Source organism: Podarcis pityusensis, assembly GCF_964106645.2.
Source record: "Podarcis pityusensis genome assembly, chromosome: 8".
NCBI classification, from domain to species: domain Eukaryota; kingdom Metazoa; phylum Chordata; class Lepidosauria; order Squamata; family Lacertidae; genus Podarcis; species Podarcis pityusensis.
This window is the reverse complement of record NC_138033.1, coordinates 44,930,191-45,002,279: the sequence shown is the minus strand read 5'-3', so window position 1 is coordinate 45,002,279 and position 72,089 is coordinate 44,930,191. Positions and strand designations below refer to the sequence as shown.

Here is a 72,089-nt window from a genome sequence, read left to right as displayed (position 1 = left end):
CAGTTATAATATCACTAGACGCCTTCAGTTGCTCGCCTTTGTTTGTAACCTTTGCAAACATATGCTCCCCTCCTATAGAATTAGCTTCCTCCAAAGAAGGTGATCATCATAATCGTATCTTTGCTTTGGCTGATGAGGAGAGCTGCACTTTTCAAAATCCAAAATGTGCAAGCTGTGTGATCTTTAAAAGGTTGCCTAACCTGACTGTGGAGAACCAATTAATTCTCACAGAGTTTAATTAATCTGCACTTAATAGGTAAACATTCTGCATGTGTTTACTTTAGCAATCTTGGCACATCTTCACACATATGAAAATGATGCATGTGGGGTTTTTTTCTTTATAGCATGACATTGCCAGTATCTAGCTGTTTCATATCTAAATCCACGGGGTATGGTTAATGGGAGATTTAAGCATGTGCTTAATCCCCTCTCATGGTGTTCAAGTGATTTAAAAGTGCTTCATGCTAACTAAATGGTGTCCATGGTGTGTAGCATTCCTCTCCAGTCTTTTGTTGCCACCTTGTCCATGTGTGAGGCCTCTTTAAATGATCCTTGAAACTCTCCACATGCCACACATCCTCTCCCTCGATCATACCACTCTCTGGCACTACTTCAGACCCTCCTTGAATGTTTTCTTTTCTTTTCTTTTCTTTTGGTTGGCTGGAATGTGTCATAATAATATGCTCTGATAATGCCTCTTGCTTGTTAGGATGAAGGCTAGAGAGAGGTGTATGAGTGTGTGTAGAAACTAGAAATGTTTCTGAGCACAGTGTTGGTGCTGACCTTTAAATCCCTAAACGGCCTCACCCCAGTATACCTGAAGGAGCGTCTCCACCCCCATCATTCAGCCCGGACATTGAGGTCCAACGCTGAGGGCCTTCTGGCGGTTCCCTCACTGTGAGAAGCAAAGGTACAGGGAACCAGGCAGAGGGCCTTCTCAATAGTGGTGCCCGCCCTGTGGAACACCCTCCCATCAGATGTCAAGGAAATAATCTGACTTTTACAAGACATCTGAAGGCAGCCCTGTTTAGGGAAGCTTATAATGTTTGATGTTTTATCACTTATTATTAATATTTATATTTATATTCTGTTGGGAGCTGCCCAGAGTGGCTTGGAAAACCCAGGCACATGGGCTGGGTATAAATAAATTATTATTATTATTATTATTATTATTATTATTATTATTATTATTTACTGTACAGAGACAATATTTGCATTCATTGCTTCACCTACTTTTGGCTCTGGTCTTGCCCACCACTGATATGAGACCCTTGGAAGGTTGCCCAGAAAGGAATGTGGACTGAAAAAGTTTTCCCCATTCCTGTAGTACAAGGGACTACATAGTATAAAGGACTGATGCTGTACAGCTCAGAGAAAATGGGAGATGCATAGAGGCTCTTGCCCCTTGAACAATTTTCACAGCAGAAACTGTGAAAGATAGTTCTGTATAGTTTAACTGCTGTTTCTTTATGGTTATCTTGGAAAAAAGGGGGTCAGGACTCAGAATGGCAGCAACCTCTCCTATTACATAATTACTCCAGAAGCAATTGAAAAGCAGAGTTTGCAGATCCCAATTATGCAAAGCAATGCTCTAGCCCATTCAGTGAATGAAACTGCTCCTAATTCAAATCTGCAGGATACCTTTGGTACTATTCGATTAATACAAAATCTTTGGGGAGTTTTTAACAGACTTTCGGTACCTTTTGATCAAGACAGTCAGTTCCAAGTCAGGAGATTCAGCTGCAGCCTGTAATTTCTGGCCTCAAGAAGTAGGGGTTGGGGGTTTCCAAGATTTCAGTGTTCATTGACCCCTTATTGAGCTTATAAAGTTGTCATCAGCACCAACCCAAATTCTTAGGAATGTAAGTGAAATAAAGTCAAGAAACACCAATATGTAATCAACGTTTTTCAGTCACCAATCTTCATTACTAAAAATTACCATGTGTAAAGAAGAAGAGAATAGTTTTGTATTGTGAAGGTTCCTTACTGGGAGTGGGAACACTCTGTACCATGCACATAGCCTTTATTTCTGAGGATCACAGTTCCTAATTAAAGTGTAGGTTAAACCACAGAGCCTAGGGCTTCCCGATCAGAAGGTCGGCGATTCGAATCTCCGCGATGGGGTGAGCACCCGTTGCTCGGTCCCTGCTCCTGCCAACTTAGCAGTTCGAAAGCATGTCAAAGTGCAAGTAGATAAATAGGTACCGCTCCGGTGGGAAGGTAAACGGCGTTTCTGTGCGCTGCTCTGGTTCTCCAGAAGCGGCTTAGTCATGCTGGCCACATGACCCGGAAGCTGTACGCCGGCTCCCTCGGCCAATAAAGCGAGATGAGCGCTGCAACCCCAGAGTCGGTCACGACTGGACCCAATGGTCAGGGGTCCCTTTACCTTTACCTTTACCTCTGTCTCTCACAAATGTATTTTCCATCCTGGGCCCTTTTCAAACCCCAGCCCAGCCCTATTCATCCTAAGGGGTCCATGTCAACCAATTTCAGAAACCAGTGGTTAGATCATCATCTTGTTTATTAGTATTCTGAAGACAATAAGCTATTAATTCTATGAAAAACAGTCAAATATCTTACAGTTTGGGTTTCTCTCTTCCTATTTTCTCTTCCAGTCTTAATGGCTGTTCACCCTATATATCTTTGCATAAACATTAAATCATGGACCCCAAAAGTTCCTTTTTCCAACCCTAGATTCTTTTGCTCTGTGAGGTTATTTATTTGTAAATTCTGTCTCTTTTGAATCTTTGCTAATGCTATTTTTAACGCTTTTGTGCTGTATTGTGGTATCTATTCATTTGTTTTTAATGATAAGATTATTGGCTTTTTTTTAACTGCTTTGTTAGCCCTTCTGAGCATCTCCATTGGAAAGCAAAAGTGAGTTAGAAATTTCATTTGAAAAAGGAACCACCAACAAGCCCCAGGGTCAGTGGCAGTTGTGTGTCTGTTCCATTTGATTATTTGTTTATTCTTGTTTATGAATCATTTCCAATGAAACAGCTAGAAGTGATAAACATATATAATTAATGAAAACAATTTCAAATCCAATATAGATGACGAATGGGATAAAAATAACAAGCTCCCTTTAAAAGACTTTGTTGAAAAGGCTATGATTTGGAAGGTTATACAGTGGTACCACGGGTTAAGAACTTAATTCATTCTGGAGGTCTGTTCTTAACCTGAAACTGTTCTTAACCTGAAGCACCACTTTAGCTAATTGGGCCTCCTGCTGCTGCCGCGCCGCTGCTGTGTGATTTCTGTTCTCATCCTGAAGCAAAGTTCTTAACCTGAGGTACTATTTCTGGGTTAGCGGAGTCTGTAACCTGAAGCGTCTGTAATCCAAAGCGTCTGTAACCCGAAGCTTCTGTAACCCGAGGTACCACTGTATATGTCTGATATGCTTGCACACACACATTTTTTTCCTCCATCGCTTCTTGTGTCCCCCCCGCCCCGCCCCATTGGTCTCATTCTAATTCTGAAACAAAATTAAAAATAAATGTTCCAAATGAAAATAAATGAAGAAATGCCTCTGAACAGTCTGTGTGTGTGTGTGTGTGTGTGTGTGTGTGTATGAAAGCAAAGTCTGCCTCCTTTTGCTCTGTACTAGTTTAGATCTAAAGCATGCAAATTCTGTTGCATGCTGAAATTAGGCTGCTATTGGGGCTGGAAATTTTTTATAGACTTTTTTCTGCATAAACCTGCAAACAAAAAGAAAAGGTCTAAGGTTAATTTTAACCTCCTTACACACAAGCCCTCTTGTAAATGAAAAGCACTCAGACCTGGCTTATAATGTGAATGCGACATATAATAATTGGCAGCTTCTTGACTTAGGTTATTTCTCCCTCAGGGCCCCATCTACAACCACTCACTTATATAATAGAAAAAAGGCTATTGGAATGGGAATGGGCAAAGGCTAGGGCGATATTGGATTTTGAGCACACGGTAAATTATGAATTTTCCACTTAGCTCCAAGTCGCACAAGTATACAATTATTATTTAAAGTAAACTCCTCCAAGAGCATAGTCATTATGTCAAATGATACTATCAATCATTGTGTTCCTTAGTAAGACTCCTTTTCTTATGCTGGTTGTTTTCCTATTCCTGCTGAATGTGTGCTTAAAAATAGACAGTCTATGTCACATTTATCTCAAGTGCATCTCCCCAGGGCAGTTGAAGAATGTAAAACTCAGTTTGCAACCATTTTTCATTTCCCAATCCTTTTAGTCTCTCTCTCTCTCTCTCTATCTCCTATTTTGAAATCATTCAGTTTGTTTGTACTTTCAAATTGTGCCTTCACTAGACACTGTGCGTGCTTGAAAATGAAACCAAAACCAGAGAAAAAGAATTTCTATGACACCTCTTTTAAACTGTTAATATGCGTAAATGCAAATCAAATCAAATCAAATCCGTTTATTGTGAGGACCATGCCTGTACACAAACATCAACACAACAATAGTTAAAAAATATTAAAATTCATTACATACTACGCCAACAAAACCTTCATCCCACAAAATAGAAAGAGAGGGAAAACAAGCAACGAGTTAAACAGACGATGAAGGGGTCTTTACATTGTCATCCATAAATCTTTCCCTGGCTTTCATGGCCTTCATCACAAAAACCGCTACCACATGGGTAATATGTGGGTTTGCATCAACTAACAAAAATTTTACTCTATCTTCAGGATTGGTTATAGAGTTGGGTATAATTTGCAGCAATGCGTCTCTAAAGCCCGAGTAGATGGGGCAATAGAGGAGGTAATGTGTAAGATCCTCTTTAATTTTCATAAGGCAAGGGCATAAACGATGTTCTACTGGGGTTTTTGTGAATCTACCGGTCAGATATGCAGTTGGCAGTGTTTGAAACCGTGCCATAGTGAAAGCTCTCCGAAGGGTGGGATCAGTGATCTCCACCAAGTAGTTGGCACCGATTTTGACTGCTTTTACTCGGGGAAACCAGTAGGAAAACCCAGAGTTTTTTATCTTTGTGGAGTCCAAAAAGGCGTCTTTTTCAAAGATCCATTCCCGAACTTTATCAGGGCTCCACAATTTGAGGGTATTAAACTCAGGTAGATTGTATCTGGATAGGATATCTAGTAGGTTTTTATGCCAAGTAGTATTATTTTGTAATGATACAAAGGCTTGTTTAGCCAATAAGGTGTTCGGGGCATCTGTGAGGTTGGTGAAAAAACGCAGGAATCTTAAGTGGGCCCTGGCAGACACAGAAGGTAATCCTACTTCCACTCTTAGGAGAGCTGCCGGAGTACTCTGAGGGAGGCCTAGAATTCTTCTGAGGTAAAAATTTTGGAAGATTTCAAGCCGTTCTAACAGCTTCTGATTCCATCCCCAGAGTTCTACTCCATATAGCATCTGGGGAATCACTTTTCCAACAAAAGCTTTTAGTGCCGGGATCACCAGTTGCCCTCCCCTCGAATAAAAAAAGCTGAGCAGAGCACCGATTGTCCTACGTGTTAGAAGGGCTACAGTCTTGAAGTGGGCAAGCCAGCTAGATGTAGCTTGGAAAGTGATACCAAGATATTTAAAAAAAAGACACTGTTCAATTTTGTGTTCATCTAAAGACCATCTAAATGTGTGGCGAGCTCTAGTAAATACCACAATTTTTGTTTTGTCATAATTTATCTTTAGAGAGTTTTGGGAACAATAAGCTGCGAGCCCCTCCAGCATGCTATGTAGGCCCCTTCGAGTAAGTGCCATGACAGCCATGTCATCAGCATATAGTAATATATTCAGGTGTTTGCCTTCCAGGGCAGGAGCTGATGACTTATACTTTGCCATATGTTGAACAATGTCATTTATATAGAAATTAAAGAGGAACGGCGCTAACAAACAGCCCTGTTTAACCCCTTTCCCCAGTGGCAGTGGGTCAGTATAGTTGCCTGACATCCCAGTTCTGTGGTGTCTGAATGTAACTCTCTAAGTATTTTGAGAAGTCATCTATCAATATCTGTTTCATATAGTTTTTGCCATAATTTGTCCCTACAGATTGAATCAAAAGCGGATGTGAGATCTACAAAAGCCACAAAAAGTTTGCTCTTATGTACCTTTGTATACTTATCTATCATTGTCTGTAGTACCAAACAATGGCCTGTTGTACTATGGCCCTTTCTAAACCCTGCCTGTTCCGGATTAAGCAGGTTAGAGTGGTCAGCCCAGTCAACCAGTTTATTTAGCAGGTATGCGTAAATGCAAATTTAGAAAGTAAAATATTACAATTTAAATTGAAACACAGGACAAAAGATATAGCTTTGTATTAGGGTAGAAATACTGGGCAAATAATATAGACTTTTGTAAATAGGTGGGGCCAGGCAGAGGTGCCTGTCACAAACCACTGTGTATCCTCTGGATTTATGCACACGCACTCAACCCCTACAACCACATAGCCTTCCTTGCTTGCTTGCCACAGATCTGCTACTCTTGCAAGTGAGAAATCACTCTGTTCTCTCCCTCCATGCTTCTTCAGTTCTCTTCATCTCCCTTATGGTACACAGAAAGATACCTTACTGGGATTTGTAGTCTGGTAAGAGCAGGGAAAGAGGGATAGAACTCAAGCACTCAGAATGTACTGCACTGCACTCCAGCCTGGTTCATTGAGTTTGAAACCATCCAGTGACCCTCTGGAATTTTCAAAGACATATGTGAAACTTGAATAGAACCGGGGCAGTTTCTAATCTTTAATTAGTTTGACCAGCATACAAATCAACCGAATGTTTGGTTGATTGGTGGAGGGAAATTTTAAGCTAAGTAGATAGTAAAATTATGAGATAGGGGTTTTCAGGGGTTTTTGAGGTGCTACTGGAATAAGAATTAAAAAGACAATAGTAAAAGTAGTATCACAGCAAATGATAAATTTTGTTTTTCAAATTAAGCTCTCCACACTTTCTCCGGTATTTCTAAAGAGTATATATTGAGGGTTTGTTAATATGCAAATACATTTGCATTTAACTAAGTACTTAATCCATCCATCCATCCATCAATCAATCAATCAATTGTTAAAGACTGGTCAGTAGGCCGGCAATTAAGCAACAAAACATTCTTCATTAGTTGGCAGCCCTAGTTGGTACTCATAGGCATCGTTTGCAAGATGCTTCTCATATTTGGAAGCGTAGTACAGTGATACCTCTGGTTACGAACTTAATTCATTCTGGAGTTCCGTTCTTAAGCTGAAACCATTCATATCCTTAGGCGCGCTTTTGCTAATAGGGTCTCCCGATGTGCATGCACCTCTGGCATGTGATTTCTGTTTGCATCCTGGGGCAAAGTTTGCAACCAGGAGCAGCGACTTCCGGGTTAGCGGAGCTCGTAACCTGAAGCGTTCATAACCAGAAGCATTCATAACCAGAGGTACCACTTTACTTTCTTCAAATCAGCCTTTATTCTATCAGTTCTATATACAAAATATCCAACCGGCCACAGGGAGAAAGCAACTACAGTATGAAAAGCTATTTTTAGGAACAGTTGGAGTTTACCAGATTTAAATGTTTATCCAATACCAAGCCAAGAGAGATAATTCTTAAATGCAAGGGATTAAAATTTTCATTCATAACTTCGCACAGAATGTAATTTTTAAAGCTGCCCCAAGAGATCTCCAAGGTAAAAGGGAGAGTATTAAAAGAATAAGACTCTAATCCCTTCAAAGATTTACATACAGAGGTTTATGCAGAGCGTATTAGACTCACACAATTATATTGTGGTCTGAAGCAGCAAAGAGCACCCTGTTGTCAGGAGAAGCTCTAAGCAGCAGGTAGGGTGTGACTCTTGGGCACTCAAATGCTTGATTTTCCACATTTCAGTTATTTCATGGATGTGTTTGCTTTGATTTCTAGCTACCCATAGTAGCACGGGATAAACTGAAAATTTGGGTCATGCACTCCATCCAGTCAATTCCCTTTTTGCTTCTTTGTGCTAACCCACTTAATTCTCCCCCTGCCTTGAATCCATCTTGCTCAATTGGTCTTTCGTCAAGCCCCAGCTACAGAATTAAGAAATGACTTTTCATGTAACAGTCTCACTCCACAACCCCCCCCCCGACATTTTATGTACAATTCAGAGCCACACCATACGTTTAAAGAGGACTCAATGCACATATAAAGCATATGACTATCCCTCAAGAATCCTGGAACTATAGTTTCCCCCTTGCAGACCTACAGTTCCCTTAACAGACTATAGTTGTCATGATTCTTATCTGATAATCAATGGGATTACATCACTACTAACATCACTATGATTCTCATAGCCATTTCTGTTAATAAATAAGGGAAGGAGGTTGCTTTTTAACATATTTTCCCTTTCTCCTACAGCCCTCCATACTGCTTTCACTTCTGAAGCAGATTGGGATGCAGAGGGGGCAGCAGTGGACAGGGTGGGAGGAATCGGCAAATACACATGCACACACACTACAGACAGATAGGCACACATATTCCCAGCTAAAACAACCTGCATTTAAAGTATCCGTTAGAAACTGGAGATAGGAAACTTCAGGTTATTAGGCCACAGAAGAGAGCTTCTATGCAAAAACAAGGTAACAAAAACCCATTAACACATTAGTGCCATATTATGTTTTCTCATGTGAAACACAATAGAAACAGCCCCCAAAGTGTCCTTAATCTGTTACTAAAGGTTTATTTTTAAAAAGCGGGGGGAACCTATGTCCCTCCAGGTGTTGTTGAACACCTAGCTCCCATCAGCCTCAGCCAGCATGGCCAGTTGCCAGGAATGATGGAAGCTGGAGTGCCACTGATTACTCATACTGGCTTCAGCTAACTACATACTTGAGCAACTTAGTCACAACCAGTTTTTTTTTTTTTTAGATGTCTTCTCAGAATCAAGCCACACTGAGTTCACTGGGTAAGTAGATATAGCCTCCATGCAAGCTGAGGTTGCTTGAAGTGTAAAATAATTCTTAAATTAGCAGGGAAATGTAAATCTGGTAATAGCTAAGCTGATTGAAGCCACAGTTTTTACTTTATCTCATGAAAATTCTCAGCGGGAGGTAAGCGTACTTAAACACCTTTCCATAATATTTCAGTTCGCTGAGACAGATGATAGGAACAAAGACAACGGTTTATGCTGAAGTGCAGTGAGCTTCAGTGGAATAGTGTCGTTTATCTAGGCACTGTTGAATATATGTAAAATATATATCTGGATGAGATCCTCAGTATTCAGCAACATCTGCTTTCAATTAATTCACTTACATTGCAGTTCTGCACACACTTACCTGGGAAGTAAGTAACCCATTGGACTCACTGAAATAAGTGAACATTAAGTTAGTCATATCCATTAATTTCAATGTGTCTATTCTGAGTAGGAATGCCACCCAATGAATAGGATTCATAGGATTACATTGTAAAGCTGCAATTCTCCACCCATTTTCCTAGGAATAAGCTCCATTTAACTCAGCCAGGTTTACTTCAGAATTTAAGATTGTACTGCAGTAAATGTATTGCTTTTGAAATGGCACACTCTGAGAGCTCTAGAAAGAGCTCATTAATGACAGCTACAGGGGACCATGTTGATATGGCCTACAAACCAATCCTGGAAAAATTATCTCTCTGAACTATTATCACCTACCGTTCCCATTCCTCAACCCATCTCCCTCTTTTCAGTTTAAGGGCTACATTCATTTCTGGGCAAGCTTCCAGTGGGGGCCAAGGGAATACCTGAGGTTGATGGGGCAAGAGGCAAAAGTGGGCAGAGCAATGAATATAAATTTCACCTCTCTACAGTAGGCTAATTTCTATCCTCCAGCCAGACAAGCAAGAGGCATTATCATAGTTTAAAGATACATTCCAGAAAGGCCAAAACATCATATGTGTGAAGAAGGACTGGTGAGAGGGAGTGGCTTGGGGAGAGGGGTATGGTCAGAGAAGAGTTCTGAGGACCAGATAGAGAGACCTGAAAGGCTGTATTTGGCCCTTAGACCTGCAGTTTCCAACCCATACTATGCTGTATTGTTGCATGCTTCCCATTTCCCACACTGTTGCGGAGTTCGAAAGGCAGTGCTACCAGGCTGGATATTCTTTGGTGGAGAGCACTGGAAACGTTTTTGTAACAATTATTTTAAAATGCACAAGTGTGGTGAAAAACAGTAGTGGAAAACTGCAGATGTTCTTACAAGCAGAAGGTAAACTACCCAGTGTTAGATCCCTAGGCTCTCTGAATCCTCTAGGTAACTTTTGCCTTCAGCCAATTCACCATTCACTTTCTGCCTCTTCCAAACTGCTTTATGACTTTTTACCACCACCACCCTCTCTCTCACACACCCACACCCATACCCACACCCACCCACCCATGTTTCCATCCCTGAGATCAGGTGCCACTTCCCCAAAGTCCTAGTGTAGAGGTGGTGAACCTCCAGATATTACTGGTCTCAAACTCCCATCAGCAGAGGTGGATTCAGGGAGTATGACAGGTTTGCCTGCACTGGGTGCCTAGTCAAGAGGGCAACAATGATGAACAATGGAAGGCGAGAGGCGGAGGGACACCGAATTTTGGTGTTGTGCAGGGTGCTGCTGAAATTTTAAACCCCAAAGTCTGGCATTGCCATAAGCCCCATCACATATGACAAGTGGTCAGGGATGATCAGGGGTGTCATGGGGGAGCAGGGGCCCAAGCTCTCCCCCCTCCCATTTTCAAGGAAGGAATTGGGTTCCCTCAAAATTCTGTGGCAGCCATGCACGCATGTCATGGGGAGTACTGATGTCAGTCACGCATGCCGCAGGGCACGCCAGCACTACCTTGCAGCATGTGCAAGTGATGTCGGCATTCTCTGCAGTGTCTGCGCACATTGTACACACATCATGCAGCCCCGGTCCCTTCCGTCATGAGGGCAAGCCAGTGTGCTTGGGGATGATGGTAGTCATTGGAGGGCCAATGGTTTCCCGTCAATTCTCTAGTGGATATTTTATTCAAACACAGCAAAATACATTACCAGGGTGTTCTGAGCTTCTCGCCAACATTTTGACTATCAAAGGAACGGCCATCCAGCTGTGTAACAATTTTATGGGCAGCCAAAATATCTAAATGGAGGTCTGGCAACCTTCCATTGCTACAAACCCAATAAGCATGAAGAAGGTCTGCATCTTCTGTGCACTTCCCACTCAGTTATTTATCCAGCTACATACGAGGTTCAGTTATTTGTTCTGTCTGTTTGCCAGAAAATCCCACTTCCCTTATTTCTGCAAACTGTCTCAGAATTACGCTATCCATCATAATGTCATTATATAGCACACTCTAGAAATCTGTCTTGTTAAATACATATCCCCACAGAACAGCTGCTATTTTAATGTATCATGCAGACATGGTGGTTAGACAAATCTAAGGGATTGTTTAGTCTATTGAGCTTCAGCACATGGTGTTTGAAATAAAGGCAGTCACTGGAAACTTTTTTTGTCCTACTGGGATTATATTTGCTATATAGAGAGCATGCTTGAATACCATTGGTCAGACGTGGTTTCCTAGACTCTAGCCTTGTCATCAAATAATAATCCCACTTGCCTCTTTGGGTTTTTGTCTGTGATTCATTTATTATAATTTCCACCCCCTCTACAGAAATTTAAGATGGAACATATGAAACATGGGGGAAAAGATATTTATTGAATAGGAAGGAAACAGGAAAAGATTTTGCAAAGAGTTTTAGGGGATTTAACCTTGACAGTTTATATGTTAATATTTCTTTTACCATTTATTGTGTATGTTCAGTTTTAAAAAGCCACCCTGAGCTCTTAGGAACAAAGGAAAGTTCATTCAAGTTAGTTGCATGCTCTTCAACCACACATTTGATCAGTATTTCAGCTGGATCCTACTTCTATAGTAGCAATCAGCTCTCCACAACTTAGAATAATTTATGCATCGATTGTTTTAAGATACAATCCAATCACTTAACTGATATTTGTTGTTGTTTAAATTTCCATACAACCCTTCATCCAAGGATCACAAGGTAGCTTAGAATATATAAAAAAAACAAAAATACATAACATAGTAACAAACAAAAACAACAACAATAGAAAAATGTTTTCCTAGTACAGGCAAATACTCCCACTGAAACATCGTTGTGTCAATCCTGCAAGAAGGATCCATGCATCAGGTCAGATTTCTACACATGAAGTCTGGATTGCAATGCTCATCCATGGTCCATTGAACTATAGGTCATGTCTTTTGATGAAAACATATATCCACATGCTTCTGTCCCTAGATGTTCATAAGTCTAATTGGACCAGGTTCAGCTCCTACTACATAAACCTGCTGTTGAAAGGGATACAGCTCAGTGATAGAGCCTGTAAAGGTTCCAGAGTCATCTCAAAGTCAGGATGGGAAGGAAACCTGTTTGAAACCCTGGAAAGCCATTCCAGTTAGATAAAGCCCAATCATTTTCTTTTCAGGTCAGTGTCACATGCCATGCTTCTGTTCATAAGCCTGTTCTGTTTCTCCATGGATATGCTTAAACAAACCAGGATGAAAATTCTTACTTAAATACATACAAATTATGCATTTTTCATATATATATATATGAAATATATATATATATATATATATATATATATATATATATATATATATATATATGAATGAGTTTAAAGGTGCACTAGAACATCATAGATGTGTTCAAGCCGGTGGATAACTAATTTCTAATGTGCCCATTATTCCGGAAAGTGTGGATCAGCTCAGCTAGTTTTAGAATTCACAAAAATTAAGTTTCTTTCAGCATCCATACCTCTATTAAGTACAGAATATCCTGGGCTAGCTGGATGAGTGGGCAAACTCTGAGTAAGGCAACTTTCTATGCTTCCATAAGGTGTGTTTTCTTGCCCAGGTATTTGTTAGGAATGTTTGCAAAACCCAGATAGTTGGTGAGGTAAACCGACAGGAATTGCACTTCTCTGTACGTCAGCTGAAAATAACCCCAGTGTGCTTTCTCCAGACTGAAAACTTCTGTGTTGCATGCTAGAAAGAAACCCCAGGGTACTGTTGTCATGTCAACAAGACCAGATACAACAGGACTTGAAAAGATTCTGGCCCATTCCTTACCCAACAGAGAGAGATTTACAAAGAAAGGGATTGCAGGCAATTACCACATTAAGCCCTAATTAGTAAATTAAGGATAATGGCTTAGATATGTGGTTAATGTTTTGTGTTTGGTTCTTCATGCCTGAACAACTGATAGTAAACACTTTCATATATCCACACATCTTTTCTATTATTCTAAAGAGTTTCTTGGTAATTACATAATAATCCCAGTAATAAAGTTATACTACATCTTGGCAGTTATTGGGAATATTTGATGATTTTCTTAAACCCATTTGTTGACGGCATCATTTAAAATTAATGGTCTGTGGAAGAAAATTCACTTGTACGTTTCATTTGTCTTCTTTTAATTTCCTCTTATATCTCTCCCCAATCAAACAAAGATAATGAAGCAGAACACCCAAACCTTCCCTTTGTATGTACTTTCACATGCCCTGAAATACTCCCTTGTGGTGGCTGGAGGAAACTTGGGGGAGTTTTGATGTGGACCTTCCCCAATATAGTCCTATTTAGTTACTTTTCTCATGTGGATCATGTAAGGAGAATGCCTGCTCTTGTGCTCAACCAAATTGACTGTAGTTCACCAGCTATGTATTGTCATCCAGTCACATTCTTTGATATTTGGGTTTTACATGCTGAGTGTGTGACTGAAGTGAAAAGCAACTCAGTAAAGGGTGGGTGCTAATGTTTTATTCTTGTTGGAAAGTTATCTGGTGAAAGTGGAAAGGGCAGTAGTGGGTTGATATTTGGCTTTGCTTGCTTCTATGTGTTATAAATATGCATATATATATGACTTTCTATGCACTCTACTTGGTGAGTTGATATCATGGTTCTGCAACCTTAACTCTGGATGCTTGCATTTTGAAAAGGTACTGAGAAGTGGTGAAAGCAAATGCTGACATTAGGTCATGCACATTTGATACAGACAATAGCATCTGCCTTGTTTGCAAAAGGTCCCAGCATCAATCCTTGGTGTGTCCAGGTGGGGCTGTGAAAGGTTTCTGCCTGAATCCTTGGAGAACCATTGCCAATCAGAGTAAACAATGATGAGATAGATGGACCAATGGTTGGACAGTTTTCTGTGGCAGCTTTCTACACTCTTAGTAGAAAAAACAAACAAAAACAGAAGCAAACTCCATTCTTCAATAATCATGAAACTAACTGTAAATGTTTCTAATAACCCGGTGAGTCTAGTACAGGGAAAGAAATCATTCATTATAATTAGAATGCATACCTGCAAGTATTATAATATATTTAATTATAATATATAATATATAATATTCTTTTCCTATTCTACCCGATTTCATTTATTATCTTGCAATTGAAAAAGAGAGAGGATATATCAAAAAAGAAGGCATAGATGTGCATAAAATCATGCAGCTTAATATGTATGTATATATGCACACTGAGAAATAATTACTGTAATTTAAATAGATATGCAATGCATCTCACCATAGTAAGGAAGAGGATGGCCAGGTTACTTTGTGTGTCTGCTTAGTTTGCTAACAGTTAATGGGCATCTGCAAGAGTCTATCTCTCCTTTCTTAAGGCTCTTTATCTTTAAAACAGCTCTGAACCAGGCAACACTCCAAACAGAGGAATGTCATTGTAATGTATGACACATTGGCCATGCTAACTTGCTTCACATGACATATTCGAAATTATAATTAACTTATAATTGACACAGTGGGGGAAATTAGCCTGCATTTCTCACCCTCTTTCTTTTTCTCTCTTTCCACCCTCTAGGAAATAATTTGGGAATCTATCCAGAATTAAAGTGATGCGCTTAAGGAGTGTTTACATCTCATTTATGGAAAAGTACACCTGAAATTTCAAGAGGATTATATTATTCCTTTTTACTCTTCTGGTGGCCCTGTGAGAAGAAGTGTTAGATTTGTGGATACTCTGGTGCCTATACATTAACCAAAAATGAAGGTGGACAACTGTTTACATGCTACCCTTATCTGCCTGGGAATGCTGTGCTTCAGCCTTGCAATAGAGATCGGGAAATTGAATCATTTCAGGCCATCACTCCATGGTCATCATGAAAAAGGAAAGGAAGGGCAAGTTCTCCACCGTTCAAAAAGAGGATGGGTATGGAACCAGTTCTTTGTAATAGAGGAGTATACGGGACCTGATCCTGTTTTAGTGGGAAGGGTAAGAAAGCCTTTATTCTTTATCATTTGTTGCATTTTACCTATTTAGGAACTATTAAGCTGCAGTTCTATAAATCTGTGGTCCTCCAGATGTTGTTGGATGTCAGTTCCCATTATCTGCTGCCCCTATATATTCTGCCACCTGAGGCAGTTGCCTCACCTTGCCTCATAGCTGGGCCAGCCTTGCATCAAAGAGTCCCTCTGATGCCCTCGCAAGGACCATATTCTCCAGAGACAGAGCTATGTTTTGAAATGTGTACGTCTTTGTATTTTGTAATGCAGTCCTCTAACCAAATAATGCATCCATTAGAGGAAAGAGTACACAAAAATGCATATATTGGTGAAAGTAACATGCAGAAGTGCATCATAGCAAGTAAAATTGCTTGCAAAACGGTGTATATTTGCAAAACTACATACAAAAATGTACATATTTTGCAACATAAGAGCCAATTCCTGCAGTTTGAGTGGTCTTTGGTCCCCCCCAATAAAATATTTGAGGGTGCGGGGCCCCCAAAGTTGATGAGCATTGCCATTCAAATCATATGCATGCACTGTGTCATGTCATCAATTATCTGCATATTTTATTCAAGTTGGCACCCCTGTTTGGAAAAGTGTGTGTTAAAATGGTGACAAATCTTTGTAAGGCCTTTTTAAATTTAAATATGCCTATTGATGCATTTCAGTTGAAAAAATGAGAGAAACGGAAATTAACTGAAATTTACCCCTGGGTTGAACCTAGAACCTTCTGCATGAGTGATATCACCATTGAGTGATAGTCCCTCCTCAGACTTTCTCTGCTTGTCTGTATTCCCCTTTCCAGGGGAAGGTTCTTCGTGTGTATGAGCATGATGGATGATCAACATTTGTGTGGCAACTCACATGACAGAGCAGTCAGATGACTTCTCTATCACAAAAGCAGTAGAACCAGACTTTAAAAAGTCATCCTTGATAGAAGAAAACTGTGTTCATACTTGGGTTGCAGCCTGCATTTGCTCTTACCCAGAATGCAACCTATTTTTCCAAGTTATAACAGAATGTACCTTAAAAAGTGCTGCCCTGCTTACATCAAAGGACCTGCACCAGCATTAAACAGCAGGAACGGATTAACCACACTGAGTGACAATTCTTCACTATTGTACCAGCTTGAACATTTCAGGAAGCGAAGATGGTTCCCAGTCTTATACATTACTTTTTCATATCAATTCACAGAGCCAATGCCTGTAAGCATTATGAAAGTGAAGGAAGGCAAGTGGGGCTCCGATTTCATTTTATACTTTAATTGCTTTAGTGCCATTCATTAAAATATCACAATGGGCATTAAGTAGCTGAGAAATTGGAAATGAGGTAGAAGCCAATGGGTGGTTCATTTGTTGCAGCCCCATGCTTCACATACCTCCTTTTTTAAAAAGTTCAGATTAAAAGAAGTATCTGATGAATATAAAACCTTTCATAAAAGATACTCTGCTTTTTCCTCTTAATCTCAACAACTAATAATCAGTTTTACTTTCCACATTGCCCCCCCCCCCAAAAAAAAATCCCAAGTACGTTTTAAACTAATCCTTAATTCACTTTGTGAATTCTTTCTTCAGGCTATTTAAAATTACTTGTTCATTATATCCATGACAGAGATGCCCAGAAGCATCATAGAATAGGAGTGTAGAACCTTTTTTCAGCCTAGGATTCCCTTCTGGGCAAACCTTTCTGAGGCCACATGGCAGTGGTGGGCTAAGGGTTAAGGTTTTACACCTCTCTCTCTCTCTCTCTCTCTCTCTCTCTCTCTCTCTCTCTCACACACACACACACACACACCCCTCTATCCTGCATCCATACAAGGAAGAGGCCGAGGAGAAGGTGTAGCCTAGGAAGAGTCCCAAGGGGGCCATACAAAGACACATTGGGTTATCAGACTCTCTGCCCATGCTACAGAAAATCAGTTTCTGGAAACAAATAAACTCTGAGTACATATCTGGTTTCAGCCCAATAAATTTACAATATATGGGCAAAAGAAATCTGGGAACCCCAGAAATTTCATTAATATGTACAAGTCAGTGTGTTGATAAAAAGCATCTTCAAATAATAATAGTAGTAATAGTAGTAGTAATAATAATAGTAATGATGACAGTAATAATTTTATTATTTATACCCCACTCATCTGTGTGGGTTGCCCCAGCTACTCTGGGCAGCTTCCAACATGTATAAAAACATAACGAAACACCAAACATTAAAAACTTCCCAATACAGGGATTAGGAGAAAGGGATTAGGAGAAGAAGAAAAAACATGCTATCAGTGTAATGCTATCAGTGACTCCTGGTCACAATAGCAGTATTATCTCCAGTATCAGAGGCAACATGTAGCTGAATACCAGTTGTTGGAACTGCTTTTGCACTGCTGTCCTGCTTGCAGACTTCGCAGAAGAATCTAGTTGCTCACTCTAGGTAGGCTTTCAGCCTCATCCATCAAACCTCTTATGTACTTAACATTTTCTTGGCTTTGAAAACAGTAAGTGTGTATATCTTGCATTTTGCAGCTTCATTCGGACATCGATTCTGGTGATGGGAACATAAAATACATTCTCTCAGGTGAAGGAGCGGGAATCATTTTTGTCATTGATGACAAATCAGGGAACATCCATGCAACAAAGACACTGGATCGGGAAGAAAGAGCTCAGTACACATTAACGGCACAAGCTGTGGACAGGAATACCAACCGACCTCTAGAACCACCCTCAGAATTCATTGTGAAAGTTCAAGATATCAATGACAACCCCCCAGAATTTTTACATGAAAACTACCATGCCAATGTACCAGAGAGGTCTAATGTAGGTACGTAACAGAAAACATGAAATAACAGTTAGTTCGCAGGCTGACAAATGGATTTCTAGGACAATCGGTATTGAGCTGATCATCAATTATGGTTTACACTTAGGACATGAAATTTTCATTCATGCCTATTTTTCACAAATAGCATATCCGTGAGTAAACTTGTGTCTTGACTAGGGATGTCAGAGAATTCTGATGAAAGCACCAATGGGAGCAGAAATTGCCCATCTTAAGTTCTTCACCTCATGTCAAAGAGAAATCAATCCAGCAATTACTATACATATAATTGCCAGATACCATGAAATGTTGTTTTTATGAGAGGGAGCCTCTAATAAACACCCCAGATAGTAATATTAAGCAATTGCCAATGAGGTAAAAGGTGATTCAATATAATTTACTGAACAGTGTAATTCAAATAATTCATTGGACAGAGATTTCCCATAATCCCTAGCACAGCTGGTGGGTAACCAGTGGTGGTTCACTAATAATACCTCATCTAGAGAATTTGGAGTTTTCCAGTGCTTAATTAGTACATAATCTCCCAATCATTTAGTTTTGTTTTTTAAATAAAAATGAATTTTGAAAATGTTCTCCATGCTTTTAACATGCTTACTTAAATCCTGAAATGTATCACCACACCTTTCTGTTTTCAGGTACATCTGTTATTCAGGTGACTGCCTCAGATGCTGATGATCCCACCTATGGAAATAGTGCCAAACTTGTTTACAGCATCCTTGAAGGTCAGCCGTACTTTTCCGTGGAAGCACAGACAGGTGAGCAATTCTTTTTTGCTACAAGAGAAAGGTGCTTCCTGCACTCCCCAGGGTAACCGGAGCAATGCATCTTTACAAATCTGGAAATATGGTGATCAGACCTGAGCATAAATGAAAATCCAGATATTAATTCATTTTTTTTAAAGAATGGGCATGTCTATCATTCTTTATATTGCTGTGGCAAGTCCTGATACCCTTTAACAGCTGCACCAACATAATGGCATAGAAGAGTGGTAGCACATCTGCTTTGCATGTAGAAAGCCCCAGATTAAACCCCTGGTACCTCCAGAGAGTCCCATGGACTGCAAGAAGATCAAACCTATCCATTCTTAAGGAAATCAGCCCTGAGTGCTCACTGGAAGGACAGATCCTGAAGCTGAGGCTCCAATACTTTGGCCACCTCATGAGAAGAGACGACTCCCTGGAAAGACCCTGATGTTGGGAAAGATGAAGGGCACAAGGAGAAGGGGATGACAGAGGAAGAGATGGTTGGACAGTGTTCTTGAAGCAACAAACATGAGTCTGACCAAGCTGCGGGAGGCAGTGGAAGACAGGAGTGCCTGGCGTGCTCTGGTCCATGGGGTCACGAAGAGTCGGACATGGCTAAACGACTAAACAACAACAAACAACACCTCCAGACAGGACTTTGAATATCCTCTGTCTGAAGCCCTGGAGAGTCGCTTCCAGACTGAGCCACATGGACTAATGGCCTGACTCAGTGTAAGATTCCCAGAAGCTTTCAACCACAGATTCTATAATCATTGACCACTGACTACATGTGATGGGCGTCAAAAACACCTAGTGATCACCAGGCTGGGGAAGGCTGCTTTAGAAGAAAGGATGAAGTACCAACAATGGGGAAACAATACTTCTTCCTAATACCAAAGACCGTGTGATTTATCTTTGTAATTTATCTACTGTCTATAGGAGCCTTAAAATCTGCCATTGGGAGCATTTGCTTAGTTCTGACTGAGCAGTAATTAGTGTCCTGGACTTAGACTAAAAATCTAAACTAAAAACATTTTTGAATATCTGCAGTCTGATTTTGCTATAGAGCTGTAGAAGAATCTCTGAGGGGAAATGTCATTTGATCTGTAACACATTCAAGCATTGTGAGAGAGGCACATTCATATTCTGAACCACCTAGTTACAAACTTTGACAGCACCATTACTTTTCAGTTGTAGATACAGTCTGACATTTCATATCACCAACTGGCTCCAGACAATGGTTGTGCAACACGCAATTCACCAAGCAAAAGCCGTCTATTAACAATGTATTTTAGCCTGCCAAATGCTTGGGATGTGCAGACCTGTATTTTTCCTAGTCCGTAACACTTCTGCATGTCTTCACCTCTGTCTATCCCATTTCCATATTTATCTTTGGAGTTGCTTTCTTAAAATACTGAATATATAAATTAAATAAAAATCTACATGAAAAGTCACTTTTAAATATGTATTCTTAACAAACTTCCTTAATTTTAAAGATGTACTTAATGTTTCTTGAATGGAGAACTGTACTATAATAAAGTCTGTACTCAAATTTAGAACAGGAACAGAAAGTGGGTCTATATTTAACCAGGATTATTCCGGTAGCATATCCTGGCTTCATCATTGTTCTTCCCTAGTATCATGTTTAGAGCTGTTTATATATGTCTTCCAGTTTCTCAAAAGTTTTCTTTCTTCACAAAAGAAACTTCCATTTTTTCTCCCTCTTTCTCAGGGCAGTCAATTTTTAAAATAATAATTTTTGTGGGTGCTGGATTGGATTTATCATATTCAGGTCACTGTGTGTGTGTGTGTGCTCCCATTAAACATTTCTCCAGCATGCTGCAGCTTTCCCAGATGCCTATTCTTCTTGATATCAAAAAATCCCCATGGGATAAATTACCTGATAATGTCTTCCCCTGAGCTTTATTTGAAGCATCGTAAGCCAGGCAGGCTTGCTACTGAGTACATGAGTTCAGTGCGGTCACTGGTTTTATTTTAAAGGGAAGTCTAGATCATGGGAGAGTACAGGCCTCTAGAGAGATGATTTGTAGAATGAAAGAAAGGACAGTCACATACACCTCTTGGCCACCTTGATAGTAACCCACCCAGCATAATTTCTCTGAATTTTTTCTCTCCCCTTTCGTAATCTTCGAATACAATCTATTTTCTCATTAACTGGTGCAGAATAGCTGGGAAATGAGAAATCGTTGGCACAGAAATTGAAATACTTTATTGCCACTTGTACAACTTGTATACAGTGAGATTGCATGAGCACCCCCCACTCAGCTCTCTTAGTCTTAATTCCCCTCGTTTACTGACGTACACCCACCAAAACCAAAAGTCAGTTGCCCTGTTGTTATCATTCAGCAGCCTAACAGTCCACGGATAGAAGCTGTTCTTTACCCTGTTGGTGCAACTAATCTTGCTTCTGTATCTTCTGCCTGAGGGCAGGAGATCAAGAAAGTGACGGCCAGGGTATGAATCATCCCTGAGAATTTTCCTCACTCTCCTTAGGCAACGTTCTTCCGCTATTTCATCTAGCGGATTCATACCAGTCACAAGCTCTCACCAAAATCTCCTGTTCAGATAGGATCTGAACAGCTGAATATTACCCAGCCCATGTCGGGCTCATTCTCCCCTTGCTGGCAGTTGCTAGCTATGAGGAATCTGGACAAGTGCTGATGCATCTGAATATGTATGGTTCTTAGTGTAGAGTAGATGTCTAAAGAATGTTTTCTGAACCCTACTTCTGTCTTTTACCTGCAGGTATTATTAGAACTGCCCTTCCCAACATGGACAGAGAAGCAAAGGAAGAATATCATGTTGTCATACAAGCAAAGGACATGGGAGGACACATGGGAGGGCTCTCAGGGACAACCAAAGTGACAATTACACTTACTGATGTCAATGACAACCCGCCAAAGTTCCCGCAGAGTAAGTAAAGAGCATCAGAAGAGCCCTCTTACCAAAGGCCTATGCCAGGCATAGGCAAACTCCGGCCCTCCAGATGTTTGGGACTACAATTCCCATCATCCCTGGTCCTGTTAGCTAGGGATGCTGGGAATTGTAGTCACAAGCATCTGGAGGGCCGGAGTTTGCCTATGCCTGGCCTGCGCAGTCTAGCATCACCCTGTTTCTCATGTTCAGTGAGATGATTCTGGATAACCCACAAGCAATACCTTTTCCCCACTGTTGCTACACAAACACAAACACACACACACACACACACACACACACACACACACAGACACACAAGTCACTAGTATTTGGTGGCATACTACCTATGAACTAGGAGGTTCCTTATAGCCGCCATGGATAATAGCCATTTAGGGATCTATTTCCCTTGCTGTTGCCTGTTAGCAAGCAGTATTCAATAGTCCACAGACTCTGAAGTTGGTGTTGCAAGCCTTCTTAAGAATAATGCAGTGGGTTAGGTATTCAGAAAATCTTTGAGCAATCTACTATCAAAGCACACATGGAATGTCAGCTGGGTATTTTGGCCATCTTGCCTAAGTGCAGTCCTAGAAAGTCTAATCAAAAGTAAAATCTCATTGATCTTAATGGGGACTACATTTAGGTAAGAGTTTCTGGGATCATTGCAGACCAATCCAAAACCAATTAAAAAATGGCATTCTAAAAACAGTTTAAAACTCATTTTTTAAAAATTCTCTGCTTTCAAACTAATAATTTCCAGTTTGCCAGGGACATGACTTTAAACCATCATGTCCCTGGGTAAACCGGAATGGTTTAGGACATCTGTTCTAAAAGTTAATGGTGAGTGAGACTGACACACCTCACTAAGAAGGGCATTCTACAAGGGAACAAACACTGAGAAGACCCACTGGGCCTCCAATGACTGATCTCAGGGCCCAATATACATGATAGTGAGGAAAGCACTCTTTTAAGCACTTGGGTACCAAGCTGTTTAGGGCTTGTATGTTTGTGCTAATACTTTGAATCTGGCCTGGTAGCTTAGGCAGAATTTATCAGTATCACTTGAGCTCCTCTGCCTCACCCTTAAATATGTAGACACATCTATATCAAATTGAGTTTAGGAGTCATTATCAAAACACCCTCTTTAAAAAGGGGGGAGGCAAGCTTATTCATAAAAGGATTAAACAACTTCCTACTGATTCACAGTGAATTGTTGTTTTTTTCTCCCTCAAAGGCAAGATTGAAACCCAGGGGGAGGTTTTGTGCTTTGTGTCTCACTTTCAAAACATACCGGACAATGATGTTTTAAAAACATACTCCCACTGAGATCAATGGGATGTGGCAAAGACTTTTGTGGAAAGCACTGGAAAAACCTGTTAAATGAGACAGTTGAGACTGCACTGGATGAAAGCAATAAAAATATACTTGAGAAGGGGGAAAATATCCATTGTAACAAGAGAGGGATGAAAGAAATGGAATCTCACTTCTTCCAGATTGTATATTTATGAGTTTGTGCACACTGTGAAACTGACAAGGACACTGTTCTTAAAAGCAATCTCTGTTTAGATTTCATTTCTGTCCCAGTGATGCACAACAATTACATCAGCTGTTTTTCTGTGAATTATCTGACTTTTGGAGGCCCTGATTTCTTAAGTTTTTTGAGGGTTAGGTTGTTGGTTTTGATTGTGAATATCTATGCTCAAAGTATGGCATGTCAAAAATGAAGTGTGCAAACATAATTTTTGGGCCCTGTCCTTCTTTGAAATGCACACAAAAAGAAGGTGTGAATAAATGTTCTGAAACCACCCTGGGAGTTGAAGGTTGTTCTGTGATTTGTTTTTAATGTAATTTTCTCTGGATTTCTGCAGTAACACCTGCAGCATAAATTACAGCCTTCGTGTCACAATATATTCTGCATGGTCTTATAGTGCTCGTGACTGAGATTAAGACATGCATAATTGGAAGGTAATTTTCTATAATTGGTTTACAGGTGAATGAGGTGTAGTTTACAGGCTCTTGTCAGGAATGTTGGAAATAAATTCTCGAAATGCAGTGTGCTGTAGTGGTTAGTGTACCAGATTAGAACCAGTGGGATGTTGGTTCAAATCCCCCCTCAGCCATGAAGCTTGGGAAAATCACAACGTCTCTCTCATTCTAATACACCTTACAGGGTTGTTATGAGGATAGTAAGGACAAGGGTATATTGTTGGTTGTGTCAGCTGTGCTGACAGAACTTGTACTGAGGGGTAGGATAACAATTTACTTAACTAACTAAACAAATAACAAACCTTAATAAGGGCTAGCTTCTTAATCTTCATCTCAAATTGGAAAGCATACCTCATTGGAATTGAATATATTCATAAGGGCTAAGCAAAACTCAGGGAGGGGGGTTCTTTTCAAGAACATTAAAAATTGAAATATAAAACAAAATCAGTAATTTGAAAACATAGATGCCTACTAAAATCAGATTACATACCAAACTTGCATACTTAGCTAGGTTTTCTGGAACAGAAAAGGTTTCAGCACATGGTGAAAACAATGTGGTGTAGTTGTCTGCCTACTGTAAATAATGCAGTGAGAGTATTTATTAATGGGCAGGGATTTAGGCGGTAAGCTCTTTGGCTCATCATTCTTGCCTTTGCAACTCAATAAAATGGCAAGCACATTGATGATTTTATATCCCAATTTTAAGAAAAATTAGCTCCAGACCTTGGTGTTGCATTTTTAAGTCTGAAAATATGGTGGCAAAAAATAGCAAAGAAGGCAAGTAAAGCATAGCTCAAATGCACTGTGTTTTTTTTCAAATGCAAATTAGCGCTGGTAGTAACACTGCAAATGGGTTCCATTTTAAATTCCTCTCTGGGGCAGCTGACAATCTGTGCTAAGCCTTACGACGAGGGTCAAGCTGAAGTTATTTTTTGAGGGGAGAATAAAATAACACCTTCCAGTTGGTCTGCTAATCCACTGCACATAAATATAGCAACTGGTGAGCAGGTCACAGACAATGAAGTCATTATTGTGAGTGATTTAAAATTGTCATTGTCCCTACACTCACAGACTCATGTGCTAGCATTGGAATAAAGGTTATTTATATATATAGAAATATAGAAATATATATATACAAGTTGGAGGAACTACAAACCAGCATTAACCCAACTGACAGATTCAAAGAGGTTTTAGCCAGCTCTGGTAGGGAAGCATCTATCCATGCATCTGGGCACGTGCTTGAGCCACATGCTGGGGCTCCCCAATAAAAGTTGGGGAGGAAATAATTCCATCCTTGCTTGGTGAGCCTTGGGTATGAAGCCAACATGCCCACTGATTCTCTGCTGTTGAGCATACACATGCCAGGCCTAAAATACACATGCCAGGCCTAAAGGAAACTCTCCAACCCTGCCAGGTGTAAAACACTGGTAGATCCCTTAACCCAATAATGTCTCACTTTCCCTGCAATTTTCTCTTCCACTTCCTTATCTTTCTGTACTCAGTGCCCACCACAAAAAATAGAGGGATCCTAAGGCCTCCCCCCGCAAACATCCCTATTCAGTCCCTTCAACAAATGACCACCATAAGGAGAGAGGGAAGGAGGAAGGGTGCTGCAAACTCACAAGGAACAAGACAATGTGGGAGGAGAAGGCTTATAAAGCCAATCTCCCCCCATTTCCCTATTGGTCATCAGGCCTCATTTTAGAGAGAGCCGGGTGACAGCAAATACGCTCCCACCTTAGGTGCAGGAATGGGATTCACGAGTAAACCATCGTGCAGACATTTCTAAGCACACATTCCTACTCCTTGAGGTCTCGTAAGGCCAGAATGAAGGTTGGAGGTCAGATGGAACGTGTAGTTTGTGGGTAATGGGTACTCTAAATCACAACACCTTTCGGGAAGCACCAAAGGTTTTTAAGGTTGTTGTCATCATGCTCTGCCTGTTTGGGGTTGGTGTGGGTTATAATATTGTTGTCGCATTGCACTAGATTTGATCTGTTTTGACATGTCTACCAAGAAAGCCCTGAACGTCTGCCAAATAACTCCTATGCATTTGGGAGGATTGTTGAATGTGTTATGGAGGGCACTTCCAGTTCACCATCAAACCATGTGATGTGAAACTGCATTCTTAAGTACACTCAACACTTTCATGTAGCTGTGCATTGCAGAGGAAAATGAGTAGTGGCAGGTAGACTGTCAGTAGGTCTATACAGAAGTGTCCAACATACAGAAGTTATTTCCAGATGCTGTGGGATTCTGATCACCCCTGACCATAAGCCATGCTGGCTGTGACATATGGTAGTCCATTGGAGGGCAGCACATTGACTACTTCCGCACTTTGAGATGTCTTGAGTTTTAGCACTTTCTGTGCTGCCTTTTGCACATGTAGATTAACAAGTGAAAAGAATGCAAGTAAAGAAACTAATAATGGCTCATTTATTAATAAATGCTATTTGCCTAGGTGTTTATCAGATGTCAATATCAGAAGCAGCCATCCCAGGGGAGGAAGCTGGAAGAGTGAAGGCCAAAGATCCAGATATTGGAGAAAATGGCTTAGTAACTTACAACATTATTGATGGAGACGGTATAGAGATGTTTGAAATTACAACCGATTATGAGACTCAGGAAGGGGTTGTGAAGCTTAAGAAGGTAAGCAATGCGATCCTTTCATTCCTGTTAATGGATAATATACTTCATTTTCTTCCCATGCCTTGCAGAAACTATAATAGCCATAGATTATTGCTCATGGTAAGAAAATCACAGCAAATGCAGTTTTGGATAATTTGTTTATGAAGCTATGATTAACTTCCAGCATCCCATTTTACTGTTATCTGCTAATGCCTGGAGCCAGAATGGAAGGAAAGAGATTATGAGAAGAAAGCATTGATGCATAGAAGCTTCTTAACATCTTTTTAAAGTGAAGAAAGTACATTCTTCTTTTACTGATCTTCCACTTGAGAAATCAACACCATTCGTTCTTCAAAGCATATTGCGTATTAACTTGGAAATAAATGATAGGATTGCTTTGGTTATAATCAAGCATTCATTTTCAAGTTGGCAGTACGGTGTGAATTTTCGGATAATGTGAAAATTACAAGAGATTTCTTTTTGTGCCTGCTTTTCTGATGAAAACTTAATTTCTGCTGTCAATATTCCTTCCAAATGCATTCAGTACTGAGAGAAAGAAAGGGGGAGATGGGAAGAAAGGAAGCCTAGGCTGAACGGCATTATATTCCCATCAAGAGATTCAACCAGCCTAAGCCACTTATCTGGTTTCTGCTTGCAATTCAAAAATGAATTCTTTTATTGTACAGCTGATGTCACTGCTGAAATCAATCTGAACATCTAATAATGCTAAATCCCAAATGAAAGTAACTATGCTCAGTGTCATTAATGACAAACTTTTAACCAACACTGCAAACTGGTTTCACAGTATACTTTACTTGGGCTGACTGCTTCTCAGGATGTCCTAAGAGGCCACCAACTTGCATGGCTTTAAAAGAGGAATGGACAAATTCATGGAGGATATGGCTATCAGTGGCTACAAGCAAGGGTGACCATCTTATATTTTCACTGTCAGAGGCATTATGCCTCTGAATAGCAGTTGCTGAGAATCACAGGTGGGGAGCATGCTGTTGCTCTCAACCTCTGCTTGTGGGCTTCTCATGGCCATCAGGTTGGCCACTGTGAGAACCTGGGCATAAACAAGTGGCTATCAGAACTAGGAATGGGGAGAAATTTGATGTAGTCTGTGCTTTCCAAAACAATACGCAAACCAAAACACAGTCATCCTTGGAGATTTGCACTTCTCCAAATTTTGCAGTGCAGTTTTCCAAGCAAAACTTCTACAAAACTGCATATATTCATGAAAAAGCATTAAAATGAATTATATTAAGGAAAATTGTTGTCCTTAGAGAGAGCAAAGTAAAGAATGCTGGAGATGCTGGGGTGTTAATCTCTTGGTCAGCCTTGAGCCACCATACTAGGACTCAATTTCTTGACTTTAAGAAAGCCGACTTCATAAAACTTAGGGAAGTGCTGGGTGAGATCCCATGGACAGTAATACTAAAAGGAAAGGGAGTTCATGATGGCTGGGAGTTTGTTAAGAGGGAGATAGTAAAAGCACAACTTCAGGCAATACCAATGAGACGGAAACATGGAAGGTGCCTAAAGAAGCCAGGGTGGCTATCTAAAGAACTTTTAACTGAGTTAAGATTAAAAAAGGATGTGTACAAAAAATGGAAAAGGGGGGAAACCACCAAAGAGGAATTCAAACAAACAGCCAGCATGTGTAGACACAAAGTCAGAAAAGCTAAAGCACAGAATGAACTCAGGCTTGCTAGAGAGGTTAAAAGCAACAAAAAAGGCTTTTATGGGTATGTTTGTAGCAAAAGGAAGAACAAAGAAACAGTGGGGTCACTCAGAGGAGAAGATGGTGAAATGCAAACAGGGGACACAGAAAGGGCTGAACTCCTCAATGCCTTCTTTGCCTCAGTCTTCTCCGATAAAGAAAACAATGCCCGACCTGAAGAATTTGGAGCAAATGATTCAGCAGAGGAAACACAGCCCAGAATAACTAAGGTGATAGTACAAGAATACTTGGCTAGTTTAGATGTATTCAAGTCTCCAGGGCCAGATGAACTGCATCCAAGAGTATTAAAAGAACTGGTAGATGTGATCTCAGAACCACTGGCAGGCATCTTTGAGAATTCCTGGAGAACAGGCGAAGTCCTGGCAGACTGGAGGAGGGCAAATGTTGTCCCTATTTTCAAAAAGGGGAAAAGAGAGGACCCAAATAATTACCGCCCAGTCAGTCTGACATCAATACCAGGGAAGATTCTGGAGCAGATCATTAAGCAAACAGTCTGTGAGCACCTAGAAAGGAATGCTGTGATCACCAATAGTCAGCATGGATTTCTGAAAAATAAGTCATGTCAGACTAACCTGATCTCGTATTTTGACAGAATTACAAGCCTGGTAGATGAAGGGAACACAGTGGATGTAGCCTACCTTGATTTCAGCAAAGCATTTGACAAGGTGCCCCATGATATTCTTGTAAAGAAGCTGGTAAAATGAGGTCTTGACTATGCTACCACTCAGTGGATTTGTAACTGGCTGACTGACCAAACCCAAAGGGTGCTCATCAATGGTTCCTCTTCATCCTGGAGAAGAGTGACTAGTGGGGTGCCACAGAGTTCTGTCTTGGGCCCGGTCTTATTCAACATCTTTATCAACGACTTGGATGATGGACTCAAGGGCATCCTGATCAAATTTGCAGATGACACCAAACTGGGAGGGGTGGCTAACACCCCAGAGGACAGGATCACACTTCAAAACGACCTTGACAGATTAGAGAACTGGGCCAAAACAAACAAGATGAATTTTAACAGGGAGAAATGTAAAGTATTGCACTTGGGCAAAAAAAATGAGAGGCACAAATACAAGATGGGTGACACCTGGCTTGAGAGCAGTACATGTGAAAAGGATCTAGGAGTCTTGGTTGACCACAAACTTGACATGAGCCAACAGTGTGACGCGGCAGCTAAAAAAGCCAATGCAATTCTGGGCTGCATCAATAGGAGTATAGCATCTAGATCAAGGGAAGTAATAGTGCCACTCTATTCTGCTCTGGTCAGACCTCACCTGGAGTACTGTGTCCAGTTCTGGGCACCACAGTTCAAGAAGGACACTGACAAACTGGAACGGGTCCAGAGGAGGGCAACCAAAATGGTCAAAGGCCTGGAAACGATGCCTTATGAGGAACGGCTAAGGGAGCTGGGCATGTTTAGCCTGGAGAAGAGGAGGTTAAGGGGTGATATGATAGCCATGTTCAAATATATAAAAGGATGTCACATAGAGGAGGGAGAAAGGTTGTTTTCTGCTGCTCCAGAGAAGCGGACACGGAGCAATGGATCCAAACTACAAGAAAGAAGATTCCACCTAAACATTAGGAAGAACTTCCTGACAGTAAGAGCTGTTCGACAGTGGAATTTGCTGCCAAGGAGTGTGGTGGAGTCTCCTTCTTTGGAGGTCTTTAAGCAGAGGCTTGACAACCATATGTCAGGAGTGCTCTGATGGTGTTTCCTGCTTGGCAGGGGGTTGGACTCGATGGCCCTTGTGGTCTCTTCCAACTCTATGATTCTATGATTCACCATCCTCAACCTTTCTACCTTTTATAGTAACTTTTCATGTTGATAGGTTATTTCAAATATCCATATTCAATATTATAATATCATGGGTCCTTGCTTCTTAATTCCTTTAAGCTCAGATTTCCAAATTCTGAAAAATTGTGCATGCATAGGAGTCTTTTTGTTTGTGACTCTGTGTGTGCGCATGCACACACACACACACTTGACTTCTGTAAAAATAGTCATAGCACTGATTCTAATATGCCGTGCTTCTGTCTTTTTCAGCATCTTGATTATGAAACCAAAAGGACCTATAGCTTGAAGGTAGAGGCAGCCAATATACACATTGACCCAAAGTTCATCAGCAATGGACCATTCAAGGATACTGTAACTGTGAAAATTAATGTGGAGGATGCTGATGAGCCACCAATATTTTTAGCACCATCTTATATTCTGGAAGTAGAAGAGAATTTGGGCCCTGGTGCTCCAGTTGGGAGGGTTCATGCCAAAGACCCTGATGCAAAAAACAGCCTTATAAGGTATGCTTGCGAAATGGGAAGGATGGTTTCAGTGATGCCCTTATGGAAATCCCTCAAATGGCAATTTAAAAACCTGTAAAGCCATGTTGTATATATTTCCATTGCCTTGTTTGAGTTAAGCCATCCTATTCTCCTCTTTGCTTTCTCTGGTCCCTCCCCCCCCCCCCCCATGCAGATCAACAAGAATCTGGGCCAGAAAGGAAAAATCTGTGCCCCAATTTTATTTATTCTTGCAACTTGAAAGTAACCCAGGGGATGCTTTGAAAAATAACTCAGGGATGTGGTGCTCAATGCAGCCAAGATCTGCAATCTGATCATAATGGCATCACAAGCCAGGCAATTGCAGCCTTCGATAACATCACACTACATACATTGTACCAATGTTAACTATAAAGGGCACATCTGTTTTATGCTATAATAACAGTTTCAAAAGAGATGCCAGATTCCATAAAAGTTTCAGTTTTATTATGCTTTTTATATCCAACTTGTTCAGATGCCAACTGCAATGTCCAAGGCTACGGAGTCAGAGTGATACAGTTTCCCAAGACCTTAACACAGTTATCTTAGCTAATAAAGAGGCTGTATAGATAAATGTACAGTTAATGAACTAGCAATGTTTCAATAAACTGGCAAACCATGAAGCATAAAATGATGTAAATTAAGCTGACACTGGTTGTTTCCAAAATGACTTCATGGGAAATTTGAAAACATATGTGGGGAAAATGGGTTGCATCCAAATAAGTCCTATTCAGAGTAGACCCATTGAAATTAATAAACTCAAGTTAGTCATGTCAATTAACTTAAATGGATCTATTTTAAGTAGAACTAGCATTGGATACCACCCAGCATCTCCACCTTTGAGGAAAATATTCACTTTTCACACAATATAGTTAAGTATGGAAACACACATTATTGGGGTTGGGGCTCTGCTGAAAATGGCACACCCCATTGTCCAGCTCTCACCCAAATGCTAAAACATGAAATAACACCTCCATGAGGTCATGTCATCACATCATTTATGTCCTCAACTCTACTAGTGGTAAACAATGATGTGGAGCAGGTGACAAGAGAACCCAAAGCATTTGTCATGTCATGGGGTTGAGTGTTGCTAAACACCACATGGGGTTTGTATAGAACACAACAAACAAATGGATGGAAGAGGCATTTGATGCTTCCACTCCAATAATTCTGCTATCCTAATCTTATTTGGGTGTTCTAAATCACATGGTCATCGTCATATGAAATGGGGGAACAGGGGCACTGTTCATATCATCATGTTGTCCACATACTGGGTGAAGGTTTGAAGAGAGGAATCTGCTTTATTCATGTAGGTTCCCACTGTAATGTGGCACCCTGATTTCACAGATTCCAAATAATATGGGGTGGCTATGTACATAGAGGGACGCGGGTGGCGCTGTGGGTAAAACCTCAGCGCCTAGGACTTGTCGATCGCATGGTCGGCGGTTCGAATCCCCGTGGTGGGGTGAGCTCCCATTGTTCGGTCCCAGCTCCTGCCCACCTAGCAGTTTGAAAGCACCCTTAAGTGCAAGTAGATAAATAGGTACCACTTTATAGCGGGAAGGTAAACGGCGTTTCTGTGTGCTGCTCTGGTGCGGGTTCGCCGGAGCAGCTTCGTCACGCTGGCCACGTGACCCGGAAGTGTCTGTGGACAGCGCTGGCTCCCGGCCTGTAGTGTGAGATGAGCGCACAACCCTAGAGTCTGTCAAGACTGGCCCGTAGGGGCAGGGATACCTTTACCTTTATGTACATAGAGGAGGGTCCATTATTCAGGCATTCCCTCAACCTATGGAAATGGTATCAAAGGAGCCATAATGTGTTTCAGTGGTAGATGAGGAGCCAACAGTTGCATCCCTGAAGTAACATGCCTCCTGCTTCACACAATTGTAATCACATGATTCAGAATGCACCAATAGGCCACCTGTATCTCTGGCAATGCATAGCTCTACACTTGTAAGTGTTTCTTTCTGCTAAAAGACTGATATGAAACAATGGTGCTCATGTAGGTATTAGGAAAGGAAATCCATTTTGATGCTGGTGATTTAGTTAAGTGTAGTTAATTATTTTTTTATCTTGCTAAGCAGAGTGCCTCCAAACAATTTTTTCCAAAAAATAATATGTGGTACACTGTCTAGGAGACACTAAATGAATTGAATAATTCTCTAATTACTTCATTTGCATCCCCTTTTAGTTATATAATTGATCGTCACACTGACCTCGACAGATATTTCAGTATCAGCGCAGAAGATGGTTCAATTACAACCACAAAGAAACTGGATAGGGAAGATATGGCCTGGCACAATATCTCAGTGTTTGCATACGAACTCCGTAAGTATTCATCAGACAGTTATATATACTTTTCGTATAAATTATATTAAAATGCCACAGTCTCCATTTTGAGCAAAATTTGAGGTACATTTCAGGTAAATTTTGAGCCAATTTATTGGAAGACTTTTCTAAGAAAAGTTCTGAGATTCCCCCTCCCCCCAACTCCTGCAGAGTTCTTTCTTGATACTACTCACCATTTTGTAGTATGTGCATGTTGGTCATCTTAGGTCTGTGCATTGTGGAGAATGCAAAATTGTAGCCAGTCAACCAAAGCAAAAAGAAACAGAGGTGCCAGCTTTTCAAGAGGATTGGAATGTGATGCGACATTGTACGACATCCTGATGTTGCATGTGTGGCGTTTTGCAATGTCCTCTGAATATTAAGGGGGGCAGCCCCCTAAAAATATACAGTGGTATCTCAGGTTAAGTAGTTAATTCATTCTGGAGGTCCGTACTTAACCTGAAACTGTTATTAACCTGAAGCACCACTTTAGCTAATGGGGCCTCCTGCTGCTGCAGTGCCACCGGAGCCCGATTTCTGTTCTCATCCTGAAGCAAAGTTCTTAACCTGAAGCACTATTTCTGGGTTAGCGGAGTCTGTAACATGAAGCGTATGTAATCTGAAGCGTATGTAACCTGAGGTACCCTTGTATATTTGGGGGGCTGAAACTGCTCCAGCCCATCGGAGTTGGTGCCTATGGCAAGAAATGAACTTTGGAGGAGTGTTCTTAATGGGGGAGAAAGAAAATGTACTAACAGGGAGCCTTAACCCACAAGAAACTGCTGGATAACTTACCCTTAGAGAAATTCAGTGAAATGTTACCCAGTTTCTTTATCCATGATTGCCCAGGCAGGTGCATTATGTGGCCCATGAGAGCCAGACTGTACAACCAAATCAGGCCAAACCTTTATTGACGGCAGCAGGCAGGGCAAGGGTTGGCATGGCATTGGTTTCCAGGATCAGTTCATCATTCCACAAGCTCATGTTGATATAATGGATCCACTGGGTTTGGATCGCTCCAAACCTGTGTGATGGGAGTTGGCCAGTGTTGAACATTGCCGTGGTGCAAGCCAAGTAAGCAAGGGACCAGGGTGCAGATTCCAACAAGGCAGATACCGAACCTCCGCTTGGGTTTGTCATAGTCAATCCTCCCCTCAGGGACCTTATGGGGGGACCCCTGTACTATGTTGATTCTGACCAATGCCATTTCCGCCCTCATATAAACAAAGGGAAGTCGTAATTTCACTGAGGTGAAGAAAACCCCGACCAAGTGCCAATACAGTGGTACCTCTGGTTACGAACGCTTCTGGTTATGCACGCTTCAGGTTATGAGCTCCGCTAACCCGGTTGTGAACTTTGTCCTGGGATGCGAGCGAAAATTGTGCCGAAGGCGTGCACGCAGCGGTAGACCCCATTAGTAAAAGCACGTCTCAGGATAAGAACGGTTTCAGCTTAAGAAAGGACCTCTGGAACGAATTAAGTTCTTAACCAGAGGTACCACTGTAGTAGACTGAGAGAGAAAAATTCCTTTCCAGCCCTGGCAACCAATGACCGAAAATTGCTCAGTGAAGGCTCTAACCCGAGGGTGGGCAGGCGGGAAGCTCTCAAAGCAAAATGGCTCTGAGCTCCAGGGGAAGCAGCCTTATACAGGCTTCCCCTCCACTGCAGCAAGGGCTCATGGGGCAGCTTTTTTCCATGAGCCCATCACACAGAGAAGATACTGGACAAAACTTTGGGCCAGAGTGCTTATTGGGCATGGAATGGGGCATAAATTTGAGAAGATTAAGAGGCCATTTGCATATAGCTCTAATTAGAACCCAGTTGACCTGTATTTTGGGACACGGGTGGCACTGTGGTCTAAACCACAGAGCCTAGGGCTTGCCGATCAGAATCCCCGTGACGGGGTGAGCTCCTGTTGCTCAGTCCCTGCTCCTGCCAACCTAGCAGTTCGAAAGCATGTCAAAGTGCAAGTAGATAAATAGGTACCGCTCTGGCGGGAAGGCAAACAGCGCTTCCGTGTGCTGCTCTGGTTCACCAGAAGTGGCTTAGTCATGCTGGCCACATGACCCGGAAGCTGTACGCCGGCTCCCTCGGCCAATAAAGCAAGATGAGCGCCACAACCCCAGAGTCATCCGCGACTGGACCTAATGGTCAGGGGTCCGTTTACCTTTACCTAACCTATATATATTCTGCTCCAATACAGTCTCACATGAACAAAAAAGCTGTTTTATGTATACAAACATCAAAAAAGAAAAGCTTCCTAATGTATTAAAACTCGGGGGGGGGGGATGGGCAAACTTTTGTTTCTCCTGAGAATCATTAATCCCATTCAGCTCTTGTTGCCTATTGATGTCTCCTGAAGGGCAGGAGTGGTCTTTGAGAAGGGAACAGCACTGTGCACCTGACCTCCAGCAATGGAGTCACTGCTGCTTACTAGGAGAGGGGCATGTCAGTGAGGAGCTCAGCACTGTGTGGGCTGATATGCCCACAAAGCACTTATCACTCACCAATTTGCTCCTGTCCTAGTAACTGGCAGCAACTTTGGTGGTAGGAGGCCCAGTGCACAGCACCATCCCTCCTCACCAACAGTTCCTGCTAATGGGACATTCTGAACTTGTGAGAGTTGGGTGACCTCCACATCTTGACTAACAACCTGAATTAATGCATTCCTTCGTTCCCAGGTAGTATTATTATTATATTTGTTTTTATCTGCTCTTTGAAGTTGGTTAGGTTGCAGCAGAAAACTCATCAAGCATGCTTTGTGGCTCTGCAGGGAATTGAATGTCCAGGCTAACACTATGGCTATTTCACCAGTGCCCAGATATATATATATATATATATATACATACATACACACACACACAGAGAGAGAGAGAGAGAGACTCCTGAGAAATTATGTTTTTATGTTATGTTAGTCTATGTAAACTTATGCCTTAAGAAAACTTATTAGTCTTAAAGGAGCCACAGGGCTTTTGGGTTTGGGGCAAAGGCAGGAAAAGAGATTTACTACTCTACTCCTGATATCAATGGTCAAGGATAGGATTTGTGTGGGTGGGGCAGCTAACTTTGTTTCTTATGTTTTTATCCCATGTTGTGAATTTTTTTCTTCTAAATAACTGCTGTAGATAATCGGCACCAGGAAGCCAAAGTTCCAGTAGCGATCAAGGTCCTTGATGTAAATGACAATGCTCCAAAATTTGCAGATTCCTATGAAGCTGTTGTTTGTGAGAAACCACAGACCAATGAGGTAACCTCTGCCACACAAACCTCTCATTTGTGGGTGGGAGAGATTAGATGAGGATGTTCATTTTTCTTAAGTTCAGAGTGGCAAAGAAAATTCAATTTAACATAGGTTTGGCTTCTGGGGGGTTAATATCCTGTTCTCCGAGACATAGGGCATCTCTAATGTATTCTAATAACAGGCTTGAAGCTCATAAATCATCCCTTTTGGAAAGAACTTGTTGCCAAGTTTCTTAAAGAGCCAATATTGTCTATCTGAGGCCTTTAAAAAAAAAAAGGTTAAGATTTCAGGTTAAGTTTTATTCATATTTTTCAAGGTAGTTAAAATTATAGCACACACATCTCCCCTTTTAGAATATAGAGAGCTGCTTTATACCAGTTCACAGCTCGTTCTAGCTCAGTATTGTCTACATTGACTGGCAGTGGCTCTCCAGGTTTCACAAAAAGGTTTTTCCAGCCCTCTCTGGAGATGCCAAAGATTGGACATGGGACCTTCTGCATGCAAAGCAGATGTTCTACCACTGAGTTGTAGCCTTTTCCCCTTTAAAAGGGGCTTAGCCAGATTCGTGGAGGGAAAGTCTATCAATGGCTACAAGCAATGATGGCTGCCTTTTGCATCCAGGTTCAGAGGCTGAATGCCACTGAACGACCAATTTCTGGGAAGCAACAGTGCAAGAAGAAAGTTGCCCATCCACCTTGCTTGTGGGCCTCTTTGTGAAATTGGTTGCTAGACAGGAAAGGACTTTGGTCTGATCCAGCAGGGCTCTGCTTACATTCTTATGATGTAAGATGTGCTGGGCAATAGTTATGAGACTGCACCCTAAAGGAAGCTGCACAATTTTCACTCAAGAGCCAATTTGGTGGGATGGGAAGAGGAATGACTTTTTAGATGCATTGCATGCTCACAAGAGCCTTTCTTTTACAGCCATTATTAACAATTACTGCAGAGGACAAGGATGATGCAGCTAATGGCCCAAGATTTATCTTTGGGTTGCCACCTGATATGATCCAGAAGCCTAATTTTACTCTCCGAGATAACCGAGGTTTGTGAAGACAGGAGCAAACTAATTATTCTTATCATGCCATACTGTAACACTTTAGTTATCCATGCCCACCTCTCTGGGGCTGAGACTTGTTGCAAAGGATGGGCGGTGGGGTGAAATCTGAAAACAATGTTCAGAGGCATTCCTTTAGTGCATCACCACCAGCATTTATCCTAATAAATACATGTAATATAGAATCTATAAGATTAATGCCTTGGGATTGCAAGTGCTGTAGCGATTTCAGGAACATCTGCTAGCGCATCATCTCTGAGCTGGTAACAGTGGCAGAGGAAGGGGGGGTGGGCCGCTCCGGGTGTTATCACTGAGGGGGGTGACAAAATGACATACACAAAAAAGGATTTTTTAAAAATGGGCTCATGAAACTTTTTAGTTCAGTCAACAAATGTAACGAAACACGGCTAGCACTGGTTGTCACACAGTGGGGGCCAGCACTTACCGCGGGGGCCTACAGCGTGCCTGAGCCACACGTCTCCTGCCCTGAGGGGGAGGCAGTGGAGAGGCTGCATGCAGTGTGCCCCGCCCCCATGGGCAACTCGTCTTGCCCCCAGCTGCATGATACACGAGCCACACCCAGCACCTGAGTGGCTAGCTATGCCGCTGGCTGCTAACACGAATAAAATGGTCACATGGCAGCCTTCTGATTTGCTGGGGCCTATCAGATTGTAGGAGAATGGTCTGTTGCTTCCAATAGGAGGGAGGATTAATTTTAAAAGAAAAAAAATGATAAAGGGCAGAAGAACTATGGTACTTACCTCCCAAAGAGGCAATGATGAAAAGAGGATTGGATAAATTCATGGCAGATAAGGCTTTCAATGGCTGCCAGCTATGATGGCTGTGTTCTACCTTCACTGTCAGAAGCAGTGTGCTTCTGAATACTATTTAGGTATCACAGGTGGGGAGAGTGCTGTTGGGCTCAGGTTTTGTTTAAGGGTTACCCAAAGGCATCTGGTTAGTCCCTGTGTGAACAGAATGCCGGACTTGAGCCTTTGGCCTGATACAACAGGGCTCTTCTTTTATGTTCTTATGCAATTCTTTCCACTACTATTATTGTTATTATCACTGGTGTGGTGGAAAATTCTGGGAATCTAGCACCAGTTGGCAGTTTCATTTTCCTTATCCTAATTGCTGCACATGGGTGGCAATTGGGTTTTTTACCAGGATCAAAGTTTAGGAAGGAGATTTAAGCTTCCTCATGTGTTATGGGGTCAACCACAGTCACCCCTCCCCATGCACACACCTGTACTTTTTATATTTAAAAAATTGCATGGTCACAAGGTCATGGGTGCGTATTCCTGCACAGCAGGGGTTGAGACAAGATGATTCACGGGGTCCCTTCCAACCCTATGATTCTAGATCCTGAGCCATTTATAGAAAACTATCCCTGCTATTCATTTCTCCTGTAATGTTAGGGGGGATAGAGGGAAGGACTAACTATGTTAAAGCAGTTAAAGAGGAAGAGAAAAGCATAAACACCAATTTAGAGCTGTGCTAAATAGAAAAACTTTACCACCAAGTTGCAGCACTGGTCCCTTATAATCCAAAATTACATATTTATTTAATTATTAAAATACACCCCCCATATTTTTTTAAAAAACTGCTTCAAACCCTGAAACCATCAAAGAAGTGTAAATAAAAATCTATAAAACAAATCTGTTCCTACAGTGTACAATTACACTGTATCACATCAGGGTACACAAAATCTCAGGAACCACTGACACCAATCCTGCTTCCCGAGGCAGCTAGTGGAAATACAAGGGAAAGGGACTGAACATGGGGCCACAAGAATGCCAAATATGTTGCTAAGCTATGATTTCTCTCAAGGCAGGCTGGTGGGACCTATAGTAGGCAGAGAGTCTAGGAGGTCCCCATCTTCTTTTGACTTTTATTTTCTTGATCTCTTACAACTCATACCCCATAAACATCTCAAAGCTATTTCACACACACACAAACATCAGCATCCTAAGGCCCCAATTCCTATACTGTACAGAAGGAACCTCCTGATGAGATGGTATCTTCACGAGCCCCTTCCCCCTTCAGAGTGCAGTGATCTTTTGAGCGTATAAGGGGCAAGACCATATTTAACTACCTTCAACTATGTAGTTATGAACTCTTGTACCTTGGTCCAACTTTTTCATTTAGCATTGCCTTTGGAATGTTTAATGGCAAGTCTCCCATTAGAAGTTATAGATTTTAAAAACTGGCTTCCATCCAAATAATCACTTAATGTCTGGGTTGTTTATGGGAGGCGTGGAACATTAGTTGGGTCATGTATTAACTGAACTACAGCTAACCTGTGTCAAGCTGCTATTCATTCTCTGGACTGGCACCACTGGTTTTCTTTTTTTCATTGTTTTCAATCAAAACAAGCAGTGAATTGAATAACATTCCTAACACAGATACTTGATAATCTGTTCAACTGAGTAGCTTTAGCAGACAGCACTCTGGCAGTTTAAAAAAAAAACAAAAAAAAAAAAACTCCTCAACAATTTAAGTCAATTGAATTTATCTGGATGGGGGGGGGGCGGTATGAGCTTTGCATTTACTTTACCAATTCTCCAGCTAAATGATAAATTCTTTAATATATTCATGTCATTTTCATGAGTGTGTGTGTGCGGGAGGGGGGGACCGACAGTGTAGTTAATTTAATTCTTTGTATGTGCGTGTATTTTTAAAAGGTTAAGCTAGAGAGTCAAAGTGAATAGCAGGAATTCTAAAGGCTTCTAGCGAGTAACCTTTTTTCCCCGGTGACAGAATGTCTTGCGATTTGCAAGTCAAATAACTTAAAATTTCTCCTTCTCCCCTCCCGCCATTTGTAAATCAGAGTAATCTTTGTATCATGCCTCCACACTCTTAAGGAATTCACTACTTTAAAAGAAAAATGTCTTTATTAACTGCAAAACCAGTTAATGAAAACTCCTATGTTTAGGCCCTTGCCAGAACTTTTAAAGTGAATACCATCCTATAATGATCATTTAATAGAGTTTCTACTCGTTTCCCAAAAGTAATTACATATTGAAATAATAAAAAAGTCACATTTTACATCCTGTTAATAGTCAGTGGCGTTACTGGCTTTCTCAAGCCCAGCTTGGTTCTATAGAAAGCATGGGATAATGGGTAATTTCATGCTGTGATAAAGCACAACACTGCTTTCATTCAGGGTGTTTACTCACATTGCATCATATTAATAGACAACCATCTTCTTACTTCACACTCTCTCTATACATCTGGTATCATTTTTAATTCCCATGACAGTTTGGGACCGAATGTACCAGTATTGCAGGAAGATCAGAGGCACAGCATTAAAAGTCAGTTGAAACGGATTCTTCATACAAAAATGAACTCCCTTCTACTGTGGCGGAAATTTCCCCTTTGGGGTTCAAGTATGCAGACTCATACCCAATTCCCAATCAGTCAGACTTTATTCAATAATGTACTACAGGGGAGAGTCTGCAAGGACTTTCCATTAGGGCACACACTGTACAGACAAAACATGCATCACCTTGACTTTTTCATCCTCTTCCAAGCCACTTTCTGCCATCCCTTTTCCTCACCATCTCTCATCCAGACACAATCTTTGTACACACGTTGTTGTTGTTGTTGTTGTTGTACATGCAGATCCCTTCTTGTGCTCTTAGGTTTTTCCTTAACTGGTTCTTACCAGTTTTATGGTCAGGCCATATTCTTGTGTACATGACACTGGCCTCACTGATAATGGGTAGCAGAAATTCCATTGCAGTAGCAGTGCCCCTTTAACCTTTAATGGTCAGCATGCTTACATGAGAAAAAACATGTGCTTTTAGCCCTGTGTCTTAAATGTATGTTCAGGAATGCTGCAAGAAGGAACAAAAAAATAATAATGTCATCTTGCATGGGTCTCTGCCATGCAGCAGAAGTGTCTTGCAGCTTTTCAGGAATCTAATGTGTACATAACCATCTTCAGCCATCAAACTATTCAGGAGTGGGGGGGGGATGCTTATCAATAGGAAAGAATGACAAAAGCCATGGTGGCTATATTCTGCCTGCACTGTAAGAGGCAGAGTGCCTCTGAACACCAGTTTGTGGGAGTTGCGGAAGAGGAAAGAACTGTTGCACTTGAATTCTGCTTGTTGGATTCTCATGGACATCTAAATGGAAACTAAGGGAACAGGATCCTGGATTAGATGGTCATACACTTATGAGCAAAATGCTCTCTTTCTCTTTCCCCCTCTGTGTATGTGTCTGTGTGTGTGTGTGTGTGTGTGTGTGTGTATGAGAGAGAGAGAGAGAGAGAGAGAGAGAGAGAGAGAGGGAGAGAGAGAGAGAGAATCAGGTATTCTTTGACCTAAAGGTATCTGGTGTAAACTGTTGGAACATTAGTCTTGCCTCGGTAGTAAGTCCTAGCAGCTATGTAGAGTTGCTGTTCTGTTACAAACAACAAAAAACAAACAAATAATGTTGAGGTTCTCCTGGAACAATGGATACTCTATCCAGACACAAACCCACAATATATTATATAAACAGTTATTAAATGATTTCCAAGCATTATTGATTTTTTATATAAAAAACCAAAGAGTATTATATGATGCTGTTTCATACACAGACCAAGCATGTGAATTCCTTTGGAAGGCTTTAAGGATGGTTAGAGAACTGTACCATAATGAATTGTCAATGGTTTTTTACTTTTATCAATGTGGCCTAATTTGTTTAGTGACAAAATTCATAGACGCGTAGAATTGGAGGAGTCCTTGTTGGCTTCTAGTTGCAATGCTAGAAACCCAGAGCTAGAGCATCACTAATGCATTGGATCCCCAATTCAGCCTCTACTTGAAGACTTCCATCAAGGAAAAGCCAATCACCTGTCTAGGTCATTGCTTTATTGGTCTTACCATCAAGAAGTTCGTCCCCAAGTTTGGCTCTTGTAAGCTCATTAGATCTAGTCCTATCTTATTTCATTAACTGGCATGAAGGTGATTATTCACACAAAAGTTAGAAAAGAAAAGAAGAGAAAACAAAAAGAAAAGAATGAACAAGTATGAATTGCACCATGTTAATTGAACAACTTCAGTGTGAAGTTCAGCTACGCTATGGAAATGCTTTCTGAAGATGATGATGGCTTTGCTGTTATGAAGCCACTATTGCATCATTCCTAGCCTACAACTAGACATTTCAGAAGTGTTAACAGACAATTGCATCCAACCACATCCAGATGTCCATCTAACCACTGTGAGAATCCTGACATACATGAACAACAATGACCACTTCTGCAACACAGAATGATATTTGTGAAGTGGACCCGAGATGTGAATGTGCTAAAGCTGCCAGCCCCAAGCTGTGGACTTCCATGCGTGCCCAGGCCACCACACTCTTATTTTACTGAGCTCAGGAGAGCTTTCTTTTTGATGCATTTTGTTGTTGTTGGAGTACAGTCAATGATATTTGGTCTGCTGTACAGCAGGTGGTAAAATTCAATAATCTATACCAAACTTTCTTTGACTTGCTTAAAATGAAAAAGAAAGGGCATTTCAATGAATAAACAAACCCACAGACTTTTTCCCAAGGCGTCTAGAGGAGCATCAAAGAGGAGGAAATAAGTTTTTTCTGGAAATACCATAAACATATAAAAGAACTGCAACCAATCTATGAAGAACGATTGGATCAGGAGATAGCAGCCACCTGCTGGTGCTTTTGAAAGAAAAACAACATTAATGGAGTTTGAAGTTGTTTGGAATGGATTCCCAACCCCCCCCCCCCCCGCTCTTCTCCTACAGTACATTCAGAGTGGATAATAAAAGTAGTAGCAACTTCATGATTCTAGAGGATGCAAGAATTAAGATTATTATAGACCTTGGAGTAATACATGTACTTGCTGACTGGAGTTGGAGCCCTACAACAACTGGACGGCTGCAGGTTACTTATGCTTGATCTAACACCTCTGTGTGTGCGGATCACATGCCTTTTGCAGTACACAACCATGAAATTTAGAATTGCTATTTCCCCCCTGTGTACACATATAAGGATTCCATGGCCTTTGAAAAGGGAAAAAAGGAAATCACACTAGCCCTCTTTTAAAGAAGGAATCCACAGATATTTATCCTGGTACTGATAAACTTACCACATCTGATTACAATCACATGTCTAGGGTGGAAAAAAATTACAGTAATATTTGGCTTGGACCCACCTCTTTTAAATAGTAAATAAAGTCTGAGGAAATGATAGCATTACGAATTAGCTTCTTTGTTGAGCCAAATTTAGTTCCAGGACTGGCTTTATTGGAATTATGCCCAGTGACATTATGTCTGAATAAATGCCATTTCTTTCAAGTGCTTGAATACTATGATGTCTGCCAAAGGCAATACACTGAAAATATAAAGAGGGAAAATATTTATTTTGACAGCTAAATTTAGGTAGGTATTTAGCTCCATTTAGCCATAACACATGAGTCATTTTCATTTTGACTACTATGACTTAAAGGACAACACCATAGCTTAAATTCAGGGTTTAGTTCTGCAGACTGCCATGCAGTCTGAAGGGTTCCATTTATTCAGTGGGATATGCATGAAATGGTGATTTAAATTTAAGTGCTTTGATGCATACCCTCCAATGAAAATAGGGACACCCCATTCCATAATGATAATTTTACTATTTATACCCCACATATCTTACTGGGTTGCCCCAGCCTCTCTGGGTGGCTTCCAACATAGATAAAAACAATAAAACATTAAACATTAAAAAACTTGCCTATACAGGATTGCCTTAAGATGGCAAACATGGCAAATGACCGGGATGATGGGAGTTGTAGTTCAGCAACATTTGGAAGGCCAAAGATTCCCCACACCTATTTTGTTTCTCAGCAAAAACAAAGATTGTATTAGGAAGAGGTGGAGATTCTATTCCACAGAAAGCCCCAATTAAATCCCTGGCATCTCCAGTTAAAGAAATCAGGTATGTGATGGAAAATATCCCCTGCCCGAGACCCTTCCAATAAAGGTACGAGAACACTAGAGGGTAGGTGATAAATAATCTGATGTGTTAGAGAGTACCTAATAATGTATGTTTTGAAATGAGGTACATTTCCTAAATGACATGCAAACTATAGATACAAATGTGGGGTGAGCCAATGGACATGGGAGGGGGATCACATACAGAATACAATGGTACCTCGGGTTACAGACGCTTCAGGTTACAGACTCCGCTAACCCAGAAATAGTACCTTGGGTTAAGAACTTTGCTTCAGGATGAGAACAGAAATCACGTGGCAGCGGCACGGCAGCAGCGGGAGGCCCCATTAGCTAAAGTGGTACCTCAGGTTAAGAACAGCTTCAGGTTAAGAACAGACCTCCAGAACAAATTAAGTTCTTAACCCGAGGTACCACTGTAGTCTACTAAAATGTACTTTTTGTGAGTCTGCCTTTAAAGATGAACCAGAAGCTTCAGCAGGTATAGGCCCTGCTGGATCAGACCAAAAGCCTGTCTAGTCCAGCATCTAATTTCTCAGAGTTGCTAAGGTAAAGTCAAGTCAAGTCAAATCAGGTCAAGTCAAGTCAAGTCGAGTTGCTTCCCTCTGGGAAGCCCACAAACAGGACAAAGCTCACTCCTACCTCCATGACTGGGACATGGAGACATACTGCCTCTGATCCTGGGGGTAGCCATCATGCCCATCATTTGTAAATCTCTTGTAAAGCCATCTAGTGGCCACCATTAAATATTGTGGTTTTTTAAAAAAGCTCATAGTTTAGATGCTCACATGGTAAAAGGGTGATCAAATGAGAAGGAGGTGTCCCTGCGCAGTTTAAACTAATGATTTTAACTTGTAGAACCATGAAGAGTTTGTGATCTGGTTACTTGAAGGATTGCCTGACTCTGCCCAGGGTTTAAGATCAGCCACGGATGCCTTGCTCACAGGGCTTTTTTAGTGGTGACCCCATATCTATGGAACATATGTTAAAGATTATTTTGCCCGTGTGCCTTTGGTCAAATTAGGAGCTGGATATTTAAACTGGTATTATTGTCTATTTAAATTGTAACATTTTCTCCCCCATCAGGATTAGAAATAGTTTCATTCTGCTTATTTGGGATTGTTGTATATGACTTTTGTTTGTTTTGTTCCTGTTTGTTCCTAAATATACTGATTTAAGAGATTTTTATTCTGCTGACTGGAAGATGCCCTGAGTAAAGTTTTGTTTTTAAAAGCAGCATATAAACGATTCAAATAAATATGCCTCTTCTCTGATCTATGTGCATTTTTTTGAGGGTTGAACATAGCCTACTTGCATGCAGCTGTAGACAGATGGGACTTGCTCCACATCTTTGCAAATCCAACCTTTTCAGGTTTTTAAATTGCACAGAGTGTGAACATGTGTAGGGCAGGGATGAGCCTCCAAGTATTATACTACTCCCCACCTTAACTGTGCATTAAAGGACTTACAAAGGAGGGACGTGTATTTTCCGCCTGAAAATGACTGACTGAAGCTACCTAACATTGGACATGTGCTTTTTGACTAGGGATGGGGCAGAAAGTTGATTCAGAGGCAAATGTAACTAATTTGCACTGTCTCAAACAATGTGAAAACAGAACCACCCTTCAAGATCCCTGCTTCTCTCTTTTTTCACTACAGTTCTCATGCCAAGTCATGTGCACAAAAATGCACATGTTTGTGAATATAACATTCATAAATGCCTTGTATTATGGAAAATTTCTTCCCAAAAATGTGTGTACTAGGAAAAAAAGCATTTCAAAATGTGCGAAGTAAGATAAATTCACAAATGGATGTGGAAATGTGGAGACCAGGATTCAAAATTAGAATTAAATAGAAATTGAAAGGAACCAAAATTGACAGATTTACCTTGGTATTGACAGTTTTTCTTGGTATGTGTCTCTTTCATACCCGTGCCATTTAGGGATGCATGTCTCACATTTTACAAGCTCTGTGCAGTAATCAATACCCATAAATGGGTGTGTCCATAATATTATGAGCAAAGTTATGTGTTTTATTTTCTTCACCCACTTTCTGTTCTTTTCACCACTGCATTTTATTCTCAAATAACCGAAATGATGAGAGCATGACAATATGCAGAAGACATAATGTTAAAATGTTGTCATGCCATTAGGACCGAAGTTCTGTGTTTATTTTGGACAAAAGGGCAAATGCAAATTCTTTTTACAAAGGGGTTGGTGCTGGAATAAGCCTTATAATGATCATTATCTTATTTACAACAGATAACACAGCAAGTGTTTATGCGAAACGCACAAGCTTCAACCGGCAGACGAAGGATTTGTATTCTCTGCCCATCGTGATAAGTGATGGTGGGAATCCGCCACAGAGCAGTACCAACATACTCACAATCCGGGTGTGTGGTTGTGATGGAAATGGACAATTAATCTCTTGCAACCCAGAAGCCTACGTCCTCAATGCCGGACTTAGCACTGGAGCTTTAATTGCCATCCTTGCTTGTATTGTCATTTTGTTAGGTAAGGAAATCTTAACATTTATTTTCCTCTCCCTTTTCTTGCTTCTCCTCCTTCTCCCTTCTCCATCGAAATACGGTGTGTGATCCTACAAAAATATGTTGAACTCAGTATACACCAAACTGAGCACAGCACAGCAGCCACATCTTGGTGAATCCCGATTTTTTGTAGTGCCAAGCAGGCACCATGTGCCTTTAGTGTCTAGAGTCTCAAGATTTCCCAGCATAATCTCAGGAGTTCCACCATCCCCTTGACGGAGAGGGCTCATAAAAGCACCAGATCAGGGTGTCAGTGCCTGGTGTGTTTCAAATCCAGAAAGGAGCTCAGATTGTGTTCCAGACATCCAGCAGGCATATGGGAAATTAACCTGTTAAAATACAAATTCACCCTGCAGTGAGCTATGCACATCTCTGTTCAAAATGGATTAGATCCAAAAGTTTTGTTCTATTCACAGAAAGGCTTTTCATGCATAGAAGAATTCTGTGAATGGAAGGACAAAAGAAGGCCTTCCATAAGCAGAACTCACTTTCTTAGAACAGAAGCTCATTATGTGAATGGAATGGAATCTTTGGATTCAACCCAGTATTTCTGCCTGTTATTCTAAGATTTGCCCAGTGCACAAGAAGATTGTTTCTTTCACTTGCTTTTTAGTAATAATAATAATAATAATAACCTTCTCATTTCCTCCATCAGTGATTGTAGTGTTATTTGTAACACTTAAACGTCAGAAGAAAGAGCCTCTTATTGTTTTTGAAGAAGAAGATGTTCGAGAGAATATCATTACTTATGATGATGAAGGTGGCGGGGAAGAAGACACTGAAGCTTTTGACATTGCTACTTTGCAAAACCCCGACGGCATCAATGGATTTATTCCTCGCAAAGACATAAAGCCGGAGTACCAGTACATGCCACGGCCAGGGCTTCGGCCTGCTCCAAACAGTGTTGATGTTGATGACTTTATCAACACAAGAATACAAGAAGCAGACAATGACCCAACAGCTCCTCCCTATGACTCTATCCAGATCTATGGCTATGAAGGAAGAGGCTCAGTGGCTGGTTCACTTAGCTCGTTGGAGTCAGCAACGACAGATTCCGATTTGGACTATGACTATCTACAAAATTGGGGACCTCGTTTTAAGAAACTAGCAGACTTATATGGCTCCAAAGACACTTTTGAAGATGATTCTTAACAATAAAGTTAAAATTTGGCCTTAAGAACTGTGTCTAATGTTCTGAGAAAAAGAAATCAGAGGAAATGTAAGCAGGTATTTTTTTAAAATAAAACAAGAAAAGGTTCGTATAAAGCATTTTTTGGTTTGGTGGGGTTCAGGAGAGTCCTTAAATTAAAAACGGATGTTAAGAAAAAGTGGTAAATACTGTGAAGAACCTTTTCATGCAAAAGGCAAATATAGGAGTTGGTTATCAACTTCACTAGAAGGGGGACAAAAATAACCACTTGTGAAATACAAAATATTTAAGTGAAGGGAAACTCTTTTTTTAAAAAAAATCATCCTACAATCGGGCAATCTTTGTATGTATGATGAACAACTAAGTCTTTTATGTCAAAGAAGCTTCCACAAATTAGAAAGGATAACAGTTCTGAGCTGTAATTTCGCCTTAAACTATGGACACTCCGTATGTAGTGCATTTTTAAACTTGAAATATATAATATTCAGCCAGCTTAAACACATATGATGTATGTACAGGACAATGTACAATTATAATGTCTCTTGAGCATCCGACTTGTTTCTGCTGACTCTTGTAAATCTTTTTGCTTATACTTTCATCTTAATCTAATACGTGCCAGATATAAAACTCTGTCTTGTTGCAGTGAGAGGCGCCCTATTTCTATGTCATTTTTAAATGTATCTATTTGTACAATTTTAAAGTTCTTATTTTTAGTATACATACAAATATCAGTATTCTGACATGTAAGAAATGTTACATCACACTTATATTTTATGAACATTGTACTGTTGCTTTAATATGCGCTTCAATATATGAAGCAGACTTTGAAATAAAAAAAATGATTCTTTTTTTACTTCTGGTTTTGTTTATTAAAAATTTAAAGGGAAAGTGTTGTTTCTAATGATCCATTTACATATGTATATCTCCCCTCACTACCCATTTGACCTTTTAATAGCCCTATTTATTATGCGTTTGTAGTTCAAGTTGTCTTGTTAAGTGATTATTTAAAATCAATTACAAGTTGTTTTTTAGCGAAATACTGGCAAGCTGGCAGCTGCTCCAAGAATGCAGTAGCACCTTAAATGCAAAATGAGTCAGCTGTGGATTCAGTTCAGTTTTCCTAAGTATTTTTGCCCTGTTATATGCATTTATCTTTCCTCTTGACAGTCTCACAAATGACTTTATAAATGTGCAGGCATGCACTGTACTTATAATGTACTCAGTGCTTTTTAAGCTGACTATCCATTTTAGCCTTCTGCGGACTGCAAGAGACTTAAATCTCAGCCTGACCCAATTTGGGGATGCATGCCCACTAACAATTTTCTACCCAACTTCTACCTAAGAAATATATTAATTAGTGCTTTGATATTTTAGTAGTTGTTTATTTTAGTTCGCCAGGCAGGTATTGCTGCTTCAACGTTTAGAATATAAAACAATGAAAAATACATACATAGCTTCTTTATTTAATATTTTCAATGTATTGATGTAATCAATTTTTAAAAGGGACTATAGATTAGTTCTGGATTAGTTTAGACAACAGACCAGATTATGCTCATCTATTTGTTTAACATCTGGAAACAAATGTAAGCAAGCTAGATTTTAGATAGCCAGTAGGGGAAGCTCAGAGGTCTGAAAATGTAACATAGAAAACAACCATATCATCAGCAAAGCCCATTTTTAATGTCCCAGAGGAGATTGGACAGGGGGATAAATGCTGCTTCTGTCTTCAACTGGCAGTGAAGAGTGCCAATATTGGCGAGAGCTGCATTGCTTATGGTACTTTTTGTTTTAACTTAAAGATGTTGATTTAAATTTAATCACTTCAGTATAGTTGTCTTTTGCCATTAAAGGTCTAAGATTGGTAGATGCCCCACTAGTAGGCTTGAGTGTAAGGAAAAAAATGTAACTACTATATCATGTCCTATTTCAGTACTACATTTTAACAGAATGCACATTCTATATACTTTCACACCCTTTAGTTAAGAGTTCTTTGATTATTGTTATTATTATTTTCCTATTTTTATAATCCAAAGACTATTTTGCTAGATTTGCACATTTCCGTGATATGAATTAAAATTTTGAAAGCTCGCAATTTATATTAACATATAGAGGAAAAGTGAACTTGCTGTTAAGTTGTCATTTCCACCTTTATCTTCAAAATGACAATAATCTTCATCATAATTTTCACTACTTGATAATGTATTTTTTACTGCATTGTTAGGCAAAAATGTAACACCTTTTCTATATGCTTCTGTTTAATTTTTAAGGGAAACAAGTATTGTCAATTACTTTTTCATAATTTTAAATATTTGGGGGTTTTCTTTTGTCTGTGGTTCTCTCTCTTTCTCACTTATAAGGTTGGAAATAAATTTACTTTCCCGGCTAGTTTTGTCTTTTTTAAATTTAGCTATCAGAAAACAAATCTGTTTGTAGGAACCCCCTTTTAAAAAATTCAAAATCAAAAGGCACGTTTGTGATGATACTATCTAGGGGAAAGGCAGTAGCTGAGGTCCCAAATTCAACACCCCCAGCATCTTTAGTCAGAGCTGAAATCTTCATGTCTGAAGCTCCAGAAAGTTGCGCCTGTCGGTATAGACAAGTGCTAGACAAAACAATGATTTGACTCAGTATAAGGAAGATTCCTGTCTTCCTTAACCTACAAAATCACTGAAATACTTGCTATAATGTTAGAACACACTCACCAATAATATTGTTAATTATACGTTCCAGAGTTCTGTGGACTACTTGCTGTCATCTCAACAATGACCAGCAAGAATCATTCATGTTTCCTTTTATCTTTCGGTTTGAATTTAAGGCTAAGACTTCCTTTCCCCACATGAAGGCTGCCCACTTCATGTGGTTCCTCCTCTAGCAGTCTGGGTCTGTGTAAAGGCTTCCATTTCCTCTGCTACTGTGTTTCACACAGGATGCAAGCTATTCCTGACCTTTCAGGGAAAAAAGAGTTACAGTACTTGCAGGATATGCTAAATGTTCTATGCACCAAGAATCGCTACTGTGGCACCCATGGGCCCTTATTTGTGCCTCCATGTTCTCCTCCCACCATCTACCCAACTGAAATTTGGGGTTCATAATGGTTTCTTTCCTCTGTAAATATGCCAAGGGGTCCTAAAGGCTGACAACCATTGCTTCTACAAGTGTGGACCTTTATGTGTCAAAAACAGAAATATCCATGAGAGGGAGGTAGCAATTGCCATAGAGTCCATTAGGTTTAATGGGGCATTGCCCCACCAACTTCTGTCTCTTCTCAGCCAGTCCCCATCTGCTTGTGTTCTTACCAGTCCAGGGGATGCCATTGGTTGCCATCCTCCTTAGTCTCTTTTCCCCCTATAGAATTAGTGAGGAGGAGTAAGATGGGGACAGTGAAATAGTCCATCATCTAGACCTGAGGGATAGCTCAGTTAGGAGAGCATGAGACTCTTAATCTCCAGGTTGTGGGTTCCAGCTTCATGTCAAGCAAAATATTTCTTCATTGCAGAGAGCTGGACTAGACAACCCTCATGGTCTTTTCCAACTCTATAATTCTATGAAAATTAGAATTATTTTTTTTTCTGCTTGTCATTGACTCTGGTACCACCTACTGTTGATTTCCCTGCCTTCCATTCAGTGGTCACCAGCCACCATTGATCAGCAGCCTTGTGGAAACCCTACAGGCTTGATGAAGTACAAAAAATATGTAGATGGGGACAAAACCAGTCCAATAGGGACTATATGCTTGTTGGGCGTGGAATGAGGGAGGAATGAAACGTGGCAGGCAGTGGGGAGAGGAACGAAATGGAATGGACCGTGCTGGAAAACGGTATGGCTGATTGACTGGAATCCTGAACAAGAGCATTGCACACTGTAACATTTTGTTGCAGTTCCTACCTGAACTATCAGAAATGGAAGGAAGCTTTTATATGGATCCTGACTTGCATGGGAGCAACTCACTAGCCAGGGCACTGTGAAGAGGCCCCTTTCGTTACTTGAGAATACAATGAAAATCAGGTCAAATTAATCCAAAATAAATGGTGATTCAAGCAGAGGTCATCTGCAGCAAGATAGCAATAAGCTCTGTGGGCTGATAAGGCTTTTACCATAGCTGGAAATAAGAGGTTCACACATATCCATTGCATCGTAATGAGTTTGGCTTTGGTTTTGCAAGCCTCTCGAAGAGAAAGGCTGATTTCATGAGACAAAATGAAAGATGCTTTTCAAGTCTCCCAAATGAGGGTAGTGATATCACAGCATCACACTGATCTGCATATCATGCATGTTGTTGGAAAATTTTTGTACTCATAGAAACATCACCTACACTATTCTCTGATACGGAAAAGAGAGAAAAAGGTGATCAGTATTCAGTGTAAGAAATGCTCATGTTTAAAACAGGGGGAGCAAATGGGCAGAGGAACTACCACTTCCTAAGCCCTGCCAAGCTCACACCAGCCAGGTAGAAAACTCTGTGTGTGTGTGTGTGTGTGTGTGTGTGTTCTGGGGTAGGGGAAACCTCTCTTCTTTTTTTAAATCACCATCATCATCCAATAGCAGTTAAAATAACTGGAGCTAGGGTAGTTGCTTCCATTTCAAGAGTGAGTCTGGAGAGCTTTGAGTCCTTCCCCATCTGCCCCACATTTTGCCCTTATCATCCATGGAGTACTGCCAGCTGAACAATCACAGAAGTTGAGCTTTCTAACACCAATTACTGAAGGGTTTCTACTGCAGACCTCCATCTCTGCCCACAGAAAGTGAGGTCCATCATATCCTCTGCCCCCTGGGACAGCCTTCCAGGAGCCCTAGGGTTGCACCCTAAGTGCCTTTCTAAATATTGGGAATTAAAGATAGTTATTTTCTGCTTTGATTTAACACTTGAGGGTTGTTGCTTGTTCCATGAACACGTTTCCCTATGAAATTTTCTCAGATCCATTGCATTACTGTGACTCTGGTTCACTGTACTCTGTATTCCAGTCCTCCTAAATTCTAATTATAAGAAGGGCTTATTCTATTATTGTCTGCAGTGACAGGCAGCAGCCCTCCAGAGTTTCAGACAGGAAGTATTCCCAGGCCTACCTATACATGCTAGGAATCTAATCTGGGGTCTTCTGCATGCCAAACAGATGTTCTACACTAGTGTGGGCTTCTTGCTGCCGGAATTTTCCCACACACACAATTCATGCATGGTGATAGGAAGGCCCACTTCTTCCTCTACACAATGTGAAGTGTATGGATAAATACCAGAAGGCTACCGAGCTTGAATATTATAGAGAGAGGGAGAAAAATTCCCACCGACTTTTGTAAAGAAAAATAACAGATGTCAAACAGCAAATAGTGGTTTCTAGTGATGGGGAAAACACCCTGGGTTGGTCTCCGGGGTGGGGGAGAAACTCAGTTTTGTTTGAATTTTAATGAGAAACTAACCAGTTTCCACTTATAGAACCAAAACACAACTTTTCTTCAAAACTTGCACTTCTCTGATTTTTTCAATTCTGTTTTTCATGCAATGTGTAACAAAATCTATATTTTAGGGGAAAGTGTGCATAAAATGCATTGTATTGTGGGAAATGGCTTGCAAAACTGTGTACAGTGGTACCTCGGGTTACAGACGCTTCAGGTTACAGACACTTCAGGTTACAGACGCTTCAGGTTACAGACTCCGCTAACCCAGAAATAGTACCTCGGGTTAAGAACTTTGTTTCAGGATGAGAACAGAAATCGCGTGGCTGCGGCGCGGCAGCAGCAGAAGGCCCCATTAGCTAAAGTGGTACCTCAGGTTAAGAACAGTTTCAGGTTAAGAACGGACCTCCAAAATGAATTAAGTTCTTAACGCGAGGTACCACTGTATATTAGTCAAAACAGCAAAACAGCAAAATGTATTAGGAAAAAATGGCACTAAAACAATGAATTTGCATTAGGATTTATTCTTAATATGCATTGCTGCAGAAATGTGGGGAACTGGATTTAGGATTGGAAACTAACAAATTATTCCATACCCAGGTATGCTTAATTCAGATTTAGGTTTGGCTAGCTGAGTTAGTTTCCTAAAGAACTGGAAAATAGTTTGACTAATTCCAGGCTGAATTAGGAGCCATTTTCTAATCCCACTGCAAACGCAAGGGCATTAGAATTTCAATTCTAATTCTGTGATGCTCACCTAGGAGCAGAGGAGACCATCAGAAGATTTGTATTCCCAGCCAACTTCTGTGACATCACTAGCATTCACTTCCTTATGTTGGAAAATGAAATGTGTTTCTTTGTAGTTGACTAGGGCTTAAAAGAGCTTCATTAGCACACATCTCCACTGTGTCATCCACATCCTCCTTTCCTGTGCTTAGCTCTTTTGTCACGTCATATCGCATAGCTGGGCAGAAAATGAAGCTACATTCATCAAATACATTATTTATTGTGAGCTCTTTCTCACCACTTAAGATACATGCTGACTACATTCGCACGACGGCCTGTCAACTCTTATCGGAAGGATCGCTTAAAAGTGTTCTGGGAAAAACAGGCTTTTCTCTTTTTTACAACTGACTGAAGGTGAATCTCATGCCCAAAGAGAAAATCTGAACCTGATTCGATTAGTTACCACTGCAGTCCGAGATCTGGGACACTCTTACACCCTGGTTAACATACAGGTCACTAGACTAGATTGCTCACTCAGATGATCCAATAAGGATGATATTCAATTTAAGTAACTAATGCTCAGACTTGGCATCAATACACCACAGCCAACATGGGCACAGCCCACCGCAGATGCTTGCCCTGGACTCCCAAGTGGAGAAGTTTGGGAGTCACCATTTTTATTTCCCACAATGCCCATCAGCAACACTATGTCTGGAGTGATTTAGGAGCTTATCTCCCAGTTGCATGATACTGATCAAGGCAGAGCTGTTGCTACTGCTGCTGCCGCCACCACTAGTGCTAGCCAGAGCTCACCAGGCAAGACCGGGGCAATATTGAAGTTCAAGGACACATTCCTTGACCTAGGGAGCTGCATTTGGCACCTACATCAGATTCCCAAACCCTGCTCTATCAAATGCAACTTCTCAGCCTCTGCACCACCATTCCCAATTATCAGGAAAGTAGGCACATAGTAATCAATCAAGTATATGCATATTTAGCTCACGGTCATCTTACGTTTTAAAAAATCATTTTATATTTTTATTTTGACTTATCTGAGTAAGTTTTGTAGCTGGCTAGTGTTGATCCAAATTCCTTCTTTCTTCATTTCGGGGGGGGGACGGGGACGTTTTCCATGGGTTGTTGACTTAGCTGACATCCTTTTGTGTAAGGGAGACCATTGTTGCACTCATGTTTTGCTTGTTGTCATCTCATAGGCATTTGTTTGCCCTCTGAGAAAACAGAAGGTTGTACAAGATTGGCTCTTGGCCTGATCCAGCAGGGCTCTTGTATTCTTAAGGATTATTTTTTGTTTGGCTGGTTGGATTCACCTTTGAATTAAAACGGGGGTGCTGGAAATGGCATTAGCCCGGTTGCTTCTTCAGCTAACTTCCTAATATTTATTAATTTCAGTTCACTAATATGTCAAAGCTGTAGCCACCTGATGTCTGATACTTATGTTATGAGAACTGAAAAGGACTCTCCTCCAAAAATCATAATCAAAGCTGGCATCTTCACTAACATCCTTTCCAAAGGTGTCAGAGACTAACTGGCCATGAAGAACAAACGAAAAGCATATTTAGGGGATGGAGATTAAACTAGCTGTGGAATAAGTTATATGGCTGAGGTTCCCCCACTCCATCCAGCACTTCTGTGGAGGGGCAAAAAACCCTCCCAGAAGTTCTCAAGCCATTGGGTGAGGGTGAAAGTCATTCCACTTTTGGATGAGGGGGTCAGTTGCTTAGATTCAGTAAGGTAGTTGAGGGCGCTCGCACTCTCTCTCCCCACCCCCAATGCCATTCCTGTTTTTTCCTTAAAAGAAAGCTAAGGCACCACTTTGTTTGCAAGCTCAGTTGGTTAGAGTGTGGTGCTGATAACACCAAGGTCCCATAAGGGACAGCTGCATATTCCTAGATGGTCCTCTGGGTTGCCTTCCAACTCTGATCTATGATTCCCCCCAAGCAGAGCTTGGCTGCAGCCACTGTTTACTTGAAAAGGAGGACCAGAGCTGATGATGTGGACAACATTTCTAGGCTATAAGATGCTGCCTACAGCTTAGCTTTGCTTTAAGTGAAAATAAAAATGGTGTGAGGGTGACACTCTCGGCCACCTTGTCATACCCCTCCCCCAAAGCCTCTGATATCTCCCCACACCTGCAGGGATGAGGTGGAGTGGCATTGGCAACCTCCCTGTGGTACTGCTATGATCACTGGGATGGAGCAAGGCAGTACCCAAATCGGGGAAGCTTCAGGTAGACAAAGGATATGTGTACCCCTGAGGGCCACTGCAGTCAATCTGGAGCTCCCTCCTTCTCTCCCCACCTTTTCCCATGGAGCACAGGACCTCCACTACCAAGAAGGCCCTGCAAGCACTATGTCCCCTTCCTATGCTGCTTTTACCTGCCACACAATTTCTTTCATTTCCTGAAGGTACATGATGCAACCATCTTGTTGCACCTAACCAGCTCTGGATCTGGTCTGTACCTGGGTGGATCATTGCCTGCAGACCTCATTTAAGCCAACTCAAGTTCCCTCCTTCATTAAAAGCAAAGGAAGGATATGAATAAAATAGAGTGAGTAATGAAAAATGTGCCCAGCATAAATTATTTTAATAAAATGACACTGTGGATCTTTAAGACCAAGAGAGGTGGAAAAGATAAATATTTATAGATAAATATTTTTATATATTTTTACACTGGGATAACCTCAGACAAATAAAAACTAACTCTGGGTGAGGAGTTGCAGACTTTGCAAAAATACTGCTTCAGTTTTGAATTCTCAGTATACAAATAAAATCAGTATTTTTTAAGGAGATAGAACATAGATATTATCTATCTATCTATCTATCTATCTATCTATCTATCATCTATCTATCTATCTTCTTATACATCTGGAAAGGCTTGCCAACACAAAAGTGTTTTTTAGCCAGTGTCTACACACTGAGGGTGTTTGGCTAATATTAACAGCATTCCAGAGTGCAGGCACTGCCACATTCAACTCTTTACAGGTGCAGAGCAAACCTCATATGATAATTGCAAGAGTGCAAGTTCAAGAGACTGAAGCAGTCAAGTAAGCACACAGAGGTAAAGCTGCCCCTCAATGAAACTGGTCCCAAGTTGTTAATGACATTATATACCAATGGTGAGACCTTGAATTTGCTCTGGTAGGTTACCAATGGAACTCTTCTACTATTGCAAGCAGAAGGGGGTTCACAAGTTACATTCCATGGGTGTACATTTTATATAAATGCTTACACAAATATTTGAGCTGTACACTTGTGCAGTTATTCACATTTAGTGATCAACAAGTTATCATCTGTGTACAAATCAACAGGTGCACACCCTGTCACACAAGCAGTTGAGTACGTGTGTAGTGACAGCTTGTACCTATGCTCAGTGAAAAGTGTAAGTCTAGAGTGTCATCTATGGTTTTTGCACATTCAACTGGAAGTCACCATATGCAGGAAAAGAAAATCAAGGGGGCATGCATGTGTGAAACAGTCCAAAACCTTGTTTAAATGTAGTGTTGTCAAAGTGCAATATCACAATTTACGTGGCTCAAGTGGGCCTTGACAGCTTGTAATGAAATAGTAGGGAAGTGGGTGGGTGGGTGGAATTCAACAGGCCAAACTCATCCCTGTGGTTACTTCTTTGAATTCAGTGGAATTACACCAGGGATGAGGTTGGCTATATGTGGATTTAATGCACTGTGATCTTACGCTGCCAGAAATCATAGAAGCTTCACAGGCTGCCAGTGCATATTATTCAACTTTCATTAATTCAAACTAAGAACAAGCCAATGGATTTAATTTGGATTCTTGATGGAATTGACTGTAGCCCATCTGTTTTCCATCCTCAAAAACTGATAGTCCAACATTTTAAGCGAACATTTTGTTCAAAAAAGAGAGAGGAAGAATCCTGGAAAACAATGCTGCTTGGATACCACAAATCTTGGTGGCTCTTTTAGTAACGAAGGGGTGGCTAAAGCTCAGGATTTTCGTGCCAGGTTTGTTCCAGTGCTGACTGCAGAATTAGATATTCCTCCCATGTTAGATACGACTGAGATATTTTGCTTGACGAAGTGTTGTTGTGCTCTGGGGCCCATATGGATTCTTCTGGAGTGTGTAAAGGTCATTGCTTCTGTTAATCCGACGATTGCAAATAGCTCCCTGCCATAGCACTTGGTTTCTCCTTGCTTAGATTGGCTGCTTTTTCTTTGACAATCTGGGATTTCTTTTCCAGGTGGATCATTAAGTTAGGTGTGAGCTGCAACCTGATTCTCAGAGATTCTCTGCTGACATGAAACCCTTCTTAAATGAGTGGGGGTTTTGTGCATATGGAGCAAATGAGGAGCTGCTTTAAAAACAAAAACCCAAGGGGGTGAAAATACATTCCTATGAGTGTGTGAGAGTATGTCTACCATGCCCTGCAATGTAAAATGAGAGCATCCCACAAGGAAAACATATGCTTTTGATTTCAATAACATAGAAATCATGCACACTGAACTATTGGCTTTTCATATTTTTGCACAGCCCGGATATTCCGGTGATCTGGAAAATGTCATTGAAATATGTGAAAGAGGATGTAATTAAATTGAAAGTTATGTCTTGGGATTGTTTTGTGCTTGAGATAGAGAACATTGATAATTGGCTGAACACTGGAGCTACAAACAACCCAAGACTGACACAAGGCTCCCCCCCTTTTTTTAAAAAAAGTAGCTTACACTGATAGCATCTGCCAGGCCCGAGTAGTAGTGTAGATTTCAGGGTCTGGGGGAAGCCATTCATCATTCTGATGGGGCCAGAGGTGATTAGTGTTGTCCAGGCCAGAAAATCGGCAGCTGAAACTCAGAATTGGCCAAGCACAATTCAAAGTGTTGCCGCTGACCTTTAAATCCCTAAATGGCCTCGGTCCATGTTATGTACTGAGTTGAATAGGATCCAAACTGTAGCAGTCTGATTGGTCCTAGAACAATAGGATCCAAAAGGCAGCAGTCTGATTGGTCCTAGAACAATAGGATTCAGAATGCAGCAGTCTGATTGGTCCTAGAACAATGCAGCAGTATGATTGGTTGGCAGGAACCACCCAATCCTGCTCCAGATAGAAGTGAATCCACAACCTGATTGGCTTACAGTAGAATTCCAGAATTAGCCAATCATGCGCAGCCCATTGTGTAAATAATGTATATAAAGCAGATACTGTGAGGGGACATTTATTCATTCCTCCTCACCACTATGAGCTGAATAAAGAGCATGTAATCACTTTGCGACTCTGAGTATATTTCACTGGCGACGAAGGTGGGATCCCGCTGAGCTGACTGCCACACACAGCACCGCAGCACCGCCAACGGCCGCACCGCTGCCTCGCACCGTGTATCCAGGCTTCAGCTCCGGGGCACAAGGAACTCAGAATGGCAGCCAACAGCAGCTTCTCGCCATTCAACCCAGCATCTGGAGACTGGGAAGCGTACGCCTCCCGTTTCACCTTCCTCCTAGAAGCCAAAGGGGTCACCGACGAAGAAGACGCCAAGAAGAGGGCGATATTCTTCAGCGTCTGCGGAGAGGAGACGTTTGAAATCGCCCGGGCTCTCCTTGCGCCTGAAGATGTCGCTACTGTTCCATACAAAACAATAATGGAACAGCTGAAGGGGCACTTTTCGCCGCAGCCCTCAGTGGTGGCTCGTCGAAATGCCTTCTACGCAAAGCGGCAAGCCCCTGGGGAAACCATAACTGGGTTTGTGACCTCTCTCCGCCAAGCCGCCCGGTTCTGCAACTTCTCAGAGCTGGAGAACATGCTTCGTGACCGCCTCGTCGGTGGCCTGAAGGATGAGAAGCTGCAACGGCGCCTCTACGCTAAGAAGGACCTAACGTTCCAGGTCGCTCTGGAGGAGGCCCTGGCAACAGAAGCTGCCGAGAGGTCGACCCAAGAGGCACGGCCGAGCCTGCCATCCCAACCGAGGGTCCACCATGAAGACCTCACCGACGACTCAGGATCCGACAGGGAGGAGGTGCACCGAGTACAGCAGCGCACTCAAGCAGCGCACAGACCACAGCTGCCTCGACGAGAAGGAGGGAACTGCGCAAGCTGCGGGGAGAGTCACGAGAGGAGGACCTGCCGTTTCCGCAACGCAGAGTGCAGGCAGTGCAGAAAATCGGGACACATCGCCCGGGTGTGTCGGGCTCGGCCCACCCGACACCAGGCATCAGATGACCAATCCAAGAGCCCCAGGTCCCGGGGCCCAACGCACCAAGGCAACTCGACGGAGCTCACGGACTTCCAGGTATACCAGTTGCCCCACCCCAACGTAGAGAAAATTTATGTAGAGGTACAGATAGAGGGGGCCCCATGCCGCATGGAGCTTGACACGGGTTCAACTCTATCCATAATCTCGGCAAGGACCTTAAGGAAACTGTGTCCCACTGGGGGTCCCAAACTCAGGCCGGCCCCATTCACCCTCCGGGACTTCCAGAAACGTAAGGTCCCCACAATGGGGGTGGGGACCTTCAGGGTGCAATACCGAGGGCGGACGCGGCAACTGGACTTGCTTGTGGTCAAGGGCCCCTACATTAGCTTACTGGGATTGGCATGGTTTGGACCACTGGGGCTAGCTGTCACCGGGGTGAACCACACTAGCTTACAAGTGGACGTGGACGCCATATGCAAGGAATTTCCAGGGGTTTTCGATGGGAAATTGGGACAGTATACGGGCCCCCCCATTGCGCTACAGCTTGACCCCGCAGTACGACCGGTCAGGCTCAAGGCCCGCCGGGTCCCGTTCGCCTTGAAACCCCGTATAGACGAGGAATTGGACCGACTCGTAGAGCAAGGAGTGCTGGAGCCGGTGCCTAATGCTCCCTGGGAAACCCCAATCGTCACACCCGTCAAGCCTAATGGTTCGGTCCGCATCTGCGCAGACTACAAATGTACCATAAACAAGGCCCTCACGGCCCACGCATACCCAGTGCCAGTGGTCAGCCATGTCCTTGCCACCCTGGCTGGGTCGAAAATTTTTGGCAAGCTGGACTTGGCCCAAGCATATCAACAGCTACCAGTAGATGAGGCCACAGCAGAGGCACAGACGATTGTGACGCACAGAGGAGCGTTCAGGGTAAAGCGGCTGCAATTCGGTGTCAGCGTGGCACCAGGCATATTCCAGAATATAATGGACTCTCTCCTTAAAGGGATTCCTGGCGTCACCCCCTTCTTCGATGATGTGTTGAATGCCGGCCCCACACCAGAGGAGTTTGAGGACCGCCTCCGCACCGTTCTGCACCGTTTCCAGACGGCGGGTCTCAAGGTGAAGCGGGAAAAATGTCTACTAGGAGTGCCTCAGGTGGACTTTCTGGGATTTATGGTGGACGCAGAAGGGGTCCACCCGACTGGGGACAAGGTACGGGCCATTTGTGATGCCCCAGCGCCCAAGAGCAAGACTGAACTTCAGGCCTTCTTGGGACTATTGAACTTTTACCATTCCTTCCTTCCCCACAAGGCGGCGGTAGCGGAGCCCCTACACAGACTCCTGGACAAGCGGGCCCCTTGGGTGTGGGGCCAGCGCCAGGAGGCCGCATTCCAGGCAGTCAAGGACTTGCTTGTCTCAAACTCGGTCTTGGCACACTTCGACGAGAGGCTGCCGGTGGTGCTAGCATGCGACGCCTCACCCTATGGCATTGGAGCTGTCCTGGGGCACCAACTCCCGGATGGAAGAGAGGTACCGGTGGCGTACTTTTCCCAGACACTCAACACAACCGAGCGGAACTACTCGCAAATCGACAAGGAGGGTCTGGCAATCGTAAAGGGAGTAAAAAAATTCCATGATTTCTTGTACGGGCGGCCCTTCACCGTGGTGACTGACCACAAGCCGTTGCTTGGCTTGTTTGCCCCCGAAAAGCAGACCCCCCAAGTGCTGTCTCCTCGCGTCCTCAGGTGGTCAATTTTCCTTGCCAGCTACCAGTATGCACTGATTCACCGACCTGGGAAGGCGATGGGCCATGTGGACGCCCTCAGCAGGCTACCACTACCGGAAACAGGCCCTGACCCAGCACCTGCACAAGAGGTTATGAGCCTGGAGCTGCTTCCCGACCGCCCCATTCAGGCACAAGAAGTTGCACACCATTCCAAGAAAGATAGGGTCATCTCCCGGGTCCTGGACTGGGTGTGGAGGGGATGGCCCAGCAGCAGCCCCGGGCCAGAATTCGCCGGCTACACAACCCGCAAACATGAACTGTCGGCCCACAAGGGGTGCCTGTTATGGGGAAGCAGAGTCGTTGTTCCCCAGCCCCTCTGCAAAAGGGTCCTCACAGCCCTACACGAGACACATCCAGGGGTAGTAAGAATGAAGGCCCTTGCCAGGAGTTATGTGTGGTGGCCGGGGATCGATGGAGAGATAGAGGCCTGGGTCAAACACTGCCAGGCCTGCCAAGAATCCCGCCCAGATCCCCCAAGGGCCCCAGTCCAGTCCTGGGAGTCCGCCCGAGCACCATGGTCACGCCTGCATGTGGATTTCGCTGGCCCCTTTCAGGGGAAAACATTCTTCATAGTGGTGGACTCCTACACCAAATGGCTGGAAGTCGCACTGGTACCGTCCACTTCCACGTCCGCAGCCATCCGGGTACTACGCAGGCTGTTTGCAACCCACGGGCTCCCTGACACTCTCGTCTCAGACAACGGGACTGCATTTACGTCAGGAGAATTCCAAACCTTCACAGCGCAGAACGCCATCCGCCACATCCGTTCGGCGCCGTTCCACCCTGCCACCAATGGCCAAGCAGAACGCATGGTGCGGACCACCAAGGACACCCTTCGCCGCATGACGCAAGGGGACTGGGAGTACCGCCTTGCCACATTCCTTCTAGCACAGCACAGCACCCCCAGCTCAACGACTGGCCGGAGCCCCGCTGAACTACTAATGGGTCGGCGCCTTGCAATCAGATTGGACCGCCTTCACCCCGATAGAGCTCAGGATGAGGTAGTGGTGGGGGAAGGCAGGAACCCCCGGACCTTCGAGGCCCAGGACCCAGTGTACGCAAAGAATTTTGGGGCAGGCCCAGCATGGGTACCCGCCACAATCACCAAGGTCACTGGCCCCGTGTCGTACGAGGTGCTAACGGATGGGGGGCAATGCTGGCGCCGCCACTGCGACCAGATACGGCGACGATTCCCGGGAGAAAACCAGGAGGAGGACAGGTCAGAGGAGTCCCAAGGGAACAGCGGGGCAGTGAGGCCCATAGAGCAGGAGGGGCCAGCAGGAGAGGCAGAATCAGTAAATACAGAGAGGACCCGTGAGGCCGAAAGGACACCGGAACCAGAACCACGACTGAGCGAGCCGGTTGCACCAGACCAAACAGCCGCATCACAGCCAGCATCCTTGGAACACGAGCCAGAACCCGGAGCCCGGACCAGGGAACACCCCAGGCCACAACGCACACGTAGGCCGCCGGCATACCTTGAGGACTATGAATGCGACCTCCCGGGCAGGACTGGAACTTAGAGGGGAGGGGTGTTATGTACTGAGTTGAATAGGATCCAAACTGTAGCAGTCTGATTGGTCCTAGAACAATAGGATCCAAAAGGCAGCAGTCTGATTGGTCCTAGAACAATAGGATTCAGAATGCAGCAGTCTGATTGGTCCTAGAACAATGCAGCAGTATGATTGGTTGGCAGGAACCACCCAATCCTGCTCCAGATAGAAGTGAATCCACAACCTGATTGGCTTACAGTAGAATTCCAGAATTAGCCAATCATGCGCAGCCCATTGTGTAAATAATGTATATAAAGCAGATACTGTGAGGGGACATTTATTCATTCCTCCTCACCACTATGAGCTGAATAAAGAGCATGTAATCACTTTGCGACTCTGAGTATATTTCAGTCCACGATACCTGAAGGAGCGTCTCCACCCCCATCATTCTACCCGGACACTGAGGTCCAGCGCCGAGGGCCTTCTGGCAGTTCCCTCACTGCAAGAAGCCAAGTTACAGGGAACCAGGCAGAGGGCCTTCTCGGTAGTGACACCCACCCTGTGGAACACCCTCCCACCAGATGTCAAAGAGAACAACAACTACCAGACTTTTAGAAGACATCTGAAAGCAGCCCTGTTTATGGAAGCTTTTGATATACATTTCATGAATTAGTGTATTTTAATGTTTTGTTGGAAGCCGCACAGAGTGGCTGGGGAAACCCAGCCAGATTGGCGGGGTATAAATAATAATAATAATAATAATAATAATTATTATTATTATTATTATACAAGTATCTAGCATATATTCTGGAAAGTGGTTTTTATGTTTGTTCTCTGTTCTCTTCAGATGCCTCCTGAGATATCATCGCCAAACTTTGCAGGAGGGTTCCTGAGGTGGGAGCAGTAGCTTTCATCAATGTTGGGATGCTGGATGCTATTTTGAATAAAGATGGCAGTCTGAAATGCAATGTTGGCATGACTTCACCTGATTTTTGGTGTGACAGATCCAACTTGGATGCCTCTTGAGAGATTGTTACCAAACCTAGCAACAATTGGTAGAAGCGGCAATCTGCATATAGCTTTTGATGCCAGGGACCATTTTGAGTCAAGATGGCATATAAAATTAACCCTAATGTTCACTCAAAAACATATTTATTCAGGGCTGGATCAAGTGTTTATCTGGTCAGGTCAGAGCCATGGGGTTGTGTGTATGGATGTACACAGTCCCCAAAACTCACTAACTAAACCTCTGTCAACTAAACTTTGTGGACTGAAGAAAGGAGATGTAAAACTTGAGGGGAAGCACATTCTGGCCCAGCTCTCAATGGAGGTTTAGGATCAGAGCTTTCCTTCTCCTAGATGGGCTACCTTCCCAGGTTGATGAGCCCCACCAGCCCTTCACTTCCTCCTACAGCACATGCAGAAATTGCCTTCTTCAGCATTGGACCCATGATTGGTCTCATCTGCTCGATCCACAGAAGCCTGTCTTTGCATGCAGTGAAAGTCCCTAACTCACCAAGGGTTTCAGGCCCATTGGCTACTCTCACCTGGTTTAGCTGGTCAGTTGAAGCTGTTCCCAGGGTGTGGCTGCTGTCGCATAGTGACAGCTTCTAGGAGCCACAGATGAGAGCTGAGTGCAGGGTGGGGACCAAAGGTGGACAAACTACCCCAGAATGAGCATAGCATGTTCTCCACTAGAAGTACAACCCTTCCCCTAACACATTATTATTATTATTATTATTATTATTATTATTATTATTAACCACCCTTCGTCCTGCAGAATGGTAGCAAACACACAACAGATAAAACAATTAAAAAAACCAAAAACCAATTCCAATACAGATGCAGACTTATTCAATTTATATCCTACCCTTTCTCCTGAAGGAGCCCAGGGTTGCAGCCTCCCTGTAAACAAATTGGTTAAATAAAGACCATAGTCTAACCTTTGTGTAAGCTCTGCACAAGCAAATTGGGGTGAGTGCTCATTAAACAGGCTGTAACGCACTGGCAGCATCTTACAGGTGGCTGCCATCTGAAAGCTCGTCAATATCAATGTTAAAAAAGCAACAAATATTGTGCACGCCTAACGCATCTTCACTGCAGATAATTCAACTTTTATTAAGCCCAGCAAGCTGCAGGTTTGACACAGAGCTTTCAAATCCCCTGATGCTTTCTCATGTATTTGCCTCTTGACCAAAACTTCTTGAACTTAAGCCACAATCCCCTTCCAACACACTGTCTTGTATTTCCCCTAAGCTTTCTGCACTGAGCTTTTGAATGCTCCCTCATACACATATTCCCTGGATGTTATGCTCACCTTAGTGTGAAGCTGCCCTTCTTCCTTTGTGAGAAACCAAAAAGCTTCCCACTTTCACCTGGTGCATCTTGAAGAACAATCCCCTGGGATGCTCATTAGGTGATGTTAATTATGGCAATCAGCCTACCTGGTCTGACCCAATTAAAACTAATTAGCTTTCCCCCTTTATTTCCAAACTTAGATCAAAATGTAGCTTCATAGGTGTTTTCCATACCAGAAAGATTGTCTTGTAAAAGAACCAAAGCACCAGCCGAGTGTCACTGAATCTTACAGTTTATTTCATGAATATAATCAGTGGTGGCTGGTGCCCAAAAGGAAGCCCACCTGCAGGTGGAATCAGAGCCAGTGATATGCAAAGGCAGAACTCATGACAGGCAGAAGCAACTACTTATAGTTTTATCCCCATCCTTCTCCCTATTGAATACCATAAGGGCAACATATAGGCTAAAGAGAGGAAAGCTGACAGCTACTCCCCTTGACCCAAGAAGGTTGAAAGAAGGATGTCAGGCAGGTAGAATAGGTTTAGGGCAGTTTAATGTTGAGAGGATGTCCCATTTGCCTTATTGGACTGATCTCCACTGAACATAATGGTTTTTAAAAAAATAAAAAAATCCATATGATATAATTGGTCCTAAGCTTAAAATTATTTGTCTTGATAAAGTATCATCATCTCATTATCTAGGAACAGCCTTGCAACAAGCAGATGGTTACTGCCAGTGGGGACAATTCTACATATGTATACTAAGCAATAACCCCCATTTAATTCAACGGGACACACCCAGTTAACTGTGAATATGATACAAATGAGCAAATCTCATTTTCCAGTCTTAAATTCAGCTCATATTTCCATGTCAGTTTTCAATTTTAAAAGTCCTCATGAAAATTCAACAGCATTTTAGTGAAAATTTCTCCTGATAATACATTTTCATTTGCAATTTTGACTAATAGACACATTTTTGCAAAGCGATTTTCCTAATACATTTTTATACTCCCCCCACAAATATATGCATTTCCATGCATACTTTAGTATATGCTTTTTTGTACATATAACAACTGTCAGAAAAAGTCAAATTTTGAAGGATGTCTGTGTTTTGGTTTGCCTATTGTTTTGGAAAGTGCAAATTTGTAAAGTTCACCTTTAAATGTGAATTGAATCAAATTTCTCACCCATCGATAAAAGAGATCCCATTCTACTTTAGTCTGAATACAAACTCACCTAGTGTTTAATGCTTGGTTGCACTGTGAATAGGAATGCATGAGGAATTTTGTATTTGTGACTTCTGCTGTGAACTTGTGAGGTGCTGGGCCCTCAGCAGCTCTCTAATGGAGTGCTGACATCTGATGTCAGTTCTGCCACTAGCCTGGCAACCTACCTGACAACCTACCAAGGTCTTGATAAGCACCCCTGTTTTGCTTCCTGGTGAAAACAGCAGACATACTATGTAGGACACAGTCAAGCACCTTAAAAGCTTCCATTTATGGCTCAAAACTTGAGTAAATAGTTTAGTACAGCTGTTACACATGAAGCTACCCTATTCTGAATATTTATTCATCTATATATTTGTTTGTGTAGCTGAAACCACTGCAAAGTAAGATACATAAAACAAAACAAAACAAATCACACAGTTAAAATAATTATTAAAACTAGGCATTCTGTCAAATAAAAATTTGCCACAATAAATGGTTTAACTAACTATCAACACAAGCCCTTTTCCTTAAAATAGCCACTCTAAAGGCAACAGCAGGGTACCTTATGGACTACAACTCCCATCAGCCTCAGCCAGCATGCCCAATGGTCAGGGATGATGGGATCTGGAGTTCGCCTGTATCTGGAGAACCACAGGTCCTCATCCCAGTTTTAAAACTGAAAATGTGTCATTTTTTACAGCTAACCTTGCTTCCCACTATTGATAGATTAAGGCATACTTTCAGGGAACTCAGGAAAGCACCCCACCCCCATTCTTGACATATGTTAAGCTTCATTTCTCTGTGGATTCTTTATTCTTGTTTTTACTCTCACCCTTTAGCATCATCTGTCTTGTCTCTGGTTTTTGCTTGAGTACTACAAAATGATCTTTCACTCTATTGGTAGCCTTTGCAGGCCATTATCCTGCCCCAGAGGAAACTCTGTGTCTAATGTTTCTCTCCGGAATTCTACAATGCTTCTAACCTTTTGGCTCCGTGCTATAAAGCAATGCACTCTGGCAGACTCTCGCTGTCTCTTATCTTTCCGATCCATACAAAGGTGTCAGAATGTCCTAGGGACCCATTAATCAACAGACCTGTTCTGACATCAGCTCCTTAGAAGCCTCCTGTATACCCTTAATACATCTGGAGGGAGCGAGAGGAAGCTTTTCGATGGCGAGATAACTTTCCATAGATCAACTAACATGACTGATGACTAGATTGAGAATTAAACATTTATGTCTCAGAAGGAGCCTGGAGATTGAAATATGCAATTTCAGTTTACATTGGGAAGGACCATCACAACAACGTCACTGCCTCCAAGAAATCAGCTTAGGAGAAGAGGGTCATGCCTCTGTGGATACAGAGCCAAGGGTATCGATGACATTATTTTCTTCGATGCCCCACCTCAAAACAAATGAGGAGCACTGAAAGAGATAAATATAAATATAATCTTCAAAATGAATAGACTTGCCTTTTCCCTGATGTGAATAATCTCATTTGGAATTAGAATCTACCTTGTTTCCCACACATTAGATTTGAAAACATCTTGACAATGCAGAAAGATATGCCAGAAGTCAGCAATTATAAGCAATCCTCTTCATTCCCCAGGTTTATAGGAAACTGCCTTATGCCGCGTCAGACTGTTAGTCCATCTAGCACAATATTATGTACTCTGACTGACAGCAGCTCTCCGGGGTCTCAGGAGCCAGCTTGGGTGGTGCTTCCTTCTTCCACATAGGCTTATTTTCATATGGAAGGACCTGGAAAAACAACAACTAGCATCTCTTAATAGCCTCCTGAAGTAAACCTCTACCATGTCAGGTTTCTGTGCCCTCATCTACTGCATGTATAGACCATGATAATGTGGGACCCTGTTGCACAACGTAGAATCCCATATGGTGCATAAATTCACATGCCTCTATAAACACTGTTTCTTTGGAAGGTCAAAGAAGTGAAGAGGTTATAGGCCTTTTATTTTATTTTTTAAAATGCTGGGCAATGGCTGCTACAGCAGTAAACCATAAGGACATAAAAATCAGCATGCTAGATCATTCTGGTTGCTCATCTAACCAGGCATTATCTTCCCCCTGTTGTTAATCATGGCCATCTGTAGTCAGCGCTACTGTCCCTCAGCCTGGAGACTACACTTTGGCTATGCTTTCCCTTCTGTCTTCAGTACATATCCATGGAATCCCTTTGCCATGACAACATCCTGCAGCAAGAGGAGAGTTGTAGCTAACCTCAGCCCCTTTTGAAAATTGCCTTTTTGGCATGAGTCAGCTGGAAGGAAGACAACAACCAGAATCCCAAGCCCTCTTTCAAACATTTTGCTCTCATGCACACATAACACAATTCTGTTTCCAGGAAACCATTTATATAGGACAAATAAATCAAGGCCCTCTTCCTGTCTGGAAGCTATTTTGAAAGACCTGCATTATAAATCATACCTCCTCACATCTGCATGTATCAGGGATGTAAACGACTTCCAGTAAGCCTGTCAGATCAAGCAAATTCTAGCTATCTTTGTATTATTGGCAGCGGGTGAGTGTAACTTGACAGTAGACACAAGTGCTTGAAGTATTCAGGACTTCCTAGGCCAGGGTTGGGGAACCTGTCATCTGCCAGACATGGCTGTATGTTAACTCCCATCATTCCTGACCACTGGCAAGGTTGGCTGGAGCTGATCAGAGATGGAGTCCAGCAACATTGAGAGGGCCACAGGTTCCCCATGCATCCTAGAGAAATCATAGCCATGTGAATGAGAAAAGTTCCCCTAGTATATGATTCCACCTGGGAGCGCTACCCGGAAGACACACATCTCATGTAGCTGCTTGATTTATACATTGTCTTCTCACCAATGGTCTCAAAGGCAGATTACAAACAAAGTAAAAGCTATACATAATGAAATAGATTAAAGTCAATAATGCATAGCAGCATACTTGTTGCATTCATATTGCAGGTGGCCATTTAGGAGCACAATTCCTAGGGGCACATTGACTTAAGAAACTACCTTGTACTGAGCCAGACTCCCAGCCCATTCTTTCAAGTATGGCCTGCTCTAGGGGTAAGGAACTTTATTCTGGTTTTTTTTTTTTTTTAAATAATATTTATTAATTTTCAACCGTTTAAACACAACAAAACAGAAAGACAAAAAAAGAAAGAACAAAAAAAGAAAAACAGAAAAACAGAAAACTAACAAAGCAAGACACAAACCATTTCAAACACAAAACAATTTCATTATCCCATCTTTCATTCACTTATTTCCACGACCTCCTCACACCTCCCTTTTTGTTTTCCACTTCTATTAATTATTTCAGCAATTCCTTTCCATCTTCCTCTGTTTTCTATCCTATAATTATCTTAACATATTCTAGCCTTATTTTCCCTTTAATACACTATTAATCTATTTATACTTGATTCCTTATAGCATTTCTACTAAAGCCATATAACTTCATTCCAACATTTTTCTAACATTCATTATTTTTACAGTATTTCTATAAATAGTCTTAAACTTTTTCCAGTCTTCTTCCACCAACTCTTCTCCCTGGTCTCGGATTTCTGCCAGTCGTTTCCGCCAATTCCATATAGTCCATCAACTTCATCTGCCATTCTTCCTGAATGGATAAATCTTGTGTCTTCCAGTACTTCACAATGAGTATTCTTGCTGCTATTGTTGCATACATGAAACAAATTCTATCCTTCTTTAACACCAATTGGCCGACCATGCCCAGGAGAAAGGCCTCTGGTTTCTTCAAAAGGGTATATTTAAATACCTTTTTCATTTCGTTATGAATCATCTCCCAGAGTGTCTTAATCCTTGGGCATGTCCACCAAAGGTGAACTCTAATCCTCAAATTCGTCTGTTTTTCTTTAAGTTCAGTCATAGCAAGCGTCAACTTATGTTCATCAAATTGCCTCTGTAGGGCTGGGGCTCTCTTTCTCTTTCTCTCCAGTTGTGTTACTTTACCTTCAGCAGCAACAGCTTTTTCCCTGACTTCCTCTACAGTTTGCCATATCAAAATAGGTTCTTGTATCAATTTCTGGGTGGTTTCTGTATTGATATTATGTATACTTTCTGTATTTAAGTTAATTTTAGTAATTGAAACATCCACTTTCGCATTTATCATGTCCATTTTCCTGTGAAGCTGATCCAATGAGTCATTTATCTTATATAATGCAGCCACTAAAGCCTCTTCTGTCGACATTCCTCTTGGTTTTAAATATACTAGTACAAAGACAGCAACAGAAGGAGCAGGAGGGCCTAATAATAGACCTCTCCTGGATTGTTACCAAGTCCTCCCAGACCTTAATGTTTTGTCAGCAGTTGACTGGTCTGTTTTTCCTCTTCCATTTACCATAACACTTAAAAGATTCAAGGTCAGTCCCAGAGTCTCACAGTTTTTAACTTGCAGCTGGAAATTCCCCTAGTCCAGCTCTTGTAAAGCAACCAGTTTCAAAGGCTTCCACTAGGGGGAAACAGTTTCTATTTGTAATAGTCAATAGTATCCTCTTTTAAACAATCCAAAATTAGTTTCAAATTAGTTTCAATTTTCAGTTACTTTAACTCCTTTTTAAAGCAGCCGGAGACAGTAGAAACAATGTATTTCTCTTATTTAACTAGCTGTCAATGAACGTTCTAAACGCTGTCAATGAACATTCCAAAAGACGTCAGTCCTACTAGCAGCCCGTTTCCAGGGTCAGAGCGGCAGTGTTTTAAGTCTCTTCGCTCTCTCCCGCAGGCATACTCAATCCGCAACTTCCCCCTCTCTTCTCCTGCCTCCAAGAGGGGGTTTAATGTTCTTTACCATTGGAAATTTGATCTTTTACAAAAGACCTTCCAGTACTCCAGCTTGCAACTTCATTGCCTCAGTCTATTTACAAAAGGGAAAGGCGGACTTCCTGTTTTGAACCTCCCCGTTACGGTACCAAATTAAACATTTAGAAATCCAATTCTTCCGCTTCAGCTCTACTCACGGGTAATTACTTTAAAGTCAAATTGTCCACAGGAAAAGGTCAGCGCTCTCTGGCAACAGCTATGTGGCTTCACTCCGTGGAAGAAGCAGACGATTCGATGCACCGCGCCGCTCACCCCACGTCGCTCTGGAGCCCAAAAAACTGGGGTTCCCCGCGAGTGGGGGAGACGCAAAAGGTGCCCGCCGAATCCCACGTTCACAGGCTTCTCCTGCCTGTGATTTTAACGGGTCTCCGCCTTCGCCGTGGCAGCCAGACCCAGATTCCCAAGGAGCAGATTCCTCCCGGTCAGAGGAATTCCGCTATTACCGGAGGCACCTCCCCGGAAGTCCTAGGAACTTTATTCTGTTGAAGACTGAATGCTAGTGATATTCAGGGCTTGAGACAGTTTTGTGTAAGGCCA

General features: G+C 42.0%; 1 protein-coding gene across 1 annotated transcript; it reads left to right on the top strand.

Moving 5' to 3' along the window:
• Positions 1-14,783: 14,783 nt before the first annotated feature.
• Positions 14,784-48,497, top strand: CDH11 (cadherin 11). The gene is made up of 11 exons (XM_081018462.1): positions 14,784-15,194; positions 17,722-18,016; positions 18,667-18,786; positions 21,541-21,708; positions 26,156-26,343; positions 30,108-30,361; positions 32,571-32,707; positions 35,833-35,954; positions 36,873-36,990; positions 46,208-46,459; positions 47,150-48,497. Exons 1-11 carry the CDS (start codon positions 14,967-14,969, stop codon positions 47,644-47,646), a joined length of 2,379 nt encoding a protein of 792 aa, XP_080874588.1. The 5' UTR covers positions 14,784-14,966; the 3' UTR covers positions 47,647-48,497.
• The last annotated feature ends 23,592 nt before the right edge of the window (positions 48,498-72,089 follow it).

What these genes read in the sequence shown, in the direction of transcription:
- CDH11 (XM_081018462.1), top strand. Translation starts at nt 14,967, where the DNA reads ATGAAGGTGGACAACTGTTTACATGCTACCCTTATCTGCCTGGGAATG. An exon ending in ACCAGAGAGGTCTAATGTAG is followed by an intron (nt 18,017 to 18,666) that starts GTACGTAACAGA and finishes TTCTGTTTTCAG; the next exon opens with GTACATCTGTTATTCAGGTG. An exon ending in TTGTATTGTCATTTTGTTAG is followed by an intron (nt 46,460 to 47,149) that starts GTAAGGAAATCT and finishes TTCCTCCATCAG; the next exon opens with TGATTGTAGTGTTATTTGTA.